The 72,089-nt window shown below is 40.9% G+C and overlaps 1 protein-coding gene across 1 annotated transcript; it reads left to right on the forward strand.

The window, feature by feature from the left end:
• Positions 1–11,151: 11,151 nt before the first annotated feature.
• Positions 11,152–49,500, forward strand: LOC131251580 (two-component response regulator ORR21-like). Its single transcript, XM_058252352.1, has 6 exons — positions 11,152–11,939; positions 31,213–31,365; positions 31,442–31,843; positions 32,040–32,116; positions 46,535–47,692; positions 49,101–49,500. The coding sequence occupies exons 1-5, from the start codon at positions 11,753–11,755 to the stop codon at positions 47,690–47,692; spliced, it is 1,977 nt and encodes a 658-aa protein (XP_058108335.1). The 5' UTR covers positions 11,152–11,752; the 3' UTR covers positions 49,101–49,500.
• Positions 49,501–72,089: the final 22,589 nt, after the last annotated feature.

A 72,089-nucleotide genomic window follows, 5' to 3' on the forward strand; every position in this document is an offset into this window, starting at 1 on the left:
CGTTGGTTTGAGGATGATGAGGTGAAGAATAAACGTTTCTGATTCCGAGGTTGTCGCACATCTCGCGAAAGCTCCTATTATCAAATTGCCTTCCTTTGTCTGGGGGTACTTCGAATCGGCAGATAATATTTTTCCATACAAACTCGGTGATCTTCTGCTCTGTTATTTTAGCTAATGGCACCGCCTCGGCACACAACGTGAAATAGTCCACTGCTACCACGGCAAACTTGGTCTGACCTTTTCCCATAGGGAGCGGTCCTATAATGTCGACGCCCCACTGTGCGAAAGGCCAGGGACCAGTCATCGGTGTCAGTGCCTCGGGTGCTTGCCTCGGAATTGCCGCGAACCGTTGACATTTGTCGCATTTTTGAACGAGCTTGCGAGCGTCATGTTGGATAGTGGGCCAGTAGTATCCCTGTCGTAGGACCTTGTAGGCGAGAGATCGCCCTCCAGAGTGGTTTCCGCAGATTCCTTCATGGATTTCACGTAATACATAGTTCGCCTCACTGGGTTTGAGGCATCGCAGCAACGGAGCGTAGTAGCATTTCTTATAAAGGATTCCGTTGAGTATGGTGTAACGAGAGGCTCGGATCTTAACTCGTCGAGCCTCGGCACGATCTTTAGGCAGCTCTCCCTTGTCAAGGTAGTGGCGGATTGGATCGATCCAGGATGGTCCCGAGTCGATTGTGTTGACGGCCTCGCCAATTGGTTCATTTACACTCGGCTTGTCGACGTATTCGATAGGGACGGACCTGGGTATATCATCTTCAACGGCGGAGGCGAGCTTTGCTAATAAATCGGCTTTGCTGTTTTCTGTACGAGGGATCCAAGTGACATGACAGAGCTGAAATCCATTGACAAGTTCTTTTGCTTTCTCCATGTATGCTCTTAATTGGTCTTTCCGTATTTGGTATACACCGGTAACTTGATTAACAACCAACTGAGAGTCGCTGAAAACGCTTAGGTGCGTAACTCCCATACTAGCGGCGAGTCGGAGGCCAAGTAACAATGCTTCGTATTCTGCCGTATTGTTCGACGCTTGGAATCCAAGTCGTAAGGCATACTGTATATAGGTATTATCGGGAGTTTCCAGCACAACCCCAGCCCCACTGGCCTTCGAGTTGGAAGAACCGTCGACATACAGTTTCCATGGAATAGGGCAAGGGGGAGCGGTTGATGTCGGAACTGCACCGTCCTTCGGCGTATCGTTTACTGAGAGTTCGGTTGGAGGCGTCCCCTCGGCGATAAAATCAGCTACGGCTTGCCCTTTGATTGCTGCCTTTAGTCTGTATTGAATATCAAACTCACTCAGCTCGATAGCCCATTTAGTGAGTCGGCCGGAAGCCTCTGGTTTCTGCAATACTTGGCGAAGCGGAAGATCGGTCATCACGATGATGGTATGGGCATGGAAGTATGGCCTGAGTCGGCGAGAGGAAGTAATTAAAGCCAAGGCCATTTTTTCCAGGCTTGGGTATCTTGTTTCTGCTGGCAATAATACTTTGCTGACGTAGTAAACCGGCAGTTGCTTTCCTTCGGATTCTCGTATCAAAGCCGAGCTAACCGCTGCCTCGGACACCGCTAGGTAAAGGAGCAAAGACTCCCCCGATTCGGGCTTTGATAAGAGAGGTGCAGAACCGAGACATGATTTTAATTGTTGGAATGCCGCTTCACATTCTTCCGTCCAGCCCATTGTTTGCCTTCATTTCAATTGTTTGAAGAAAGGGAGACATTTATCCGTGGCTCTGGACAGGAACCGATTAAGTGCTGCGACTCGTCCGGTCAACCTTTGGATGTCCTTAATGGTTTTGGGAGATTCCATATCAATCAAAACCTTTATCTTCTTAGGGTTTGCCTCTATTCCTCGCTGACTGACCAAGAAACCGAGGAATTTTCCGGAGCCTACTCCAAAAGCACATTTACTCAGATTTAGCTTCATCCGGAACTTCCGTAGGATTAGAAACATTTCTTCCAAATCATTCACATGATCTGCCGCGTGTATGCTTTTGACGAGCATGTCGTCGATGTATACTTCCATGGTTTGGCCTATAAGCCGAGCAAAGATTTTGTTAACTAACCTTTGATAAGTTGCACCGGCATTCTTCAAACCAAATGGCATCACTCGGTAACAATAAAGGCCTTTATCGATGACAAAGGTAGTTTTTGATTTATCTGTTTGATGCATTACAATTTGATTATACCCTGAATATGCATCCATGAAGCTAAGGAGCTCATGTCCGGCGGTACTGTCTACTAGCTGGTCTATCCTCGGAAGCGGAAAACTATCCTTGGGGCAGGCTTTATTTAAGTCGGTATAGTCAATACAGACTCGCCACTTCCCGTTGGATTTCTTTACAAGCACGACATTCGCGACCCACTCTGGATAGTGTATTTCTTCTATGAAATTAGCCTGGAGGAGTTTGTTGACTTCTTTTTCAATGATGGCGTATCGTTCAGGGCCGAGCGGTCGTCGCTTCTGTCGGATCGGTCGATACGACGGATCGACGTTGAGTCGGTGAGTCACCACAGAGGGGTCGATCCCGGGCATATCTTCATGACTCCAGGTAAATACGTCGGCGTACCTACGGAGCAGGGCTATCAGCTTTTCTTTCAAAGGGGACTGCAGAGACGAGCCAATTCGTACCGTCTTGGATCCATCTGTCTCGACCAAGGGGACCGAGACAAGATCTTCGACCGCCTGTCCTCGTTTATAATTCTCACTCCGAGGGTCCAATGATTCGATCGTTAATATGTTGGTCGGACTCTTGTCGGCGGCTCCTTTTACAGCTATCATGTAACATCGCCTCGCATCTTGCTGGTCTCCTTTGACAATTCCGACTCCCGACTCGGTCGGGAATTTCATTGAAAGATGGTATGTGGATACCACGGCCTGGAGGAGACTCAATGAAGGTCGGCCGAGTATTGCGTTGTATACAGAGGGTTGATCGACTACCAGGAAGTCAACCATCATCGTCGTCTGATGTGGGGCACTACCAGCAGTGAGTGGTAATGAAACAGTCCCTTCGGGCAGTACTTGTCCTCTGGAAAAACCGATCAACGGGGTCCGAACTGGGCGTAACGTGGATCGTTCGATCCCCATTTTGTCGAACGCCCGAGTAAACAACACGTCTGCAGATGATCCCGTATCGACGAGTATTCGGAACACTTTTCGGTTAGCGATCGCCAGGGTGACGATCAACGCATCATCGTGGGGGTGATGGATACCTCGGGCGTCTTCCTCAGTGAACGATATGCAATATCTTTCCCTTTTTTTCTCCTTTGGTTGCCGATCTATAATCATGAGCTCGGACTAAGGCTGACTAAGTTTTCTTGCATGATTCCTTTGTGCATTGTTTGAGTCGCCCCCACCTTGTGGACCGCCGATAATCGTCCGGATTTCTTCCATAGGCTGACTCTTGGTCGGGCGTGCCTCAGCTGCCCCAGCTTTAACCATATGTTCTCTAAGTCGGCCGTCTTTTATGAGTCGTTCGATCTCTTCTTTTAGGTGACGGCAATCACTTGTGTTATGCCCGTGATCACGGTGATAATGGCAGTATTTATCCTTGTCCCGCCGATTAGGATTACTCCTGAGCTTACTGGGCCAGTTAACAAAGCCTTCGTTTTTTATTTCCATCAATACCTCTTCCCGAGTCTTGTTCAGGGGAGTATATGTGGAAAATCTTCGATCCGGCCGTTTGCCTGACCTTCGCTCATCACGCGCTTGATCATCCTTGCGTTTCCTTCCTCCGGCCGAGTCGGCTTCCTTTTTGACCGACTCTTTGGCCAAAGTTTTAGTTTCACGCAGGATTCGCGCTTCCTCGGCATTCGCATACTTATCCGACCGTGCCATAAATTCTGCCAGAGTATCGGGCGGAGTTTTGTCTAGAGATGCCAGGAATGACTTATCTCTAACTCCTTGCATGAGCGCATTGAGAGCCGTTTCTTCTGAATATTTTCGAACCTGAAAGGATTCGAAATTAAAACGCTTGATATAATCTTTAAGTAGCTCTCCCTGCTTTTGAACTACGTTGTTCAGATGTGCAGGGGGCTTCAATTTCTTCTTTCCGCCGATGAAGTTGGTGAGGAAGGCGTCGCTCAGCTCAGCGAATGAACTGATAGACTTTGGTTTCAACTGTTTGAACCACAATCGAGCTACATCGGTCAATGTAAGAGAAAAGGCCCGACACATTACTGCATCCGAGGCATCGTGGAGCTCCATATAGGTTCTGAAGCATTCAATATGCTCGGTCGGGTCGGTCTTCCCGGTGAAAGGAGTGATTTGAGGTAATCGAAACCTCTCGAGCAACCGGGCCTTCAGTACCGAGTCCACAAAGGGGGACGCCTTCGCTTCGGACCCGGTTGAATATACATTCCGGCCGTGCTTCATGTCCGCCATCTCTTTCGCCATCTCTTCCCGCACTTCTCTTTTAAAATTTTGAATATCGGCTTTCCAAGGTTCACTGCTCTCTGCCGTGCCTTCCATGGATGGGCGATTGCGCCTTCTTCGCTCTATCTCGTGCCGAAGATCAGTCGGGGGTAGGGAAGCGTTGGCTGACTGCGCTGGAGATGGTTCTGATCCGCCTTGGGGTTGGCTCGGCCGAAAAGACTGCGGCGCGGAAGGTTGAGGATCAACCGCCGTAGTTGGTACGTGCGCTGTCTCCCCTTGAGGATGCGGGAGTGGCTGCGTTTGCTGCTGATACATTCGTTCCAGCATCTGCTTCATCATATTCATATCGGAGCGGATTTCTTGAACCTCCTTGTCCAACCGCCCATCGTCGCGACCCCGCTGATTGTTGCTTGTTCTGGTCGCCCCTCGTTGGCGGTTGTTAGGTGGGTTCTGGGCTGCGGGGACCGTGACTGGACCCGCTGGCCCTGTAATCGCATTCTCATTCAAATTTTCTTCTGGGACCGTCCTTCTAGTCATCACCATGGAACTCAATGTAGAAATATGAGATGGCTTTTTTGTACAGTATTCCCACAGACGGCGCCAAGCTGTTGATGAAAATATCCGGTTCGTCCTCTTAGACCTTCGTATACCTGCACCGAGAGAGGACAAAGGAGACCCTGGCTTGAGCAGAGGACTCTCCGATGCCAAAGTCAGGCCTGGATTCTGGGTCTAAGTGTATTGAGGAGTTTTTAGAGAGAATTCTTTTCGTACCTCTCAAGGTGATAGGGGTCCCTCTTTTATAGCTGCTGGGGCATTTAATCGCACGAGGATTCTCTTCCTGATATTGTGCGCGGGATCTTCTCCTGGTATCACGGAGATAGGATCGTGCTCATCTCGAGCCTTCATCCGATCCCGTGAGCTTTGGGGTCGGAGATCGTATCCCAAGATATTCGGGATGAGGCTTGATCTTGCGATGGTCGATCTGGTAAGGAGGTCCGCCCGACGCATGCCCGGAATGCTGATGAGTCGTCCGAACCGACTCAACCTTTGTCTCGGTTTAGCGAATCATGCCTCGGATTTGACACATCCTTTGGTGACCCGAGGCATTAAGTCCGAGTCTGCGGACTTGTATTTTTTGTCCCCAATAAGGGCTTCATATATTATATTCTCAAATAGTCAATTGCTCACGCATAAGGAACTATGGTTCCTGTTGAGCTATTGCACTATTTAAGGGTGAAATATACTGCACTTACATTGATGACTCCAAATCTTTTTGATATTATGCACTTTGATATTTTGTCCTATGACTTTTCCACAATGTATTTATATAATAAATTGATTTGTAGGGAAATAAAACTTTGGATTACTTTTCATTTTTGTTTATTAGTGTTTGGTCCGTGGAATTGAATGATATTAAATTGTATTATATGGGATTAATATCATTATTGTAATATAATTTCATGTGTGGAAATACAATGATATTATAGCCATCCAATCCTATGTTTGGGGTAAAATTTTTATTATAAAAACATTGGATTAAGCAAAATCATATTTGGTGGACCATGGAATGGTAATCAATGGACCAAATTCACAACGGATGCCATACCCTTGCACAGATATATAACCAGAATGTCATAGGTAAACGGTGTATATGGACGGACGATATGGATAAATGCATGCATCAATGTGGAGCCTACATGCATGGTAGATTTCAAAATCCACAAAAATTCTGCATGGGACCAAATGCAATTCTATCTCAGCTAATCCCATCTGATATCTTGCGCCAAACGCCCCCTTAAAATTATGGATATGATAATCATCAAGGATATTGATAACCCTAAATAATAATTTATCTAAATTTTCCGAAGTCATGTTCCAAGAGCATGTCAAAGTTTTTGTCTTTGTTTTCAAGACCTGACAAACCTAGTAAATCTTTCCAGGAATGGAGAGAGCTAAGGCCCAAATGGATCAGCAATGGAGGTGGTAGACTGGTAGTATAAGTACAACGTAACCTATGATGAAATTTTCAAAGACCGGAGGTGCTTACAAAACGTGAAAAAATAGGCACTTATTTACAATTTCATTAACAAGAAGGAAAATGTTTACCATTAGAGAAATGTACCACTCTAGATGCCACATTTTATCCAGCATTTTTTATGAAGCGTACACGACTTAACTTACCAACTCAGACTTGCACATACAAACAACGAATTTGAAGACGAAAATACCGTTGATTTTTAAAGTAGACCTATGGCTACGTATTATAACCGTAGCTATAATTACCGTCTAAAACGATTTGGTAGTCATCTATGGCTACGAATTAAAACCGTAGCCATAGGTACCATAATCGAGCTGGCAACTTTCTCCCACTCCTTTTTTTTTTTTGTTTATTTTTTCCTTTTTTCACACACACATATCCATTTATTTTGATGACTCATTTTAAGGCATACTTCGAAAAATAAAGTAAATCCAAACCTTAGGTGGACCACACCATAAGAAACGTTGGTTATTGAATACCCACCATTAAAAACATCTTGTGGGTTACTGGAATTTTTATTTGCAATTCTTCCTGTTGATGAGGTCAGAAAGAAATTGAGCGGGGCAAATATGAAATTGAGCGGGGTAAACTAGAAATAGAGTGAGGCAAACATGAAATTCAGCGGGGGAAATTGGACATTGAGTGGGATAAACATGAAATTGAGCGGGGCAAACTAGGAATTGAGCGGGGCAAACATGAAATTTAGTGGGGGAAACTGGAAATTGAGCGGGACCAACATGAAATTCAACAGGGCAAACTAGAAATTGAGCGGGGCAAACATGAAATTCAGCGGGAGAAATCTGAAATTGAAAGGGCCAAACTATAAATTGAATGGGCAAACTTGAAATTGAGCGAGAGAAACATGGAATTCAACGGGGCAAACTAGAAATTGAGTAAGACAAAAATGAAATTGAGCAAGGCAAATGTGAAATTGAGCGGGGGAACTAAAAATTGAGCGGGGTAAACATGAAATTGAGCGGGGCAAACTAGAAATTGAGCAGGGGAAACTAAAAATTAAGCTGGGCAAACATGAAATTTAGCGAGGCAAACAAGAAATTAAGCAGTACAGATATGAAATTGAGAAGGGCAAACATGAAATTGAGCGGGGCAAACATGAAATTCAGCGGGGGCTAAGAAAATATGATTTGTAATGCATAATACAAATTTACTAAAATGAGATGAACAATTTTTTAGGAGAAATTTCCTACTGCATGACCTATTTATGGCCCACGAACCTTTTTAAGCCCACTTATTTTTAGCTCCCAAGAATAAGCCCTAGCTGTACGGACAACTTTTATCCACGTGAGGTCTACCATCATTTAAGTATTTTATCCGCTCCATCCATCCATTTTAACGGATAACATGAAAATTTTGAATTGAACTTCTATTGTTGAAAATTTCTTAGGGGCCACAGAAGTTTTGGATCGAGCTTATAATTGTGTTTTCTATTAATCCATGTCTGTATAATCTTATGAACATGTTTGATAACAAACAAACATCACTATTGGACCTACTATGGTTTCAACAGTGGCAATTACCATCCCCACTATTTCCTATGATATGATCCACTTGATCTTTTGATATGCTTCAACTTTGGGCTCAACCCCTTAAATTAGATGGAAAAATGGATGGACGGTGTGGATAGACTACATACATTCAAGGTGGGCCCAACTGAGTTTACTCAATACGATATGAGTATACTGAGTAACTCAGTATGTAATCCGATTTCGCTTGCTGCTTTCCTCAATAATGTTTTATTTATAATCCATCATGTTCATTGGATGGTGTATACAAAGATGAACTAAAAGCCCAGATGCAAGCTTTATCCAACAGGCAATATATTAAAATATGCTTGGGGTGCGTGCTTTCTTCACTAGACTAACCATTTTCATAAGATGGGAAAATGCTGATGTATGGAGAGGATGCAATCCAATGAGAGAATGGTGTGATTCAGTGGAGGGATTTTCGTGCCGGAGAAAATGAGTTTTCTGTCTTTCTTAGTAGAAATGGAGAGAGGAGAGGGGGTGAAAGAAACGTGAGTGAAAGCAACGGTAGTGAAAAGGAGGGGTTTTGAGGGGTATTTTAGTATGTATGTGCAAGGTCTAATTTGGTAAGTTAAGTTTTTTCTTTATAAAAACCACCGGATAAAAGGTAGCGTCCACAATGGTAAATTTCTCTCACAATTATCCCTCACCTTGGGTCGCGCAACTTGTAACCAGTAAATTAGATACTATACACAGCCCGCATCTTCGCTCATTATACGCGGCTTTTCAATTCTAACAAGCAGGGCATATATTCGATGATCCAGACCATTGATCTGGTGCTTTCCACCGTGTGGATGGACTTTAACCCACATATATCTTGAATACGACCGTCTTCACCTTTTGATTTTTGATCTACACGGTTAAAAAAAGATACACCAATGTTCCACATGTAACCAGAACAGTGTCTTATTGAGTCACTTTTACCTTAAAATCTTAGGGAATTTTTTATCTCATGTACGTACAAGATGGGCCCCACCAGATCAATGGTCTAGATTACCAACTAATGGGTTGAAGTTGTCAGAAACTAACAATTAAGAAAACAGGCGTGTACATTGCGAAGACTCGTTTCGCATGTGGTGTAATTCCTCAATCGTTTGGAAGAGGATTTTATACACGGTGTAAGTGGTCCGCATCTTTCTACAGTATAATCAGGTTTTCAGTTTTGAAAAGTGAGGCCCATTAATATCTAATCCAGACCATTGATCCGTTGAATCTAAAATCTGATGAAAAATAACCCGAAAATATTATATTCAGAGAGCCCCCGTTTACCAATATCAGAATATTTTCTGATGAATATGGACCATTGAAGTATATTTCTTCTTATGTTAGAACATTAATTTAAAAATCTAAAGTATTGAATAATAGTCTATCAAGATCATTATAAAACCGATCATTGGTCTAGATTACTTGAAAAATGGTCCTAACTTGTCAGGAATAAAAATGCGTGACAATGTCGTGAGATGCTAGCCACGTATGATATAATTCCTTATTCCATCCGTACAAAAGCTTCCGCCGCGGGAAATCGATGCTCCCGCGGTGTACCTGCCTTGTTTTTGACTCGCACAATTCGAACGATGACTCGTTGAGTCAACTCGGAGTCGGTCCGAGTCGATCCAGTTGGACACACCAATCGGAGGAAGCGGTTTGCGTACTGAGTAACTCAGTACCCTTAGTGTACTTAGTAAACTGTGTGGGGTCCACTGTTATTTATTTATTTTATCCACTCCGTTAATCCATGTTAACAGATCATTTTAGGCCTAATCCAAAAAATGAAGCAAATTAAAATCTCAATTGGACCACACCACAGGAAACAGCTTGATTGAACCTCTACCATTGAAAATATTTTGGACCAAAGAAGTTTTGGATTAAACTGATGCTTGTGGTTTCTTTTCATCCATGTCTTTGTGATCTTATGGACAGGTTGGATGACAAATAAAAATTACTTTGGACCCTAAGAAGGTTTCAACAATAGAAATCATTATTCCACACTGTTTGTTGTGTAATGCTCCACTTGAGCTTTGAATTTACTTCAATTTTGGAATCAACCCTTAAAATTAGCAGTTAAAATGGATGGACAGTGTGGATAAACCACATACATTCACAGTGGGTCCAACTGAGTTTACTCAGTACGATAAAAGCATATTAAGTAACTCAGTACGCAATCCGATTTCCCAATTGAACAGGAGGCTTCATCAATAACTTCGTGCGACCGAAAGCTAGGTGGGGCCCACTGTGATGTTTGTGAGAAATTTATCTCATCCATCCATTTTTTAGATTGTATTAAGACACCGGCCCAAAAATAACACAAATCTAAAACCCTGAGTATTGAACCTTAAAAGCCTATTTGGGAACATGGATTTGAAACCCTAGAATTGAAACACTAGGGTTTATGGTTGACATTTTAAGTTGAGAATCATGCAACCTAAAAGTAGTGTTTTAATTTCTAAATCAACTTTAATATTTTTAATTAACATACATATATAATATTTTGATACAATGATTGTAATGAGTCAGTTGAAATATATAGTTTGTCCAAAAATGATGAAATTCAAAGTCTCAAATGAGCCACAGGCACAAGTTCATATATGAGTAACAAATCAATAATTTTTAGCAGTTAATTTATATGAATAATGTTTAAATGGTGCAAATTATCATATTAAAGTAATTATGTTAATGCAATTGATAATTTAATTGTTTTGAGATACCATCAGTGGGCATGTGCCAAATAAATTAATAACCTAATGACACACATATTGAGAGTATCTTAGATGTAATCTAAATTTTATTTCGGATTTCAAACTCCCTCGAATTCATGGAGCCAAAAAGAAATTTAATATTATAAACATGGAGGTTGAACATAGGGAAGGCTTTAACGGTGGGCAGTTACTTACCATTGTTATTTTAATGTATCGCTTACTTGAGTTATGGATTTGCATTATTTTAAGCACATGTCATGATATAATTTGCAAAAAATAGATGGACGGTTTAGATTTCCCACAAACATCATGATGGCCCCACTTATCTTCTTATATGGCAGGAAGTTCTTTCACAGGAATCGGCATTTACACCAGTCAGCCCTGTTGCCGACGAGTCGGGCCGAGTCACCATTGACTCGGGCGAGTCGTAACTCGACTATCTGTACGAGTCAATCCAAGCAGCCGAGTCTTAAATCACTACGGCAAAACAGTTTTAATGGAGTCTCCATCACTGCCGCAATTCCTTTCTCATTTCCTCTCTTTTCGGATATTCCTTTCTCTCTCTTTCTCTACAAAATCTCACTTTTTCTCTTCGTAGCTTGCCATTTCCAATCTATTTTTATACCAAACCCACTAGAATCGATCGAGAAATCTCATTTCTAGCAGCTTAAATACCTCAGAATCCGCTTCAAAACAGGGACTCACTTCAGATCTGGAAAAATCGTCAGAAACTGACCTAGGAGGAGGATTTCAGGGATTTTTTTGCTAGATTTGAGGTGTTTGGTTGAGTTTTCAGGATTTTGTAGCAGAAATGCTGCAGAATCGACTGTGATACAGTAACTTCGCTGCAGATCTGGGGAAAATCGGTCGGTTCAGAGAAAGGTGTTGGAAGAGGATTTTAGGGTTTTTCTTTTTGTTGTTAGGTTTGAGGTATTGAGTGGAGATTTTTGGATTTTGGAGGATCCAGTGGCATTCCGGCGCAGTGATTTTTGAGGATGCTTGATGGTGGATCTGATGTTTTTGGTTTTGGTAGAATGAAGAGGAGGAAGGCTTGAGGGTTTTGAAGACAGTTTGTTGTCTCCGGGATTTGATGATGGCTACCGTGCAGAAACTGCCGGTCTCAAGCTTGAGTACGGGGGTGAGCAGTTATGAACCGTCGGGAGCAGATGGAGCTGTTTCAGATCAGTTTCCGGCTGGGCTGAGAGTTCTTGTCGTGGACGATGATACAACGTGTTTGAGGATTCTCGAGCAGATGCTTCAGAAATGCCTGTATCATGGTGTGGTTTCATCCTTGTTTTTTTCCCTCTCCTGGTTAGATGGTTGTGATCTTTGCATGTTCTGTTTGTCCTTTTCTTATTTAATTTAGGTGGGATGAAATGATTTCTGCTGAATTATGCGAATTTAGTTCTAGGGCTTAGGTTTGATGTTGTCAGATTCAGTGATGGTGGGAGGATTTTGTCGTGGATTTTCTAGTATCTGGTCTTGTTCAGAGATCTCAGATGCTATTTTTAGTACATTCGGATTTGTTCCTGTAATTTAATTGATGAGCTGGGGCATGCAGTTGATGGGCATTTTTTTTTTTTTTTGAAAAGTCACTATATATATATATATATTAGAAAGGAAAAGGGAAAACATGAAGTTGATGGGCATGTTATCACGACTGATATTGATATTGGGTGTGGACCGTGTGGTGATTTGTCAGCTGTTTAGATTATCTTTGCTTTAACCTTGTCAACTGGTTGGAACCAACTAGGATTAGTCAAACTGGGATTTGGGACTTGCCAATTCTGATTAACTGAGTTTGTAACTGCCTACCTGGAGTGTGGTATTCACTCCTTTTCGACAAATTGCCTTTGCTCATGTATTTCTATTTCTAGTTTACCACGGGTGCTCTATGAAGGGTTGTTGATGCAAGAGAAGTTGGCAACTCAAGGAATATGTGGCCACACATATTGGCCAATGCCTAATGCATGGGCTTTAGGGCTCGTTTGGTCACACCCTCAAAAGGGTATTTTAACTGCTAAATGCCGTTTTGAGCTTGAATTTGCTGCAACCAAATGGCCACGCAAAGCAATTGATCAAGATTTGAAGAATCCGCCTATAGAAACTGTCTGGATTGATGATCTTGTCAAAATCAAAAGTCTAATGATCAATTGGATGAGATCAACGGTAATTTATGGGCCCTATGGGATCAATCATATGATAATGAATTTTATAAGTTTTATTGATTAAATTAGTCTTTAGCATGAAATTAATTCATGATATAATTAATAACTTCTCTTTTGTATTTTTGTTACTTTCTTGGTGGGCCACTTTCGAAGCACCAAACGATGTCTGAATGACACAGAATTCGCCCCATTTGATAAACTATTGACTAAGCTTTCAAATGAGTCCAAGATCATGCAATTTTGGGGCCAGTTGGGTGAGATCTGACCCATTTATAGAATGCCTATATGGTAGTGACGGGATTTAGATGTAGTTTGGTCATTTTTCTATTATTGGGGTTTCTCTTTTTTGTTTTAAGCCTATATAAGGCCATGTTAGGGAGGTAATGCATTGTTTATTACAATTATGGAATTAAAAAAAATCATTTTTCAAAAAAATAATAATTTAGATTTCATGTTTCTTTCTTTGGTTTTATTTGGTAGAAGATTTGGAGAGGGGCTTTTTCATAGCTATCGTCAGGGTTTGATTTTTTTTTTTTTTTTTTTAAATTTTTTATTTATAGTTTTATTTTTTGCTTGGTATGGTTAGGGTTCGATGATGGGTTCGGGGAAAAAGGAAAATGTTGGTTCGGTGATTTGGGAAGGAAGGGAAAGGGGAAAAGGAAAAGAAAAGACAATGGAAGATGAAGGATTGAGGAAGTGGAGAAAGATGAAAGGGAGGGATAAATTACCTTCCTTCAATTTTCTAAGAGTAGAACTTGCTCTGATACCAATTTAATACAAAACCCAACAGGGAATGACCAAACTGTCCCTAAATCCCATCACTAACATATGGTCATTTAAACCCAATTGGCCTTAAAATTGCATGATCTTGGGCTTGTTTGAAAGCTTACTCAATAGGCTATCAAATGAGACCAATTTTGTGCATTTGGACATCATTTGGTGCCCTGAAGTGGCTTGCCAACGAAGTAGTGAAAATAAAAAAAGATAATTTATTAACTAAATTCTGACTCAATCTCACCTTAAATACTAATTTGATTAATAAAATCTATGAAATTTATGACTATATGATTGATCCCATAAGCCTCACAATTTAAGTTGACCTTTAATCCCATCCAGTTGATCATTAGACCATTGAATTGGTCTAGATCATCAATCAAGACAATTTCAATAGTGGATTCTTAGCTTGATCAATCAGATTGTGTGGCCATTTGGTTGCATTAGACTCCATTTTGCATTATGCGTTTCAATGCACTTTCACAAACCCTTGATTGATTCCCACTCATCCAAATGGGCACCAAAAAGCATACTCGCCGGAACCAATTGAATTGGTTTTAGGCGAGTCGATGAAAATGACGAGCTAGAAAAATGGATTTTTGGAAACCCTTCTACAGGAGATAAGCCCAAACAGGCCCTTATTGTCGAATGTTACCAAAAGTAGGTTGAACCATAGATGTGTGATGCCTCTTAAACTGAAAAGGGGTCCAAAGGCCCAAACTTGGGGCTATTTAGTTTCTCTTGGGGGGACCGCACATTCGGATATTTATACCTTGGTTGCATAGAGCATGAGGGGAAGCAGAGGGATTTGGTTGTGGGAGTGAGAAGTGTATATCTTAAAATGTTAACAACTGCAAAAACCTAAGAATTGGGAGCAGGAGAGTGGGTCTCAAGCGCAAGTTTGAAGTGGGAGAGACCTTTGCAAAACATTTGTGTATGTAAGATTTATCCCATCTTGAGAAACGGCACATGTTTAACCTAGGAGGCTTGACTTTCAGTCTGAGGGGTTTCTAGATTGAAAAATGGGCCTTAGCACCACGTCCTTGGGGGTTTTGGGTGGTGATGATATCACAATAGGGGGTTGCCTGCATAGGGCAATGCAACTAAAAGAGAAGCCTAACGAGGCTTTAAACTTTTGGCTAATAGACTTTTTAGGAGAGTTCATGTACAAAAAGCTAGTGCCTTATTTTGAGAAGATTGTTGTTGCTTCCAAAATTTAGGAGATCAATGTGTGTAGGTGTTCGTACCAAAATCTGGCAGAACCAAATCGACCGTGTAGAATAAGCCACGTGGCATATGCGATATCTTTTTGAGCTTGCGTTGAATACACGAGAGATAAGTCATATCTTCAGAGAGCCTTGGCGTTTATGCAATCTTTGGATAAGTACAAGTAACCGTTAGGGCTATGTTAGCACTGAAGCACGTTCTGGGCATTTAACAAAGACAAATAATGATCGAGAAAAGGTAACTGCTCCTTATAGCTGGTTACACGCAAAGGCGCCATGTGTACAAGTGGTTGTCTTTACGCTTTATCCAATGAGGCTATAAATAGCAGAGGTAGATTCGAAGAAAGCATCCATGATCAAACCCAAAACCAATCAACTATCAAGCAGCACAATGCTGCTTATCTATCTTAGCTTAGCACCTCCACCGCTCATAAGCCGGGAGGTGTTTTTAGTATCTAGGAGCAGTGTTCGAAATATTGGTATCGTGCAATGTATCGCATGGGATATATCGTTTGTATCGCATAATTTATCACACTTTTTGGGAAACATGGGGAAACATTGGGAAAATGGTTGAATTTTTCAATGAAACTTCAGGGATTATTAAAAAAGATCTTAATACATATTTTTCAATAATAAAGTCTCAAAAAAGAAGTGCACATAATAGGTTTCCTTTGTACATGGTCCTAAGCTATGCGTTGTTCGATTGAACAAATACAACTATATTCAAGATCCACCCCCTGTCCATCCATTTTTCCATATCATTTCAAGATGCAAAAAATAAAGTAGATCCAATAATCAGGTAGACCATACCATAGGAAACAATGGTGATTGAACATTAGTGGGCCACAAAAGTTTTGCACTTAAATACGCTCTTATAGTATTGAATAAACTCTATTGGGCCCACCGTGAATGTACATGGTTTATCCATGTCGTCCATCCATTTTTCTAGCTCATTCTAGGAGTTGAGCACAAATTTGAAACATATCCAAAGCTCAAATGGACCACACAAAACAGTAGGAATAATGATTTCCACTGTTGAAACCTTCCTAGGACCTACAGTGATGTTTATTTTTCATCTAACCTGTTGATGAGATCACAAAGACATGGATGAAGGAAAAGAACAAATATTAGCTTGATCCAAAACTTCTTTGGCCCCAAGGATTTGTTAACGGTAGATGTTCATTTTGCATTGTTTTCTATGGTGTGGTCCACTTGAGCTTTGGATATGCTTCATTTTTAGACTAAAACCATAAAATTATCTGGTAAAATGGATGGATGGAGTGGATAAAATACATGAATTATAATGGGCCCCACAAAGTTTACATGAATTATAATGGCCCCACGAATATTTCAAGTGTTAATGTTCAATCCTCACGTTTTCAGCGCGCACTTGAGTATCAGATCCTGCTCATTTTTGACCCCATGTCCTAAAATGATCTCACAAAACAGATTGACGGAGTGGAGTCCTCGCAAACATCATAGTGGGCCCCACCTAAGGTTCCAATAGCAGGAACTTCCTTGGAAAGGCTTTAATAGGAAATCCGCGTCTGGCACTGATGCTGCTCAAGCTCGAGCTGTACGAACATTTCAATGTTACATAGCCCCACAATAATGTATTGATTATATCTATACCGTTCATGCATTTGGAGAAATCATTTTAGATCATGAAATAAAAAATGAGTCATATCCAAAGCTCAAGTGGACCACACCACAAATAACAATGGGGATTGATTGTCACCGTTAAAACATTCGTAGGGCCCACCATAACGTTTATTTTCCATCCAATCTGTTAATTTGGTCACACAGACCTGGATGAAGAGGAAAAATAAATATCATATTGATCCAAAACTTCTGTGACCCCCAAAAGGGTTTTAATGGTAGACGTTCAATCTCCCGCTGCTGTTTTCAGTGTGGTCCACTTGAAATTTGGATCTGTCTTATTTTTCGGCTCAAGCCTTACGAAGAGCTCGCCAAATGGAAGAACGATCTGGATATAACACATAGCTCATGGTGGGACCCATAGAACTTTGTGACGTCAACACACCAGCTCAGTCGTGTGTGGTACGGTACCCCTTTCCTTAAAAAGGGCTGGAGCACTTTTTTTTAAAAAAAAAAGAAAAAGAAAGAAAGCAGAGAGGGTTCTGGAAGGCTGGAACCCTAAAATTTCTCCCATATCTCAAGTATCAGCGAGGATTTCGACAGATTTCTCTTCAAAATCAGAGATTTTATCTGCCGTAACCTACTTCGATTCGAATGGCCCACCAAACGGAAGCTTCCGATCATGGTGATCTCTTCTACAAGTATCGAAATCCATCATCTTTTTTTTTTTTTTTTTTTTTTTTTTTTTTTTTTTCCGATTTTTCGGATAATGACGCTATCCCGAACAATATTTGGCCTTTATTTTATTTTTTTATTTTTTATACTTTTTGGTATCTTTCGAAGGATATCGTATCGCTGGACTGCGATATCGATATTATCGGCCGATAGTATCGATATTTCGAACACCGTCTACTGACTCCTCTTGAAATGGGCCAGAGACTGTGTCCGCCTACAACTATAGATGAGGTGGACCTGAAATCGAAACTACTGTCTATTGACTCCTCTTGAAATGGGCCAGAGACAGTGGCCGCCTCGGAGTCCTCTCTAGAAGATATAAAAAAACAAAATAAGTAGAGGAAAGAAAGAGGAGGAGAAGAAAAGAAGAAGACTCGGGTGTATTGAAAAAAGCTCTGGCACGAGGACTTGGAATTGATGGACACTGAGAAGGTAAGGTTGTTAGGCCGAGGAGAAAACTTGACGTTCGTCGACAGAGCTTAGGCTTCACAAAATGAAGAAATGAGCAGAAGGGGGATGAGAGTATTTATAGGGCTCCCATAATAACGCATTTACTCATGCACAGGGCCATGTGTCAGCCTGAGAGCTCGAGGAGATGTGTCGATTGATGCACCCCTCCACGTGGCAGCAAGGGATTTGTCCAACCAAAAACATGATGGGCTAAGTGGAAACTATCAACCTATGATTCATCTAGAATCTAAATGACGATTTGCCATTAATGCATGCCCCCTCGTATCCCATGACAATAATCAAGCCTTTTCAATCTCCGCACTGGGGGCCGACTTTTCAGCTCATGCCTTCACCAACAAACAACAAACTTGGGCTCGATTTAAAATTTGAAAAAGACTAGAATGCTTGAAATTTAAATTTCAATTCCCGCACTTTAAAACTAGTTTAGGCTCTAACATCCTGAGCACGTGCAAGCCGAACTCAGAAGTGGGGGCAAATGTTATGGAAAAAATCGAACTGGTCCACCATACGGGAAGTATAACTGATCATGGGGGAGATGTCTCGAAGATGAAGCGAGTAGAGGACTAACACGGGCTTTTGTCTTAAGCTTATAGAGCACAGAGCTCGGAAGATATAACAAGTGACTCTACTGATGAAGAGATGAGCCCTGAGCCGATCTTGAATTGAGCTCTTGGGGGGGGGGGGGGGGGGGGTGGGGGGGTTTTAAAAATTGACCATGGCTAGAGGCGGGATGGGAAATTCAGAGAGAATCCTGCCTCGAACCAAGAAAAGGAAAGATTTAGAATGATCCTACACGAAAATCATGCCGACCGAGGTGTGCTCGGTGATATTTGTAGGAGTAGATTTTCATCCAAATAAAGACCCTCCAGCGAATCCACTGGATCCCACGGGGATACACAAGTCTTGAAACCGCATAAGGACCCTAGAAGTATAGTTACTGCAATTGAATGGAGGTAAGCGAACAAACCCAAGCTCAAGCCCGTCCACAGTCGTCATTAGCTCCACCCTGTTGTCTACGTCTTCATATTTCTTTGCAGGTCCAGTAGTGGGTGTACCTCTGCAATTGATCACATTTCTTCGACCATATTCCGACAATAACAGTATGTGTTTAATCCACGTTGTCCATCAATTTTTTAAGATCATTTTAGGGCATGAACTCAAAAATGAGAATGATCCAAATATCAAGTGGACCATACCGTAAGAAATAGGGCTGATGAATGCCCACTATCAAAAACTTTTCACAGGCTACAAAAGTTTTGGATCAAGGCGATGCTTATTTTATCCATTCACCCAGGTACGTGTAACATAATCTACTGGTTGGATGGACAATAAATATTATGGCAGCGTTATAGTAGGCCCATGAAGTTTTTAATGGTGGGTGTTCATTCACCACCGTTTCCTATGGCATAGTCCACTTACGATATGGAACCACCTCATTTTAGGACTCCTAAAATGATTTGGAAAAATAGATGGACGGCATGGATAAAAAGCGCATATCATGGTAGGTCCCATGGAGCACCTATCAGTTACTACGTCCGTACCACTAGCAATATGTGTCGAAAGACTTTCTTTAGTGGGTATTTTCATCATTTTCTAAAAAAATTACCAACGACAAAAAATAGATAACACTAACGAAAGTTACCCATACCTATATTATTGAGTTAGTATTTTCTAAAATTCACTTAGTTTTATAATGTATGAAGGAATTTTACCCAAATTTTTACAATGAAGACTTGTTTATAGAACACTTTTTCGTTTTTCTTCCTTGATTCAGGTACGCTACGCATATGGAAACATTTGGACTAACGTACACCATTGATTTTTTACAAGGCCCACCATAACTATTATATAAAATCCATTCTGATCATCAAGTGTCAAAACAAAATTTAGGCCTGGGTCCCAAGAATCAGGGAAATATGTGGTTTCAATGGACCACGCAAAGGAAATAATTTGAAGGGTGAGTGTTGCCCTGTCTACCATTTCCAATTGTGTGGTCCACCTAAACAAGGGATGAAGATTATTTGTGGGCCCTACACCTAAGATGGGTGACGTAGCTAGTTGTCGGAGTGGATTTCACATAAACATCAAGGTGGGGCCAATTGAGCTGCCGACCCATTTGCTTGCGGAAATCGGATTGCGTACTGAGTTACTTAGTACCTTCTTATCGTACCGAGTAAACTCTGTAGGGTCCACCGTGAATGTATATGGTCTATCCACGCCGTCCATCCGTTTTTCTATCTTATTTTAGGGGTTGAGACCAAAATTTAAGCATACCCAAAGATCAAGTGGACCATACTATAGGAAACAGTTGGAATAATGATTTCCACCATTGAAATCTTTATAGGGCCCACAGTGATGTTTATTTCTCATCAACCTGTTCATAAGATCAAAAAAACATGGATGAAGGGAAAAAACAAATACAAGCTTGCTCCAAAACTTCTATAGTCCCCGAGAAATTTTCAATGGTAGATGTTCAATTCACACCTTTTCCTGTGGTGTGGTCCACTTGAGGTTTGTATATATTTCATTTTTAGGCTTAATCCCTAAAATTATCTAGTAAAATGGATGGACGAAGTGGATAAAATACATAAATCACAATGGAACCCACAGAGTTTACTCAGTACGCAATCCACTTCCCTACTCGCACGACCTACCATAGCTGCCGTTAAACAACAACCGAAGCTTTGAATGATTAGTTAATTATGTTAGTTTATTTTTTTAATCCTTTCACCGTACTATAAATATCATATCCCTCTCTCTTACAACCCTAGAAAGGTCTACAACTCTCACCGATTCTTACAAAGCTGCACTCGTATATCAGAAATGCCGGGAGCCCAGATCTTCACCGACATTACGTTCTCGAGTAAGAATAGTAGAGATGAATTCGAATGTAATAATATATACATATTTTTAATAATAATCTAAATATTTTTTTTACACATTTGTTGAATGTTGCCTTTATTGTCATATCCTTAGCTGCAGCACTACTAACCATTCTAGATGAATTTGGTCAACATAAATGGAGGGCGTTTATACTGCTAATCTGCGTAGTCACAGCTGCGTATTTGTGTTATTTTGTTTACCTATTTCTGAAACTACGCTGTATACTGCTAATCTGCGTAGTCACAGCTGCGTATTTATGTTATTTTGTTTACCTATTTCTGAAACTACGCTGTACGTTTACAGCGTAGTTTCAGAAATAGGTAAACAAAATAACACAAATACGCAGCTGTGACTACGCAGATTAGCAGTATAAACGCCCTCCATTTATGTTGACCAAATTCATCTAGAATGGTTAGTAGTGCTGCAGCTAAGGATATGACAATAAAGGCAACATTCAACAAATGTGAAAAAAAAATATTTAGATTATTATTAAAAATATGTATATATTATTACATTCGAATTCATCTCTACTATTCTTACTCGAGAACGTAATGTCAGTGAAGATCTGGGCTCCCGGCATTTCTGATATACGAGTGCAGCTTTGTAAGAATCGGTGAGAGTTGTAGACCTTTCTAGGGTTGTAAGAGAGAGGGATATGATATTTATAGTACGGTGAAAGGATTAAAAAAATAAACTAACATAATTAACTAATCATTCAAAGCTTCGGTTGTTGTTTAACGGCAGCTATGGTAGGCCGTGCGAGTAGGGAAGCGGATTGCGTACTGAGTAAACTCTGTGGGTTCCATTGTGATTTATGTATTTTATCCACTTTGTCCATCCATTTTACTAGATAATTTTAGGGATTAAGCCTAAAAATGAAATATATACAAACCTCAAGTGGACCACACCACAGGAAAAAGTGTGAATTGAACATCTACCATTGAAAATTTCTCGGGGACTACAGAAGTTTTGGATCAAGCTTGTATTTGTTTTTTCCCTTCATCCATGTTTTTTTGATCTTATGAACAGGTTGATGAGAAATAAACATCACTATGGGCCCTATAAAGATTTCAACAGTGGAAATCATTATTCCAACTGTTTCCTATAGTATGGTCCACTTGATCTTTGGGTATGCTTAAATTTTGGTCTCAACCCCTAAAATAAGATGGAAAAATGGATGGACGGCGTGGATACACCAGATACATTCACAGTGGGCCCAACAAAGTTTACTTAGTACGATAAGAGGGTACTAAGTAACTCAGTACGCAATCCGATTTCTGCGAGCAAATGGGTCGGCAGCTCAATTGGTCCCACCTTGATGTTTATGTGAAATCCACTCTGACAACTAGCTACGTCACCCATCTTAGGTGTAGGGCCCACAAATAATCTTCATCCCTTGTTTAGGTGGACCACACAATTGGAAACGGTATACAAGGCAACACTCACCCTTCAAATTATTTCCTTTGCGTGGTCCATTGAAACCACATATTTCCTTGATTCTTGGGACCCAGGCCTAAATTTTGTTTTGACACTTGATGGTCAGAATGGATTTTATATAATAGTTATGGTGGGCCTTGTAAAAAATCAATGGTGTACGTTAGTCTAAATGTTTCTATATGCGTAGCCTACTTGAATCAAGGAAGAAAAATGAAAAAGTGTTCTATAAACAAGTCTTCATTGTAAAATTTGGGTAAAATTCCTTCATACATTATAAAATTAAGTGAATTTTAGAAAATACTAACTCAATAATATGAGTATGGGTAACTTTCGTTAGTGTTATCTATTTTTTGTCGTTGGTAATTTTTTTAGAAAATGATGAAAATACCCACTAAAGAAAGTCTCTCGACACATATTGCTAGTGGCACGGACGTAGTTACTGATAGGTGCTCCATGGGACCTACCATGATATGCACTTTTTATCCATGCCATCCATCTATTTTTCCGGATCATTTTAGTACATGAGTCCTAAAATGAGGTGGTTCCATATCGCAAGTGGACTATGCCATAGCAAATAGTGGTGAATGAACCCCCACCATTAAAAACTTCATGGGCCTACTATAACGCTGCCATAATATTTATTTTCCATCCAACCAGTAGATTATGTTACACGTACCTGGGTGAATGGATAAAATAAGCATCGCCTTGATCTAAAACTTTTGTAGCCTTCAAGAAGTTTTTGATAGTGGGCGTTCATCAGCCCTGTTTCTTATGGTATGGTCCACTTGATATTTGGATCATTCTCATTTTTGGGCTCATGCCCTAAAATGATCTTAAAAAATTGATGGATGATGTGGATTAAACACATACTGTTATTGTCGGAATATGGTCGAAGAAATGTGATCAATTGCAGAGGTACACCCACTAATGGACCTGCAAAGAAATATGCAGACGTAGACAACAGGGTGGAGCTAATGACGGCTGTGGACCTTTTAATGCCTAAGTCAGGTTGGTGAACTTTGATTAAGGGCTTGAGTTTGGGTTTGTTCGCTTACTTCCATTCAATTGTAGTAACTATACTTCTAGGGTCCTTATGCGGTTTCAAAACTTGCGTGTCCCCGTGGGATCCAGTGGATTCGCTGGAGGGTCTTTATTTGGATGAAAATCTACTCTTACAAATATCATCAAGCACACCTCGGTCGGCATGATTTTCCTGTAGGATTGTTCTAAATCTTTCCTTTTCTTGGTTCGAGGCAGGATTCTCTCCGAATTTCCCATCCCGCCTCTAGCCATGGTCGATGTGGTAAACTCGGAAGATAATCCTCCCCCCCCCAACAGTTCAATTCAAGATCGGCTCAGGGCTCATCTCTTCATCGGTAGAGTCACTTGTTATATCTTTCGAGTTCTGTGCTCTATAAGCTTAAGATAGAAGCCCGTGTTGGTCCTCTACTCGCTTCATCTTCGAGACATCTCTCCCATGATCAGTTATACTGCCCGTATGGTGGACCAGTTCGATTTTTTCCATAACATTTGCCCCCACTTCTGAGTTCGGCTTGCACGTGCTCAGGATGTTAGAGCCTAAACTGGTTTTAAAGTGCGGGAATTGAAATTTAAATTTCAAGCATTCTAGTCTTTTTCAAATTTTAAATCGAGCCCAAGTTTGTTATTTGTTGGTGAAGGCATGAGTTGAAAAGTCGGCGCCCAATGCGGAGATTGAAAAGGCTTGATTATTGTCATGGGATACGAGGGGGCATGCATTAATGGCAAATCGTCATTTAGATTCTAGATGAATCATAGGTTGATAGTTTCCACTTAGCCCATCATGTTTTTGGTTGGACAAATCCCTTGTTGCCACGTGGAGGGGTGCGTCAATCGACACATCTCCTCGAGCTCTCACGTTGACACATGACCCTGTGCATGAGTAAATGCGTTGTCATGGGAGCCCTATAAATACACTCATCCCCCTTCTGCTCATGTCTTCATTTTGTGAAGCCTATGCTTTGTCGACGAACGTCAAGTTTTCTCCTCGGCCTAACAACCTTACCTTCTCAATGTCCATCAATTCCAAGTCCTCGTGCCAGAGCTTTTTTCGATACACCCGAGTCTTCTTCTTTTCTTCTCCTCCTCTTTCTTTCCTCTACTTGTTTTGTTTTTTTATATCTTGCAGAGAGGACTCCGAGGCGGCCACTGTCTCTGGCCCATTTCAAGAGGAGTCAGTAGACAGTAGTTTCGATTTCAGGTCCACCTCATCTATAGCTGTAGGTGGGCCAGTAGTTTCGATATTTCGAACACTGTCTAGGAGTAGGCCAATCCGACCTTGCGCTCACGTCGGATTGACTTTAGTTATAGCTAGTAGCTGTAATTCCCTTCCATAGGCATCTGCATGTTGGATCTAAAGGAAGATGTTAGCCTTAGGAATTGTTCGGCTATGTTCATACGTTGGGCCGATTGTAGTTGTAATTCTCAACATTGCTCTTACCTTGCTCATTAGCACGCTGCTCCATGAAGCACCCTGTTGCTCTTAACCGAGTTGGTGATTCTGTTTGCACTTATTTCCGTGTTCATCTTCTATCATCTCCGTTCAACCACACAATTGTTGCGCCTTTGAAAGTCTTTGATTTTCAAGGCAAAAAGAACTCATTGGAGGAAGAGCCCTAACCTCCAAAAATCCCCTGATAGTGCACTCGACAGTTGGCTGAATAGACGAATGGTCGAACCATGACCAAGCATCACTCTATCTCAGCGCTAGGGGTTGGTGCTCACGGTTTGAATCGGACCCAATCGGTTTTGGCACGCCCGCAAACCTCACATGCGTCCCGTGTGGTCGAATTCGAGACCAACAGTAGGGCTCCATCAACAAGAATGATAGAAGCCTTCTCGAAGGAGTTGAATGGCTTTTCAAAATCTTAATGGGTCCCTCATGGGATGTTGGTTGCAAAAGCCATTAGAAGGATATATGTGAGTTTTTGGAGTTATTAGGAGTTTGTACAAAGGGGGTTTGACCCTACTTCGTAGGTGTTAAAGATGGGTTGATTTCACAATGATGTTGTGTGCATAGTGTAAGTTGAAAAAAATAAATCCTAATATGTGCTATTCTTGGTCTTTGAATTGGAGTTTGGATAGTAGTCATCATAGGTGTCACTAGAATATTAGTTATAAGAAAAAAAGAGACAAAATAGGAAAGGCCACCGAAGGTCTGAGGGTACTTTTGGAAATCCAAAATGTATGCTCTATTAATTTAGTAGATTAAACTCTTTGTGCGCTTTCTCTACTACCTTCTGCTATCTTCATTGCCTCCAGGGCATTGTCAAAGCCCCATACAGTCTCTTCAAGCTTGTTGTTCTTATTCACTATGCCCATGTTTATGTATATCTATAGTGGTCCCTCTTGGACGACCTGACCTTTTGAGATCCTGAGCTGATGTTGAAGGGACCTTTAACTTGCTGATGTTTTAAGGTCCTAGGTACATTTGGCTTGATTTTTTTTTTTTTTTGATCGGTAATTCAAAGATTTTATTAAAAGAAAACAATGAAAGAAACAAAACACAGAGGAGATATAACAATCGGAAAGCGCATCCCTCAGAAAACAGAAAGATGCAAGCAACCACCCTGGGCGGCTGGCCCCTTACCCAACCAATATGCTCAACTAAAAAACACTCCCAAAAAATTCATAAGAAATGGACTGCCACTGGGATTGGACCTGACTGCTCCCAGCTTAGCCAAATTATCCGCCTCACTGTTTGCTTCACTAGGGATATGCTGGAATGAGATCGGATGTCCATTGCAGAGGTCCAACACCTCCTTCCACTTCGCAACCTCCAAGGGATTGATCCACTGAAGCACAAGAGATAGAGCTGTTCAAGCTGCCATAAAAAGTAAGAAAGAAGTCAAACTCCACAACTGCCTTGACGGCTTGAAGGAGAGCAGTTGCCTCACTAGAGTTACAGACTCCTGAAAGCCAATAGGGCCAGAAAATTTGTCAAGAATGACACCATTGTTGAGAACACTGCAACCCTCTGGACCAATTTCAATTTAGCAGCGAGGAGGGAACACCTTTGAAGCTATTATCAGCCTTACCCTAGACAATATGAATATTAAAAACCTTCCTCGCCAGAGCTCACCCTAGACAATATGAATATTAAAAACCCTTCCTCGCCAGAGCTCAAGCAGAGGAATCCCTGGAATATTTCATCCTGTTTTTTAAAATCCAGTTCGACCAAATAGTAGCATGAGCTACCACTCCACAGGGTTGTCCGACCGCACCCCAAGCTGCTGCAAGCGAACAGTTGATAGTATCCAAGACATTTGGGGAATACCCATGCGATGCCAAATTTGGAAAGCACCTTTGGCAATGGGATTTAGCACCCACAAGATGACCATGAACATGGAGCGGGCATTCTACTCCTTGTCCACAAGGGATGGTGCTTATGCAATCACAATGCCCCATCACATGCATCAATTGTGATTGGGACCTGTATTGCAATTTCCATCCACCCACAAGTCTTGTTTGTCTGTGTTGTTAACAAGTTAATGTTTATATGAGGGATCTTGCATCATCGGAACCGGTTGAGAGGAGGGAGTCCATGGCAGCAAAGTCAAGTTATAAGAAGGGCTTTATAGTGGTTAAGCCTATGGTTTAATGGACTTCATGATGAGGATACAATGATTCAATGAAATTTATGGAGCACTCTTGTCACTTAGAGAATGGATGTAGGGATGAGTAGAGGGAAAGAAGCAAATAGTGGTAAAAAGGCCAACCAAGGCAGATTTGATCATAGCTCCATCTCTTTGAATTTCACATAAAGGGTTAAGCAATCGCAGATGAATTTGTAGCACGAGTAACTCATCAACTAATTGTCAAGAAAGGGCTTGAATGCCTAACATGTGGGTGTCCTTTGACTTTTGAGCACGTATTTTCTAATTCTGGCAGTTTGTTTGCTATTGACATTCGAATGAAGGTAAGTAATCTAGCTCAGGAGTTCCTTTCCAAAGACAAAGGCTTTGGGATGTGCTCAAGTGAATCAAGGAAACTTTCAAAATCTCCCTCAAAATTTAACACTTTGTTTGGATTTGTCTTCTCAAACTCGTTTGTCTTCTCAAACTCACTTCTCTATGATCTCCATTACTACTCATGATTGACATGAGATCGTATTAGTTGGAACTTGCAACTATGCATGACGTTAGGCACCTCATGAAGGCGAATCCTTGTGAATGTCGAAGTTTTAGATCAACTAGGACAATTTTAGAGAAGTTAAGTGCTCACATGCAGAATCTTATGAACCAGTTTGGATTTTTTCATCTATTGTTCCATTCCCTTCCATGCTTCCTCTTGACTTCAGCCTTATCTAAGTGCAAGACAATTTGAAGTCAACGATGGTAGGAGTCGGGGGCCAAAGGAGTTGGTCATTCCAAAATTTTGGGGGGTAGGAGTCGGGGGCTGTAGGAATTGTTCATTCCAAAATTTTCTAAGTGGAGTTCTTTTCTTAAGCATTGTAAGAAGAAGTTTGATATTAATGAAAGTTCTTTCTCCCTCTCTCTATTCAAATATTCTTGTGAGGGAAATTCTTGTCCTTCTTTGCAATTCAGTGTCGATATCTCATTGATTCAAAAACCGGGTTGCACCATCCTTTGCTTTCTTGTTCTTGTTTTTTCCGTAACTTTCTAATTTGTCAATTACCACATAAATCCCTCTTCACTCTTGTTCCACCTGTTATAAACATCATCTAAACCCAAAGCCTAGATTTTGGACTACCCCCTTGATATGCCCCTTAGTTGCACGCAGTGTTTTAAATATCGACGATATCGGCCGATATATCTTGTATCCCACCAGTACGATGCGAAACTTACGAGTAGTACAATATATCCCACATGTTTGATCTGGTGAGCATTTTCGAATTTCAATCCTTTTATTTTTTGTAAATCACGTTAAATTTTCATGTTTTGCATGAAAAATCATGGATTGGGAACTTCGATTTCGAGATTTGAAGGACATGTGCCAAGTCACGAAAAATTGAAAAAATAAAAAAGTTCCAATTTCAAGCAAATCGTTTGCAATGTTTGTGCCCAAACATCAAATTAAACATGTACGTAACGTAATCTAGTGATTCTTGTTTTGCTTTTCAATGCATCACTTCTGTTTCCACACGTTTTCTTACATTTATAAATTATATGAATAGATATTGAATATACTTGCATTAATTCAGTTAGACAACACATAGATTAGGACCCCATACAAAGAAAGCCTATTATGTGTACTTGTTTTTTGTAATGTTTTGATTCATAAGTGTGTATTGATGTCTTTTTTAACAATTACTGAAGTTTCATTGAAAAATTCAACCAATTTCCTAATGTTTCCTCGTGTTTTCAACAACAACGATACATTACACGATACAACCGATATATCCCATGTGATAACTGATACGTATCTGTATCCGAAAATGCGATATGTAACGCGATACCGATATTTCGAACATTGGTTGCACGATCCTTCTAAATAGGTTCCCCACTTCGAATTGCGCTCCAGGCTAGTGCTTCTGTTCTTGCTTCCGTTACCGGATAGCAATTTGAAACAAATGCTTCCCTATTCCCATGCCCCATTTGTTGCCTCTTCGCTTCACGCTTCATGCAACCATAATCTCTCTTGTATTAAAACTCGATGAAGATTTCCAACAAAAAGGAATGCTTTTAAGTAGGGACGTAGGACATTACTTAGACATTTTGGCCGAAATGAACTGAAATGAACTACTAACCCAAAAATATATTAGAACTATATAAATAGTAAAGAAATATTGCTTGAGTAGATGAGTAAAAGTTGCATTAATGTTTCCATGATATGTATGTTGATGTGTGCCTGAATCCTATACATGCAAGATGGGTCAATTCTCTAGAAAATGGCATGTCCTTGACTACACAAATGAAAGGGACAAAATGAGAGGCATGTTTATGGGCCTACCAGTTTTTCTAGACTTAATGACTTTTGGTTTGAATTGTCCCTTGTGAATTCGAGATGGAACCTTCCTTAGTGCATCAAAGGAGATTTCTACTCAACAGGTTTGCCTACGAGAAGTTGGGAGGGGAAAAAATTATGCCGTCTATTCGAAAGTTTGCAGAATTAATTTTGAAGAATAAATTAAATGATCTCCCTCTTTGTGGCTGTCAATAGACGTGGTCTAGCAATCAGCTATACCCAATAATGTGCAATCTAGATGGATTCCTTGATCACTTCCAATTGAGAGGATCATTTGTTGTGGGGTGATTGAACCAGTCATGCCAAGACTAGCCTCTGATCACATTCCAAAATGCTTGGAATCGTCTAGCATCTTGGCGGGTCGTATTCCCTTTTGCTTTCAGAATTGGTAGCTAGAGTAGGAAGATTTGATTGATTTTAAACAGGCATGGTGGGAGGAGTCTAGGGTGTTAAGCTGGGCCGAAGCTCCGATTTGTTAATGGAAGATTAAACATGTGACACAGCAAATTTCAAAATGATTCTTTGAGGAAGGAAGAGTCGCTGAAAAAAATAAGGCTATTTGGACGTAAAAGTGGATGGTGGCAAGTTGGAAGACAGAGGGTGGGGCGTGAAACTTCCAAGTTATAGTACCAAATGATTCTTAGAAGGGAAGAGATGGTAATGCAGAGCCATTTTCACACCTGGCACGAGTGGGGTGGCCTGTGGGATGCAGGGGTATACTCGGGGTTGGCGGCCTGTGTGAGGGGGAACCCATGTCATGTGGGGCCCACGAGGGGGGTTTCGGCGGAGGACCTAACCCATTGGATGTGGGGCTTGGGCTATGAGATAAAGTGATTGATTTGCCACACTCTATCAGTTCGAGCTTTTAGAGCAAGTGGTTAGTTGTCCTGCATCAAAGTGGTATCAGAGCGGGAGGTCTCGTATTCGAGATTCCTCAGCGGAAGTGATTAATGCGTGGACATTTTTCAATGTGTTCCAAAATGGTAACGGTGACCATAATGGCCACCACCATTACCATTATGATACGGACCGTAACGACCGTTACGACCATTTTTTATTTTTTGAAAAAACTGTTACGGAACCGTTATGGTCCGATATGGCTTGTTTTTTCTATAACGGCCTTTTTGACCCCGTAACGCGTGACGATTATGACCGTTACCATTACTTAACTGATTTTGAATAATTTGGCATTTTCACACTGGGCTCAAGTGGGGTGGCCTGTGGGATGCAGGGGCACATTTGGGGTGGGTGGCTCGTGGGAGGTGGAACCCATGTGATGTGGGGCCCACGAGGGGGGTTTGACCGAGGACCTAACCCATGGGATGTGGGGCCTGGGCTCTGTGATAAAGGGATTGATTCGCCATGCTCTATCAGTTCGAACTTTGAGAGCAAGTGGTTAGTCTCCTTCAAAGACTCTGAATGACAAACATAAAAAAACCATATTCACATGTTCCAGTTTCAGGGGATTGTTGTGCATGACACTGATCAAATCAATAAAAGACTGTTGAATTCTATTCCTGCTTGTCTTCAAAAGAAGACTTCTAGAAACCTGACCTTGATGGGTTGTAGTGCAAGCAAATTTCTGAAGATGCAACATTGTTGCAAGGGGTAGAGGGAGGGAGGGAGGTTGTTTGGCAATTAGAGGCGCAGGCAGAAACAAGGTGCTGGGTATAGATGGTATCTCTTAGGAGTTTGGACTTATTCCAAGACTGTTGGTAAATTATAAAAAAATGATTGAACATATTTTATGATCACGAGACTCTCGAGTAGTGTTAAATAAGCGTCTCAATGCCACTTTTGTTAGGCTCATTCCCAAAGTTGATGGAGCTATTAGTTTAAAAGATTTCAGGCCGATAAAAGCTTTGTTGATGGAGCATATAAAGTCCTTGCCAAGTGCCTCCCTCTGCGTCTTAGGGAGGTCCTTGGGTTTGTGAAGGACAGGGAAATTCTTGATGGTATTATCATGGCCAATGGTTGCATTGATTCTGTATCCTATGCGAGATTGACTGGAGCAAAAGAGCAAGCCTACAATCATGTTGACTAGTATTTTCTTATTTATTCTTCAAAGAAAACCTACATTCTTCAGCCTCCTTCTCTCTTATAGTGAATGGATCACCTGTCAGCTTTTGCATTCTGCATTTTATGTTGTTGTTGCTGTTGCTGTTATTACTTATAGCTTTTGCATTCTCTCTTATAGTGAATGGATCACCTGTCAGTATCTCTAAAAGAGTTTTTGTTTATGTAAAAAATGTCCTGGATATACTGATGAGCCAAATTTCAATTGGTTGCAGTTACAACTTGCTCCCAAGCTACGCTTGCCCTGTCGCTTCTTCGGGAGAGGAAGGGAGGTTTTGATGTGGTAATAAGTGATGTTTATATGCCTGACATGGATGGATTTAAACTCCTAGAACTTCTTGGGTTGGAAATGGATCTGCCTGTTATCAGTGAGTAATATTCCTTCAACCTGAGGTCTTCTTAGATACTGTCTTTCATTAACTCACATGAGATTCTGTTCTTCAGTGATGTCTGCAGATGGGAGAACCAGTGCAGTGATGAGAGGGATCAAACATGGGGCCTGTGATTATTTGATTAAGCCAATACGCATAGAAGAACTGAAGAACATATGGCAGCATGTTATCAGAAAAAAATGGAATGAGAATAAAGAACACGAACACTCGGGTAGTGTTGAAGACACTGAACGGCATAGGCGAGTGGGTGATGAAGCTGAATATGCTTCCTCTGTTAATGAAGGGACAGATGGCAGTTGGAAAGTTCAAAAAAAGAGGAGAGAGGCTAAAGAAGACGATGATGATGGTGAGCTTGATAATGACGATCCTTCTACGTCGAAGAAACCACGTGTGGTGTGGTCAGTAGAGCTCCATCAGCAGTTTGTCAGTGCTGTAAACCAACTCGGAATTGACAGTATGAACCTTGAATCTCTCCTTTCTTTTCTTATGTGTCTAAACATTTTTCCAATAAAAGAAGCATTGCCTAAGGATGTGTTGACAGGATTTGCTGCAGGATCTGATTCTAATTACATGTAGAAGTGAATATGCAAAAAATCCATTGCTGATTTTTTATTCATCATTGACATTTTTTTTTCCTGGGTTGCATGCAGAGGCTGTTCCCAAGAGAATACTTGAACTGATGAATGTTCAAGGACTCACCAGAGAGAATGTAGCAAGCCATTTGCAGGTTTGGTTCCATCTAATTTTGGAATACTTGTTGATGATATATACTAACGATTCAGTTTTGGAGTTACTTGTCAATTTTTTAATTAAGACAACTTCCTTTTAGGGCATAGACCAGAACAGATTGTTTAAATGGTGTGTAGAGGGCTGAAAACTGATTTTTTGAACAGATAAAGTAGAATGCGATTGAGTCTTGTAATAACACAGGTTTAACCAATCTTTCTAAATGCTCAAAAATGATGATTTTACTCGAAAATCTACTCACCGAAACTTCGAAGTAGAACTATATCAGCTGAAAGTTACTTTAGGTAGATCTTACAACTCTGTAGACATTTTTCTGTTTTAAGCATTGGCTGGAAGTAATTCTTTAAACCCTTTCTCGAACCACTGAACTCACTGCCATCAACCATATATGCAGTGCCCTATTGAATTTGTTTGTTCTGCATCAGGATTTGCTATTATCAAGTTTTGCCGAGTCTGCGGAAATTGTATAATTCTTTATGGCTATCAGATCTATTACGGGGAGCTTGCTTTTTCAAGTTCGCAGATGTAGGCCAATATCATGATGGTGGAGCATTATTGAAATGTCTATAATTTGTTGGTATTAGGTGGGAAGGAATTTTTTGGGCATTTATTGAAGAATATTCTTATGTGAGGTCTACTGAAATATTTTTTTAGATATGTGACATAGGAAAGGGTGTGAGGAGGAAGATCACCATCTTCCTCAAGTAGTAAAGGCCTTGAATCCACAAGATAAAAAAGGAAACCTGAAAATTTATTATTCAATAATTCTTAGACCTCCCGATTACATCACTTATAAAGAAAAAGCAAAACCCTAATTAGGAGTCCTAATTCGACTAAAATAGAATTTACTTGAAATAGTAAGTTTTACAAAAAAAATAGTAAGTCCTAAATTAATCATGCCGGATGATTCCTATCATGATTACAAGAGATTCCTAAGAAGACTACACATACAAAAACTTTAAAATGAAGGAGATGTCAAAATTAAAAATTACTAAAAATAGTAAGTCCTAAATTAATCATGCCGGATGATTCCTATCATGATTACAAGAGATTCCTAAGAAGACTACACATACAAAAACTTTAAAATGAAGGAGATGTCAAAATTAAAAATTACTAAAAATAGTAAGTCCTAAATTAATCATGCCGGATGATTCCTATCATGATTACAAGAGATTCCTAAGAAGACTACACATACAAAAACTTTAAAATGAAGGAGATGTCAAAATTAAAAATTACTAAAAATAGTAAGCTTTCCCTGAAATCGCAATTTTGAATCGGAAGCATTTTCTCACGAAATGGACCGACGCGTCCCATTATGTGGGTCGGTTGACCTTGGATGGCCAGTTTCGGTAAAGATTGATAGGTTGTGTATCGTAACAATACCCATATCAAAAGTTATGGCCAATTTCGAACGGTAACTTCTCCCTATCCGGAATGAATTTCTTTGAACTGGATGCACCTGGGGCCCAGTTATGTCATGGCCTACGTAGGACTGGGCCCGGATTTGATGGACTACATCTGCTTCCATTCAGGCTTCTTTCGGTCCAGCTATGTCAAGAATAGGTTTGCGACCCTCTCTAAATCAATTTGCTTCAGCCATGACTCCTACGGTTAGCTTGGGATGAGAAACATTTCATCTTGATTCTTAGATGAAACATTTATTTTTCAGTTGGAGATCACTTCTTTTCTTTGTACTTGTGGATTCCATCCTATTGTTATGAATGGCTTTCATCTCTCTCTCTCTCTCTCTCTCTCTCTCTCAGGTCTATTCATTGGTTATTTGGCATTGAGCTTTATATGAGGTTCTATTCATTGTTTATTTAACCTTGCCACCGACTTGGCTATTGACTTCCATTTTCTATTCAGGGACCAACAATGTTGTTAAATTGCATATGCGATCATTTGCGATTGCATATGCCTATGCACGTATGCGATCGCACAATCGCGTATGCGACCACATTTTTTTTTTTGAAAAATAAAAAAATAAAAAAAAAGAGAAGTTTTTAAAAAAGTAAAAAAAATCAGAAACGAAACTTTCCTTAGTTTAGATAACTAATTTTACATATTTAAAATACGTTTGAGAGAAATGAAATCAATTAATTATCAACATTCAATAATATAGTTAATCAGAAGTAACAACACAATCAACCAGCTATTTATTTATTATTGTAGAAAATAGAAATATAATTTACAAGTTATACAATAACAAAATAATACTAAATATTAAATACCAAAAGTCTAAATGTCTAATGCTATATACATTGATTTATTTTCCATTGTGGCATTTGATCACCACCATCGTTATCATCACCATCATCATTGGAGTCATCTCCTTCTTCCACATATACTTCATTTTCTTCTGTTTCTTCATCATCGGTACGTACTAATACTTCATCAACATTCAATGGTTGATCTTCAGCTTGATCATCTCTTCCTTCTATCTCCTCAATCTCTTCCATTGGCTGACTGCTACTGCTTGCCCTCCCTTTCCTCCGCCTTCGAGCGGAAGTTCTCTAGGTATCGATCCATATGCGGCATCTTCAACTTGGGCCCAGATAGGGCTGTACACGAGTCAAGCTAGCTCGACTCGGCTCGACTCAACTCGGATTGACTGGGCTTGAAAGGCCGACTCAAGGCGAGTCAAGCTTGTTTACTAAAGCTTGAGTTGAGTTCAAGCCATGTTCAACCATGGTGTTTTTCAACTCGACTCGACTCGACTCGAAGCTCGAGCTCGAGCTCGACTCGGCTCGAGTAATATATTTTAATAATATATATAATATATATTATATTAATATTAAATATATATATAATATATATATTTAAGTTAAAAAAAAAAGAAGTTAAAAAAAGAAGTTAAAACTAAAAAGTTTTTACTAAAAAACCCTACCCGACCCTACCCGTCCCCATTCCCTCTTTTTCTTTCCCTTACCCTAACGAGGTAAACTCGACTCAACTCGAGATAAACTCGACTCAACTCAAACCACTAGCTCGACTTGAACTCGACTCGAAAGCTTTGGCAAACAAGCCAAGCTTCAATGTTGAGCTTAAGGGTGAGCTCGAGCTCGAACTCGAGTATAGCATGGACGAGTCAAGCCAAGCTTGGCCCACCTCGACTCGACTCGACTCGGCTCAATGTACAACTCTAGGCCCAGATTAGCTCTTCACCAGCAAAGGCTGGGTCTTCCATCTCTACAAACCAAGTACTCCTTATTGATGGGCAAGTAGAAGTAGTGCCCCCAGAGAATGATAGTGAGGAGGAGGAATATGAGCTAGTCGGAACCCCTAGTGATGAGGAAGAGGGAGCATAAGAGTCTGTGACCCTCACAATTGTGCGTTGCGCCCTGGCTCAAGTCAAGAACACTGATGACTGGCGCCGCAACACGATCTTCTACACTTATGCAAAATGTGGGGAAAAGAGCTGTAAGATGATCGTGGATAGTACTAGTTGTGCCAACGTGGCATCGACTAGCACTATGAGTCGTTTGGGCTTGAAGCTGGAAGCCCATCCTCAACCCTATAGAGTCTCCTGGGTTGATGAAATATCCATTCCAGTCTCGCACTGCTGTCTTGTCCCTATTCAGTTCGGATCATATAAAGACAATTTGGTGTGATGTTGTTCCTATGGATGTGGGCCATGTCATTCTGGGTAGGTCGTGGCTCTATGACAGGGATGTTACCATATTTGGTCGTTCAAATGTGTGTACATTCTGGTTTGAGGGCAAGAAGGTCAAGCTAAATCCTCTGCCACCCAAGAATACAACTGGAAAAGAGTTCACCACATGGAGTGGTGTGAGCGGCCCAAAATAAGTGGAGTCGAAGTCCAAGTCCAAACCGCTTCATATTTTGAATGCCAAAGACTTTGAGCGAGAGACGGAGGCGAACTCGATGATATACGCCCTTGTGGCTAGGGAGTGTACCAGAGACTAGCGTAGAGTTACCCACTGAGGCCATTTAGGTTGTACATGAGTTTCGTGATGACTTTCCTGATGATTTACCGAATGAGCTTCTCCCTATGAGGGATATACAACATGCTATTGATTTAATCCCTGGGGCAATTCTATCAAACCTCCTGCATTACAGAATGAACCTGAAGGAGCACGCTGAGTTGAAGAGGCAGATTGATGAACTCCTAGAGAAGGGTTTCATTCGAGAGAGCATGAGTCCGTGTGCTGTGCCCGCCCTTCTTACACCTAAGAAGGATGGCACGTGGAGGATGTGTGTTGATAGTAGGACTATCAACAAAATCACAATCATGTATCGGTTTCCCATACCGCGTCTTGATGACATACTAGATATGATGGCCAATGCTACTATCTTTTCAAAAATCGACCTCAAAAGTGGGTATCACTAAATCTGTATACGCCCTGGTGATGAGCGGAAGACGGCCTTCAAGATGAAGGATGGGCTATATGGGTGGCTAGTTATGCCTTTTGGGTTAACTAATGCCCCAAACACTTTCATGCATGTGATGACCTAAGTGTTGAGACCCTTCATGGGGAAGTTCCTGGTCGTATACTTTGATGATATCTTCATTTATAGCATGACTAAGGAGCAACACCTTAACCATTTGAGGCAGGTTTGTGGGATCCTTAGGGCCGAGAAGTTGTACGCCAACCTAAAGAGGTGCGCGTTCTTGTCTAGTAGTGTGATCTTTTTAGGTTTTATTGTGTCAGTTGAGGGCAGCTCGGTGGATCTCGAGAAGGTCAAGGTCATCGTTAATTGGCCTGAACCTCGCAATATTCATGAGGTGTGCAGCTTTCATGGCTTAGCCACTTTTATAGGCGGTTCATTCGAGGCTTTAGTTTCATTGTGGCTCCCATCACAGACTGCATAAAAAAGGGAGAGTTTCAATGGACAAAGGCCGCCTCGAAGGCCTTCAAGGAGATAAAGGTCAAGATGACCGAAGCTCCAGTCACGCGACTTCCAGATTTTTCAAAAGCTTTTGAAGTCGCATGTGATGCGTCAGGAGTCGGCATAGGAGTACTTAGCCAGGAAGAGCACCCTGTCGCCTTTTTTAGTGAGAAACTGAATGAGGCGAAGCAAAGATATTCCACCTATGACAAGGAATTCTACGCGGTAGTGCAATCACTACGCCATTGACGACATTACCTGTTACCGCAAGAATTCGTCTTGTTCTCAGATCACGAGGCCTTAAGATACTTGAACTCTCAGAAGAAATTAAGCCCCAGGTACGCTAAGTGGGTTCAATTCTTTCAAGAGTACGCTTTTGTGCTTAAGCACAAGGCCGGAGTAGAGAATAAGCCTGCCGATGCGTTGAGTCGTCGAGTCGCATTACTTAACTCCATGAGCGTTGAAGTTACGGGCCTTGAGCGCATCAAAGAAGACTATTTTGAGTGTCCAGATTTTGGGGTTGTGTATACGTCTTTATTAGAGAGTCCGTCAGGAGCTAACAGTGAGTATTCGATTTTAGACGGATATTTATGTAGGAGTGACCGCTTGTGCATACCACGCACCTCCCTTCGCGATTTTCTTGTCTGGGAGTTACATTCAGGGGGGGTCGCGGGCCATTTCGATCGTGACAAGACCATTGCCCTAGTGGAGGATAGATTTCATTGGCCAAGCCTCAAGCGGGACGTGGCCAAAATTATAGGGCAATGCTGTACTTGTCAACTGGCAAAGCAGAGGAAACAGAATACGGGATTATATACACCTTTGCCAATCCCATTCATCCCTTGGCAGGACATCAGTATAGAATTCGTGCTTGGACTTCCCAAGACTATTCGAAAGCATGACTCCATATTTGTTGTCGTGGACCATTTCTCTAAAATGGCCCACTTCATTCCTTGTTCTAAGACTTCCGACGCCTCTCATGTTGCCAAGTTGTTCTTTAGTGAGGTCATCAAACTGCATGGATTACCAAAAACCATAGTGTCTGACCATGATGTGCGATTCATGAGTTACTTTTGGAAGACACTATGACACATGATGAATACTAGGCTCCAATTTTCTTCTGCCTACCACCCTCAGACCGATGGCCAGACTGAGGTAGTTAATAGGAGCCTAGGGAGTTTACTTCGATGTTTAGTGGGGGAGCATACCAGGACATGGGACGCCGTACTACCCATAGCTGAGTTTGCATACAATAGTTCTGTCAATAGGTCCACAGGTCTAAGTCCTTTTGAAGTCGTTGTTGGTTATAAGCCTAGGAAGCCTATTGATCTTATCCCCATGTCATTGTCCCATAGGCCATTAGAGTCTGCAGAGTCTTTTGCGCCTCACATACATTCATTGCATCAAGAAATCAGGCGAAAGATCACTACTAGTAATGAACATTATAAATTTTCTGCAGACCAACATAGACGTTTCAAAGAGTTCAATATTGGGGACTCTGTGATGGTCCGCATCAGGCCCGAGCGGTACCCTCCAGGGGTCGTTCGTAAGTTACATGCGCGTAGCGCTGGGTCGTTCAAAATTATAAAGCGAAACGGTCTCAATGCGTATGAGGTAGATCTTCCGCCTTCCTTAGGAATTAGTTCCACATTCAATGTGGAGGATCTAGTTGCTTTTCAGGGACCCACTGATACTTTGTCCGGCCCTTCACCCACCCATCCTGATGCCCCAGCCTTACCCTTTGATCCATGGTCTCTTCCCAACATTTCATCCCAGCCTCTGCCTCCCATACCTAGCCTTCACACACCCAGAGAGGAAATAGAGGATATCCTGGACCATGAGATAATTTCCACGTCGGATGGCGGGTTTCAGAAATACCTAGTTAAATGAAAGTCACGCCCAGCTTCAGACAGCGTGTGGCTCACTGAGGAGGAGCTTCAGAGACTTGATCCCGACATCCTAGAGCAGTTTAGGAGTCTTATTTCGCCAGTGGCGAAATCTTCACAGCCAGGGAGAGTTGATGAGGACATTGTGCACACGCACGCTCGCACACCACCACCCCTACACACGTACATACGTAGAAGGAGGACCCCACCATCGATCTGGCTCGATGACGACGTCCAGGGAGGGCCTCCTAGTTAGAAGACAAGTTTTGGTTAAAAAAAGTGGGCCCGATAGTCAAGAAAAGCCCATCATGGGATCTGATTGATTTCATATTTTAAGTTTTGCTTATTGTTATTATTTAGAACATTGTGAATGCTTTAGATTTATCTGTTTGGTTTTTATTTTAGTTTACTTCATCGTCAAGTAATAGGTTACGCACATGGTGCGAGTTTTGGGGTATAGGATTTTCCCTATAAATAGGCACCTTTTGTAGTTCTTTTGATTCATTGAAGTTAATAAAAAAATTCCTGCTTTATTTTTCTGCTCTCTTCGTGAGTTGTGGAAGAATTCAAAAGTGGGTGTGAAGCTCTCCCTTTTTGAAGGGCTAACTATCGTGGTGCGAAGCCACATCGATCCCGATTCACCCCCATCCTCCATCATCTTTTTTTTTTCCATCTTCCCCCACTATCCGTACTTCGAATTCGTCCTTTTGTTGCATCAGATTTCTTCATTACAGCAGGTTTCTAGATTTCGGCCCGTAGGCGAGCTGAAACTTCAGCAGAGCACCACACACAAACCGTACATCGGATCGAGCTGAGATTTGGGGGTTTTTGAGACCATCCCTGGCTGACCAGGGCCAAGGTGGCCTTTTTCTGAATAGTGGGCCCCACACATGTGCGGCCGGGATCACACGCACGTCCGTATGGGCCATTATTGCTGTCCACACACGGGATCGTCTTTTGGCTCAGGTTTTTATCCTCTTTTATCCTCTCATAGCCATTTTTCATGAATCCTAGCCCTAGATTATGTTTTCCCTAAGTTATTTGCCAATTTTCTTACCCCAGGGGTTCCCCGAATTGGAATTTCTGAATTCCTTGGATTAAGGACTGATTACTTTGCATGCGTGGATGATTATTTCTTATCTTTGAGTATCGTTTGGTTCATAATTTTTATTGATCCAGCCCTATCATGTGTAGGCTTGGACCCGCATAGATTCCCCTTAATTGAATGTTTGGACTTTCATGTGGGATATGAAATTTGTGTAATTGTTTCTGAACTAACGTGATCTTAAGCCTGAAATCTCGCATATCATATTTATTTTTCATATCGTGCATCAGACTGGGGTTAAATACAAGAGCACGTGACAAAATTACTCCAAAATTTTGAAAGGAAATCATGAAGTTATGGATAAACAATCGAGAAAGAAATGCGATAGTGCCCTACGTTAAGAGGAATTTATGAAACAAGAAGCGTATGGGGATATAAATGTAGTAGGTGTAAATGAAGCTAGCCTCAACTCCCTACGTTGACAGATCGGTCTAGACCACCGGCCTTGAAAAAAGCTCGTGGGCATGAGCTCATTGATAAATGATATAGACTACACCCCGAAGATGTGGTCGACCAAAGGGGTTGGGGCAAAGGACCCACTAAAAAAACATTAGAAAACCAATATAAACAAAACCGATAGGAAAACTATTGTCCAATATATCGTTAAGTGGTTTTACCAAGCCAATATTGCTTTCAACACAGTTAAAATGAAAAGCTTCAAAGTTATGGTTAAGGCAATAGGTCAATTTAGACCTGGGCTTAAACTCCATTTATATCATGAAATGAAGGATACGTACCTCAAAGTTGAGGTTGATTATGCATGATCCTTCATAACATAATATAATGAATTGTGGAAAACATATGGTTGTTCAATCATGGTTGACGGATGGACCACTAAATCCGGCTGGACTCCTCCAAATTTTCTGGTGGATTGTTCAGTTGAGACGATGTTCTTGAAGTCTGTGGATGCATCGGGTCATTCTCATATTGGAGATTACTTGTTTAAATTACTAAATAGCATAATTGAGGAAGTATGAGAGGAATACGTTGTCCACGTAATTACGGACAATGCAGCCTCATATGTAGTTGTCGGTCGTCATCCTATGGAGAAGAGGCACAATTTATTTTGAACCCGTTGTGCGGCCCATTGTATTGATCTTATGTTAGAAAATATAAGTAAATTATTCTTAAAAGTGATTACAAGGGAAAGAAGAATCATGGTCTTTATGTACAAATACGGTCTCTACATATAAAAACGATCTTCTTCTCTATCTAATGAGAAAACACATTGGGTGTAACTTGCTACATCCAATAGTTATCTATTTCGCTACAACCTCCTTAACACTACAAATATTGCATTTTAAAAAAAATAAAAGATAAAAATTCAAACTTAGAAGTTTTGTAGAGTCGGCCGATTGGGCAAATGGGCCTTGCTTAAAAAAGGCTAAAGGGGAGCTACTTCAACAAACAATCATTTCATATTAAAAAAATGACACACTAAAAGCATCTAAACCCTTAGTTACTGTGTTGCGATTGGTGGACGGATATGAGAAACCACAAATGGGTTACATATATGATGTGATCGAGAGGGCGAGAAAAATCATGGACCATTTTAACTATAGAGGGAGAGAAATAAATTCAGGCTCATTTTAGATATTATAAATAGAAGATGGGGGTCAGCCAAATGTCATCTCCATTGTATTCAGTTGCCTACATTCTTAACCCAACATGTTTACTCACTCCTCCCGATCCAGTAGAAGCACATACTAAGCATATAGTTGGATTTATTGACGTGTTGGAAATAATGGTTCCGGATAGCGAAGAACAAGACAAGATCTCATCTTCACTAGACTTCTATACAAAGAGTGAGGGCATATTCTCAAGGGATATAATTATCAAGCATAAGACAATGAAAATGCCCAGTAAGTATGAATGTCTTAGACTCTTGGTCTCTTCCAAATAGTTTTTTACAATCTAATTTATAAAGTTTAACTTAAACTGTTTTTCTTAGCTGACTAGTGGGTTGCCTATGGAGTGGACCTGAATAGAAAGGATCCAACTCTAAAGAAGCTGGTCATGAAGATTCTTGGACTCGCGTGTACTGCCAGCAGTAGCAAGCGCAACTGGAGCACGTTCCAGGTGGTAAGTTTGGAAAATTGAAAATGTTATAGTTTGGGATAATTTATAAATAAGTCCAAGTAAGCTAATGCCTAATGCACTTTCTTTCATACAAAATCACACCAAGAATATGAGTCATCTTGAACAATAGAAGATCAACAACTTGGTCTTCGTCCAATACAATCAAAAGTTGGGAGAATGATTCTAGGTTAGGCGAGAAAAGCCTGGTTTCTATGACTACTTGGTATAACTGTTCGATAGTGTCTATGTCTTTGGCGAGCAATTCTCTCCTAATGTTAGGACGGAGGCCCGTTTTAAAACGAGCAAGGGTGAGTACGGGGTCTTCATCAACCTCATAACGGGTCAAGTACTCTTTGAATTTCTCAATATAGTCAGCAACACTCATGGAACCTTGTCGAAGAGATTGCCACTCCTCAATTAACCGCAGGCGATAAGAGAAAGGGAGGTACTCTTTCAGCGTTTCTTTCATTTATCCCCAATGGACTATTGGGAGTTCCCTCGCTCTTTCTTTTTTTCGCTCAACCATCGCCCAAAACCTCTTTGCTTGACCCACAAGCTTCATCTTGGCGAATCGGACTCGTCGAGCATCCGACATATCATACCACTCAAAATAGTGGTCCATATCCGCCGACCAATCTAAAAAGCTTTAGGGTCTAAGTGGCCATCAAAAGTAGGGGCATTTACTCTAACTCCCTTGAGGAGTTGTGCATCTGGGTCATATTGGTCATGATGTCTCTCACGGGGTGGGTGCACAGGTGCGCGCCCATAATCAATTAACCACTTACTCTAAAAGCTCGAACTGTTAGAGTATGGCGAATTAATCCCTTTATCTCATTGCCCAGGCCCCACGTCTCATGGGTTAGGCCCTCGGTCGAACCCCCCTTGTGGGCCTCAAATTACATGGGTACCGCCTCACACGAGCCACTCGAGTCACACGGGTGGGGCCCGCATCTCATGAGCCACTTGCCTCACACAGGCCGCCCACCCCGAGTATGCCCCTGCATCTCACAGGCCACCCCACTTGAGCTCGGTGTGAAAATGCCCCCGCATTAATCACCTTCGGTGAGGAGTCTTGAACATGAGACCTCCCGCTCTGATACCAATTTAATTTAAGACAATTAACCACTTGCTCTAAAAGCTCGAACTGTTAGAGTATGGCGAATTAATCCCTTTATCTCATTGCCCAGGCCCCACGTCTCATGGGTTAGACCCTCAGTCGAACCCCCCTCGTGGGCCCCAAATCACATGGGTACCGCCTCACACGAGCCACCCGAGTCACACGGGTGGGGCCCGCATCTCACGAGCCACCTGCCTCACACAGGCCGCCCACCCCGAGTGTGCCCCTGCATCTCACAGGCTACCCCACTCGAGCCCGGCGTGAAAATGCCCCCGCATTACAGTCTATGTACGAGGTTTTGCTTGTGCCACGCAATACCACCGGAATTCGCATGCCCACATAAGTCAAATACTACGTGAGTCTTTTCCATAACACTACAATTGTGCCCGTAATTCCAACCCGGGTCATTCGACTTAGGTTTCAAAGAAGAAGATTGGGAAGAAGACATGGTGTATTCATTTTTCTTGTTATAACTTGTAAAAACTAAAGAGTAAAGACTAAAGATTAGAAAATAATTGAGAGAGAGAGAGAGAGAGAGAGAGAGAGAGAGAGAGAGATGCAAATGGAGGAGGCTTGGATGCCTTTTCATAGGAAAAAAAAATCGTTCTTTTGCAAAAAATAAAAGAAGTGCCAATGGTCAGATTTCTTGGCATATGCGATTACATATGCACTGCAATCGCATATGGCATCATGGCATATGCGAAATGCATGGGAGAACTCACATATGTGAATATGCAGTTGCATACAACAACACCCGGACCAGTCTTATCTCTATAATCTGTATCACCCTAATTTTGAAAGTTCTCAAGTATTTCCTGCAGAATCTCAGAATATCATTGCTTCTTTATGGTATAGCGGCAGCATGCATTTATGCATAGCATTTTTTGGCATCAAATGTTATAGAGTTGGACCTTTTCTTGTTGAATGCATGCCTCAACACCTGTTGACTTGTTCATGCATCCTTGCTGATTCAGCAATGAAAGTCCGAATTTTCATTTCCTATTTTTCCCCCCCTTTTCTTTTCCTTCTGTTTGGAAGTTTAATTATTATATTCATGGATAAGAAAAGAAAGAAAAGAAAATTCAACTCCATTGTAAAGACGTGGTGTATCATCAACTGCACGCATGGAAGGCATACATGTCAATCCAGAATGTCCAAATCACAGGGTTCCCTTTGGATGGGGCATAGCTTGAAATTGCATTGATAAAGAGATCCAAATCATCAATAGTTAAAAATAAAATGGTCAAGGTCCAAATTCATGGGGGGAAATCAGTTGGTTAAGATCATTTGATCTGTGAGAGTTTTAGCCATGCTCCATATGTGGCCCACAATTTGAATGGTCCTGATTGTCATACATGTCTGACATCATGCCATTTGTATGGTGGATGAGATGCCACAACTGAAAAAATGGTTGTGGACTTTTACTGTATATACATATCTGTAAATTTTAGTTCTTCACAAGTTAGAGCATGCTAGTATTGTAGTACAACACTTCAAAAATATGAGCTAACATTTGGATCACAATGTCTGATGTGATCATAAAGGCCCTCTTTTGTTTGTTTTCCTTTGTGATTTCTCTCATTTTCTTTTTCACTTTCTTCTTCATTTCAACCCTAGAGGAAGCCTAGAAACTCATTTTAGACTAAGATCTAGGCTTATGATGGGGATAAAAAAAACAATATTTGATTGGGAGTTGACAAGTCGAAGCAGAATGGACAATTTTGAGGAAAATCAGAAAAAAAAAAGAGGGCAAACTATACATATTGCTCCTTTTCATCTTCTTTTTGTTGTATTTCAATGTAGCAGGCCACAATCTACTAAATCATGTTGGGTTTGTGTTTGATTAGGCCCTTTTGGTTGATTTTCAGCTGTTTGGGCACCATTGAACACATGTTAAACATACATACACAAAAAGAGAAAAGATAGATTCTGGCGTTTTACATTTTCCCTGTTCTTCTGATAATTACTGATATTTAAAACCCTGCCATACCCCATGTATAGTTGCATGAATTGTGAAGCTAAATGGCAACAGATTTAGGTGTGGGAGTGGGAAGTGTTTGTTTTAAAATGTCAGCAATTATAAACAGCTATGAAGCGGGAGTGAGAGCGCGAGTCAGATGCGTGATTCAAAGAGGGAGTGGCACCTAGTTAGAAGGATCGTGCGACTATGACCAAGGTATTCCGTAATTGTAATGATGGCCATAACGGCTACCATTGTTACTTTATGATACGGACTGTAATGGCCGTTATGGTCTCTTAAAAAGAACCAAAAATACCTGTATCGGCCCTGTAATGGACCGTCACGGGGCCGTTATGTCCTTTACGGGGGGTGTAACGGGCTGTTACAGCTGTTATGGGCCATTTTTTCCATAATGGCCGTGCCATTATGACCCCGTAATGTGTCACTGTTGCCACCTTTACACTATGACCCATGTCCCTTGGAATAAATTCACAGTGAGAAGTGATCACCTAAAGGCTATGGCATGGTGACTTGCACAATAATCAGGTTGGTCCATTCGTGAGGTGGGCCATGCGATTGACAGTCAATGGTGTGACTCAACATACAGGATTGGTCCGTGTAATGAGTGGATCAACCTGATTTTCTAGATGAGTGATCTTTGTGTTGGGGTCTACCATTTGCATGGTAAGGATCTCCTACACAAGTGGCATGTTGTGGGGAAGATTAAAGATAAGCCTGCATGACAGGTTACCATGCCATCGCCCGTAGGTTAGGTGAGCACATCTCATTCGCAGCAATTGGAGAAAGTCGATGCGGCAGAAAACAGGCTGTTTCTATACAGTAATTTCAGTTCTTTGACCTGATCAACTAAACATCAGCATACCATGGAAAAACACTCCATGCACCGGACAGTGAGAAGCTTTCAGCCTAATAGACATCTACATACTTTTCATGGAAAATTCTTTAGAAAGCTTGAGTGAGAATCCAAGCAGCCACTCATGAATTCTAGGTTGTTTAACTTAAATTTCGCAGTGGAGCTGTTCTTCTGCTTGCTACAACCTAAGCATGTGAGGCCATAATACTTCATGCCAGTTCATGATAGCTCAAGGTTATGCTCAGACACATGAATTCTCGGATGTTTAAATAAAATTTCTCAGAGGAGCTGTTCTTCTGCTCACTGCAACCTAAGCATGTGAGTCCATAATACTCTATGCCAGTTCATGATAGCACAAGGTTATGCTCGCACACTGCATTTCCTGCCTTAGTATTGTCCATGCATTATTTGGTCTTTTTTTCTTGTTCTGCATCAAAATATGATCAAAATTTTATCTTTTCTGCAGTTTAAAATATAATGTTAGTTTATTATGCTCACATTTTTTCGACTCTGATTGCAATTGCAGAAATTCAGACTCTATTTGAAGAGACTAAGTGGAGTAGCTCAACACCAGGGTGGAATTCCTAGCCCCTTCTGTGGGCCCATGGAACCAAATGCGAAACTGGGTTCACTAGGCAGGCTCGATCTCCAAGCTTTAGCTGCCTCGGGCCAAATTCCTCCACAAGCACTAGCTGCCCTGCAAGCCGAGCTCTTTGGCCGACCTACAAGCAGCATGGTGTTGCCAGGAATGGACCAGCCGGTCCTTCTACAAGCATCTCTACAAGGTCCCAAGTGCATTCCCATTGAACGTGGGGTGGCATTTGGTCAGCCTCTGCTAAAATGCCAGTCCAACACAACCAAGCAATTTCCTCAACCCAACCTATCCGCTGAGGATATTTCTTCCGCATTCACAACATGGCCGCCTAATCACCTTGGTACAGCAGGCCCTACTGGCAACATTGGAGGGTTAAATGTTCAGAACAGTGACATGCTGGCACAGATACTGCAGCAGCAGCCCCTGTTGCCGGAAGCCAGCCACACTATCAATGTTCAACCCTCGTGCCTCGTGGTCCCCTCTCAGTCATCAAATGGTTTCCAAGCAGGAAACCATCCTGTTTCCATTAATCAAAACTCCAGCTTTAGCAGCAGTACTGTTGTCGATTACAGCCTACTTCCATCTCAATCAAGTAGTGCATCATTAGGTGTCAGACAACTCCCAGATGATGACTTCAAGATTGCAGGTGTGCTTAGTGGCTACTCAATCCCAGGGGTATCAATTTCACCATCAATGTCTTCTTGCTCAGTCCCTCCTGAGAGCCGCACAGGTTGGCAGGTGCAGAATGCTGCCATGAAAGTCATTCCTGCTACAAGAATGCCAGGGCTTGTTCCCAATGTTTGTGAGATTCCAGGTTCTTATGGCGCAAGAACGGGCACATTGTCTGATCAAGGACCGGGGAGGAATCTTGGTTTTGTTGGTAAAGGAACCTCTATTCCCAGCCGTTTCGCAGTTGATGACATTGAAGCACCTTCAGGTGATCTCGGCCACAATAGAGGATATGTGGACAGTGCTGAAGATAGAGTAAAACAAGAGCACAATGTGGAGTTTATAGAGAGGGCAAAAGTGAGCATTCCAGCGCTACAATGCTATTCTTCAAATGATCTCATGGGCGTTCTCTCCAAATAGGTAATGCAGTTCTCAAAGATCCTATAGTAAGCAAAATACTAAACGATGCGGTTGATATATTTTGCTCCTCAAGAGAAAAATGTAAAATAATAATAATATTAATAATGATAATGATGATAATAATAATAATAATACTAAAATAAAGAAATGGAATGCCGAAAAAAAAAAGAGGACAGAAGTTTGGGTTTGACACATTCTACTAAAAACCAGAGCAGAAGATGGCTATGATTGTGCATATGCATGTGTAAATATCTTGTATATAAGTAATATAAAAATTCAAAAGTTCAATTAAAATGGCCTAAATATCTATCCAGGTAAGCAATAATGCACACCGTGGAATAAAAGTGACTCTATATGCACAGGATGTGAGTGCATATAAAGAAGATAAAATAGTTAGAACTTTAATATAGAACTGAAATTAAAATAGTTAAGAGTTTTATCCACAATCTCTGTGTGTGTGTGTGTGTGCTCCAAATCATTGGAGATGAGCCCCAACTTGGACAGCAGATGCAGAAGATAAAATAGTTAGAACTTTAATATAGAACTTCAATTAAAATAGTTAGAATTTTATCCACTCTCTCTCTGTTTGTGTGTGTGTATTCCAAATCGTTGGAGATGAGCCCCAACTTGGACTTGGACAGCAGATGCCTTAAAATCTACCTCAAGTGATCCCAATCCTTTAATAATTGGATGTTACATAGAAAGGCAAGACGAAAATGACAACAATAGGCTGATAATTCCATGGCTAGGACCCTCCAAGAATGGAGATTTTTGGAGCATCCTCAATCCATAGTGTCCAAACCATGGGTAGCATGCTATTCATATTTCGATACATTGGGATCGTCATTCCTCTTTCATTGTTTTCTCATGTTCTTGTTCCATTACTTCCAAGTTTTTTTCCCCAAGGGCAGTTTATCTTTCTTGATCTAGGATTGCTTCACCTTTATTTTTATTTTTAATTGTGTGGGTGGGTGTTCCCTTATCTTTTATGTTTGAATGATGCGTTCCCTCATCTTCTTCATCCGCCTCCATAAAGATTTGGTGTCATGCTTTTATGATTTTCATTTGATTGTGATAATAACGAGGTAAGTGAAATAGTGAACAATGCACCTACTGTTGGTTCTAGTTTAACCTAAACCACACGTTTTCACAAGCATTTATAAATATGATACCGTGAAGGGAAAATTAGAAACAGAAATGTGAAAGGCATATAATGTTTGTAGCACACAACTGGTTGTCGGTGATATGTCCTTGTTCATTAATTCCAACATAGATTTCAATATAATACTTGGTTCTATGGGAAGAAATATGTGCATGCATCATATGGAAATCTGTCTATCCATGCATGTTTCAAGACTCAATGCCTTGCATCTAATTAAAAATCCGTACCTACTGGCTTTCATTGCAGAATCATCCGCCTGACATTCCGCACTCCTACCTCAGGATGGACAAGTGTCGTTAAATTAGGAAGCTGAAATGGGAAGAGCATCCATGTGAAGTATGTGTATTATTATTCTAAGTTCTCTGGAATATTCATCCTGCTGGGCCTTATGGCTGTTTCTGGAATTGGAATTTCTCCTCACCACCCCCTCCTAAACAACCCTGGAGGTATGTGCACCTAGATTTCTCTGCTTTTAGGATTTGATAAAAGAAGAGGGAAAAAAGCGAGAATTATATTGTATGATGGTAGCTTGTGATGCTGGGGCATGTCTTATTTACAGCCCTGATAAGTCTCGCTGTGAAAAATAATATGTTTTAGTTTTAGATTCTGTTCTGATCTCAGCAAGGTATTCTCTTATGATATTTTACCAATATTTGCAAAAATGAGAGAGAGGAAGAGTAGGGACCTAGATCATGTTAGATGTACCAAGAGTAATGGTCAGAAGGTACTAGTCAAGGACAATGAAATTAACGAAAGGTGGAGAAGCTATTTTCAGACTTGTTAAATGAACAATCGCTTTGAAATCATAGAGATAGAGGCAATGTTGTCAAATGGTGTATGCGATCAGCTGTCTGATCACTTATGCGATCACACATGATTTTTATTTATTTATTTTAAATTTAAAAAAAGGGGAAAAATAGGAAAAAATGTTTTTAAAAAAATATACAAAATTAATAATTTTTTATTTATTTACTAGAAGTGGTCCAATTTTGTTTTTTTAATCTATTTCTTTCATTATAAATTTTTTGAACAATCTATTTCATTATAATTTCTGTAATTACTAAGTTACATAAGTATAATAATCAACAAGTTACACACTTACACTAAGTCAACTTTTAAGTTCTAATTCAGTAACAAGTAACAAATAACAACAACTTGTTAAAAATATAAAAATTTTTATTGATTAGTGATAACTTGATGAGTTACTTCACTTGATATAATAAATGGAACAAAGTACAAACAATAAACTAAGTTTTTTTTTTTTAAAAAAAAACCTCCTACTTACAACATACATGATGCAGGATGATGGAAACTATCTTAGGATGCAAGATGGGAGATCAATTGCACATTAATTTCAGCAATCAACATATAAAATCAAGCATATCCTCGTAATAGATTCAGAAATTCAGATTTATAATATGAAGATCCTAGGTTTTTACGTACGTGGTGCATGAAAATATAAAATAGTTCAAGAGTGGCCCACTTGGAAGTAGGGACTTTCAATCTATTGTGGGTAGTGCAACAACCACGTGGATAGATAATGATGCAAGCAAAATTCTGGTTTTGGGAAAGTTTAACGAAAAAAAAATAAATCAGATTTTGATTAGGATTTTGGATTCAATGGATGAAAATTTAAGAATGAGGTTTTTAGGGATTCAAAGGATCTAGGGTTTAGAAGGTTGTAATAGAAAGTAAAAGAGGAAGACAAGAGAAGAAGAATATGAATACCTTTCGAAGAAGAGAGATGAAGGATGTAAGAAGAAAAATATCTTTCGAAGAAGAGGAAGAGAAGGGATGTACCTTGGGGAATTCACTACCAAACAAGCTTATACCTTTCCACAATTTAATTTGAAGGGAGAGTTTCTCACAAACCCTAAAACGCAATGAGGGAAATTCATTTACACGAGAGGTGTGCAAGCCGTACAAGGAGGGAATGGTTGGTATTAGGGATTTAGATAACATGAATCTAGCTCTATTAGAAAAATGGTTATGGTGCTTCGAGGTAGAGGAGGATTCCTTATGGCATTTGGTCATAGTAGGGAACTCTTGCCCGGGTGGTAGACTCCGAGGAGTTTCAACACCCGGTCAAGGGTTCGAGTATCCATAGGTGGTGAAATTCCACTAGCGCGTGTGTGTGGGGTGTGTGTGCGTGTGTTGCGACCTGGGTTTTGGCGGTGGACGTGGGATCGAGTGAAGGGACGAGGTGAAGGTGGAATGGATTTAGGTGTCTTCTTTGGGCGACCAATGGTGAGAGAAAAAAAGACTATAGGATTGTTAAAGGGATCCAATCCCTGCTGCAGACAGCTGTTTGGAGATAAACTTCATGTCCTTCCTCCATTTCTTTCCCGTTTTTGTAGACTTTCTTTACAACTTTTCCCACTACACACCCAACTTTTCCCACTACGCGGATGTGGGGATGTCTTCCCTAAAACTAGGACTAAAATAAGGAAACTACCTAAGACTCATGCATGAAATAAGGAACTAATACAACCAACTACTGACCTCACTTGCAAACATGCCTAAATACATGTAAACAGAATGACACGTACAACTGACCACTTCCAATTACTGGTTTGTAACATCCTCTCCTCCTTAAAAAGAGCCCTTGCCCTCAAGGCCTATCTTTGGAAACCTCATCTTCAATTCTTCAAGATTTTTCCACGTGGCATCTGCAGGAGATAGACCTACCCAATGCACCAATGCTTCAGCTTTCTCTCTTTTTATGCGCTTGTCTAGTATTGCTTGAGGATTTGGAACCATTCGAGACTCTTCATCTACTTCGGGAAGTTGTTCGATCACCTGCTTAGCATTCCCAATCTTGGGTTTGAGCAATGAAACATGAAACACCGGATGTATCCTTGAATCTTTTGGCAAGTCAAGCTTGTAAGCAACATAACCAATCTTCTCTATTATCTTGAATGGCCCGTAATACTTGGGAGCGAGTTTCATATTTCGCCTGAGAGCAAGGGAAGCTTGCCTGTAGGGTTGGAGTCTAAGATAGACCCAATCTCCTACAGAGTAATCTTTTTCTCTGTGGGACCAATCATAAACTTGTTTCATACGAGACTGATCTTTCTTCAAGGTCTCACGCAACCCCTTCAGTACCTTGTCCCTATGAAGCAACTCATCTTCCACAGCTTGTACCTTTGCAGTGCTGAAAATATAAGATAATAAAGTTGGAGGGGTGCGGCCATACACTGTCTCGAATGGAGTCTTCTTGATCGCTGAATGCCAACTTGTATTATAGCAATACTCCGCCCATGTCAGCCATTGCATCCATTCTTTTGGCCTGGTTCCACTGAAACAGCGGAGATGCATCTCCATGGTGCGATTGGTTACCTCTCTCTGCCCGTCGGTTTGTGGGTGGTACGGGGAGCTAAAATTGAATTGGGTCCCATGCAGTTGGAAAAGCTCCTTCCAAAACGCACTTGTGAAAGTTGGGTCTCGGTCACAAACTATGGATTCAGGCATACCATGAAGCTTAAATATTTGATCAAAGAAAACACGAGCAACCCCTACAGCCGTATATGGATGCTTCAATGGAACAAAATGACTGTATTTAGATAGGCGATCTATTACCACAAAAATTGTTGACTTGCCTTGAGAGGGTGGAAGTCCCTCCACGAAGTCCATGCTAATGTGCGACCAAATTTGTGTAGGGATTGGAAGAGGTTGGAGAAGTCCAGCCGGTTGTCTGTGCTCAGCCTTGTTCCGCTGACAGACATCACACTTCTTGATAAATTCTTTGAGTTGTTGCTTAAGCCCGGTCTAGTAAAACACCGCCTTCAAGCACTGGAGTATTTTGACTAATCCTTCATGTATGCTATTATGGAACTGAGATAGTATATCCTGCAAGAGTGGGGAGTCATCTGCAAGATAAATGCGATCTTTAGAAAAAAGCGCACCTTCATGAAACCTCCATGGGCCAATGGCATTATCTGCCAAGCATAGATGGACTAGTCGTTGGAGCTTGGGGTTAGATGTAACTTCTTCTCTGATGGCTGAGATCCACCGTGGAACGGGAGAAGAAAGAGCTGCAACCTCTCCTTCGTAGTTGCTTCGGGATAGCTCATCCGCCACTACATTTTCTCCCCCTTGTATGTACTCTATGGTGAAATCGAACCCCATCAGTTTGTAGAGCCATTTTTGTTGTGCAAGGGTGGTGATCTTTTGCTCCCACAAGTACTTAAGGCTTCACTGATCTGAGCGGATAATAAAAGTTCTTCCAAGCAAGTATGGCCTCCATTTTTGGACCGCAGAGACTAGTGCAAGCATCTCCTTGTCATAGGTTGACATGAGGAGATTCTTCCCATTAAGAGATCGGCTGAAGAATGCTATCGGTCTCTTGTCCTGCAATAAGACAGCGCCAATTCCTGACCCAGATGCGTCACATGTTACTACAAAGTTTTTAGAAAAATCAGGCAAGGCTAGAACCAGTGCCCTTGTCATTGCTTGTTTCAGGTTTTTGAAAGCTTCCTCAGCAGCTTGGGACCAGGCGAACCCATCTTTTTTTAGCATTTTTGTAAGAGGTCCAGCTATTTTTCCGTAGTCCTGAATGAACTTACGGTAATAACCGGTGAGGCCAAGGAAACCTCGAAGCGCTTTGGGAGTAATCGGCTTGGGCCAATTAGTCATAGCCGCAACCTTCTCAGGATCTACCGCCACTCCTTGGCGAGTAATGATGTGGCCCAAATAGGCTACCTGTGTGTCACCAAAATGACACTTTTGCTTTTTCACAAATAGCTTGTTAGTTCGTAAAATATCAAAGATCATATTCAAATGTTGTAAATGGTCATCCCATGTCTTGCTATAGATCAGTATATCGTCAAAGAAAACAAGGACGAACTTACGGAGATGATCGCGGAAGATGTCATTCATGAGGGCTTGAAAAGAGGAGGGCGTATTTGTCAGGCCAAATGGCATGACTAGAAATTCATAATGCCCACTATGTGTTCGAAAGGCTGTTTTGTGGATGTCTTGAGGGTGGACTCGAATTTGATAATAGCCAGAGCATAAGTCTAGCTTGGAAAAGAAGAGAGCACTATGTAATTCATCCAGCAGCTCGTCGATCACAGGAATTGGAAACTTGTCTTTTATGGTGAGCTTGTTGAGAGCCCTATAGTCGATGCACATCCTCCATGACCCGTCATGTTTCTTGACCAGTAACACAGGCGAAGAATAAGGACTCGTGCTAGGCCGTATGACTCCTGATTTCAGCAGATCGCTCACTAATTTTTCAATCTCTGTCTTCTGAAAATGAGGGTACCGATATGGGCGTACGTTGACAGGTTCGGTCCCAGCAAGGAGTGGGATGTGATGATCATGCTGGCGCGGTGGTGGGAGACCGACTGGTTCAGAGAAGACCTCTGTACAATCATCTAATATTGCAAGGAGGGTGCTGTCGATTGCCTTGGCTTGTGGAGTAGCTATTGCATTAAGCAGTAAGACCACTCCTGGGTGCTCCTGCTTTAATACTCATTCCAGGCAAAAGTTTTCTACGAGCTTGTCTTGTGGAGATGCTAAACCCTGCAATGAGATTTCTTTTTCCAAAACTGTGAAACGCATTTGAAGGTTGGAAAAATCCCAGATTATGGGACCCAAAGTCCTGAGCCATTGGGTACCCAAGACAATCTCATATCCATCTAAGGGTAACAAGTAGAAGTCTAATAAAAGTGGGGTACCTTGGATATGGAGTGGGACCTGGTTGCACCGGCCTAGGCTGATCAACCGTTCCCCACTTGCTACGGCCACCTCAAATGGCCTCCCTTCCAACGCTTGGAGCCCAACTTTAGCAGCTAGAGTGCTACTAATAAAATTGTGTGCTCCCTAAATCCACCAAAATCTTCACTGGTGTTGAAAACAATGTACCTTTCAATCTCATAGTTTGGGGAATATGAGCTCCAGAAATTGCATTGAAAGAGATCTCAGGCGTGCTCTCACTGGCTCCTTCGACCTCTTGTGACCCTTCTCCTCCATCGTCTTCATCCTCCTCGGGCCAGCAAGCTTTAATGACGAATAGGCGTTTGCATTGATGGCCAGGGGAGTATTTTTCATTGCAACGGAAGCAAAGGCCCTTATCTCTCCTTTCTTTGACTTCTTTCGGTGTCATGCGCTTAACTGGAGAAGCCTGTGGGGTGCGTGTTGGAGCTAGGGCCTGTTTGAATTTGGAGTTTTCCAGCACCGGTGGTCGGCGAATGGCTTGGTTTCGGGCTTCAAACAAGCGAGCAAGGCCAATCGCTGCTTCCAGTGTGGAGGGATTTCCCGCCCTCACATCGGCTTGCAAGTTGTCACAAAGCCCACTGATGAAGCAACTAACCTCCTGTATTGGGGTGACTTAACCCGCTCGTGAGAGGAGGCGTTCAAACTGTGTCTGGTACTCTTTAACACTTCCAAACTGCTTCAATTTAATCAAATCAGCAAAGAAATCTTGAAATTTTGTAGGATCGTACCTTACATGTACTCCTTGTTTGAACTCCTCCCAATTCATGGCCCCATGAGTCTGCTTGTGAAGTTGCAGCCACATTTGTGCATCCCCTTCCATGTGGAAGGAAGCAAGTGCCACCTTCTCTTCCTCTAAGGTGCGCTGTAATTCAAAAAACTGCTCCACCCGACAGATCCAACTTGTGGGATCTTCACTACCGTTGAATCGCGAGAAGTCGAGCTTGACTAGCTTCGGAGCACCGGAATTAATGGAGGTTCTCGTACTGGTTGAGCTATTATAGGCCCCCCCATTGTTGCGAGGTTGAGAAGCTTCTCCCCATTCTTGCAGATTGGCTTGGGGTTCCCACCTCGACGACCAAGTTGCGAAGAGCTCGGTCATCTTTTCGATGATCTTCTCTTGGCCGGCAGCAAGTGTGCTGACCTCCTTCTCTAGACTCTCCATTCGATGCTCCATTGGCCCCGTCTCTGATACCATAATGTTGCGACCTGGGTTTTGGCGGTGGACGTGGGATCGAGTGAAGGGACGAGGTGAAAGTGGAATGGATTTAGGTGTCTTCTTTAGGCGACCAATGGTGAGAGAAAAAAAGACTATAGGATTGTTAAAGGGATCCAATCCCTGCTGCAGATAGCAGTTTGGAGATAAACTTCATGTCCTTCCTCCATTTCTTTCCCGTTTTTGTAGACTTTATTTACAACTTTTCCCACTACACACCCAACTTTTCCCACTACACGGATGTGGGGATGTCTTCCCTGAAACTAGGACTAAAACAAGGAAACTACCTAAGACTCATGCATGAAATAAGGAACTAATACAACCAACTACTGACCTCACTTGCAAACATGCCTAAATACATGTAAACAGAATAACATGTACAACTGACCACTTCCAATTACTGGTTTGTAACAGCATGTAAAAATAAAAAATAAAATAAAATAAAAATAGTAGGGAAGTATGGATGTTTTGGTGGTGTGTGTGGTGGGTGGGTTGGTCCTCTCTCTATAGAGCACCATGGGTTTGGAAGGGAATATTCAGATTAACAGCCGAGTTTAGCACGGGGATTGGATTCTCCATCAGCAGTGGGGAGAGTGGCTGATTTTGCCCCCATCTTGCATTTCCGAGAATCGCTCGCCTCTCTATGGGAAGTAATATTTTGGTCTCTAAATTCTACTACATCGGAAATGAAGTTGTTTGGACCCGTTCTTGCTGAGCAAACCTCCAGGATGAGGAAGTTGAGTTTGTGAGGCTCCTCGGATGCCTCCACCATTGCTTGCCGGCAAGAGAAGAAAGAGATAATTTGATGTGGTTGAAGGATAAATTGGGACGCTGCAGGATGATCCGTTCTTCTGTTATATATATATTACTCATACCATTTTAAACATCTATTATAAATCTAAACATTTCTTAATTTAATTGTCAATTTGAGTCCAGTCATTGGGTGTACCTGACCCGCTTAAACAACGAGTTTAGAGTGGAGTTTTTGAGGTTTTGAACTATGGTTCTGGGGCTTGTTTTGCAGATGGGAGTTCTTAGCATATCTTGGTATTCGTGTTAAGGGGATGGGTCAATATTCGCTATCGATTGATGCATTTATACTACAACATGCATTCTGGGGAGATCGGCGTTGTGGGCCCCAGACCTGTATGTTCAAATGGAATGATGAGTGATCACGTACAGGCAGCGATGCCACTTCTTGTTGTATTCTAACATTTTTCCCACCAACGAGAAACCCGTGTTGGAACATAAGTACCATGAAAGCAGTAGGCCCCACCATGAAGATTAGTAGCTGATCTGCTCACCAGTTGCAACATCTGGATGTTGGGGAGGGCTGTACTGCCCCTTGTCCATTTAGTCCGATGGTGTGGTCCACCTGATGAGCAGAATGACATGATTTTGTCCCAAGGGAACTTCACGATGGTGCATGCCGTTTTCATGGTACTGATTTCCAACGCAAGCATGCTTGTTGGCTGTAAAGATGTCATGGTAAGGCAATCTGGCACTGTATGTGATCAGACATTGAAAGTAGTAGTGCAACTTGGGCGGGTTGGGTCCAGTTAAGGGCCAACCCGAACCCGACCCACCGCCCAACTGGACCGAATTCCAACCTGAGGTGCCCAACCATGAGTTCTCTTTAGACCCAATCGGACCCAAATACATGTGACCATTCTCAACTTGACCTAACCCAACCTGAATTTGCTCTAACCGAACCCAACCCGAATTCCAATTGGGTCAACCCAAGGACCTTGACAGTCTGACCCAATGTAACCTGAATTCGGGTTGGGTCAATCGGGTCTGGGTTAATTCGAACGAAGTTGCAGCCCTACTTGAAAGGGATGCGGGAGCAAGATAAATGGTTGTGCAAAATGAGATCCCAAAACAGCCAGAAATTTCCCAATGGGAATGTCTCACCTACAGCTACTTGTAAATGCAATTAGTTGGGGAGTGGGGTCCACCATGGTGTGTATGGCATCCAACCAGTCTAACATGGCCATGATAAAAGTGGGAAACCCCTAAAACCATGCCGATCCAAACCATCAATGTTTTGGGGTGCTGAATTTCAAGGCTTTTGGGGGGTGGTGGTCCATTGCTTTCTATCATGTGGCGCACGTGATGATTGGATCGGCATTATTTTTGGACCATCATGTTTTCATGATGGGGCAATACTGTTGGATGGATTGGATGACATACATACACTACGGTGGGCCCCAAACGAAGCTAGTTGCATGTCAGACCTTCCCATTTCTAACATCAGAAGAAATAATGAAAGCTGGCTAAAACCGAAAGGATAGCGATGATGTTTCTGTGGAAGGATTTGGCGTTGGGCTATTCGAAATGGGTCTTATATGGATAAGGTGACGTGTTGTTGTGTGTGCAGACGTGTATGAGATCTGGACCGTTGATCTGGTGCTGCGGATGGGCCATGGTCTGATAGTTGCATCAGTTAGACCATCCTATCCGTCCAGATGAGCGTTTTTGACGATTAGATATCTAACAAGAATAAGAAAACGCCCACCCACACTTGCATTGTACACAAACAATCATTGGAAATGATCTTTCATTTGAGTGATTATTCACGGTCCCGCTCGTGTGCGGCAAGGTTGATCCCGTGTGTAGCACGTGCGGAATCTGGTCCTGGCGGCCTCTCATCAGGAGGGGACCACCAGGAATATGCCCTGGTGACGAGAGAAATGGTTGTTCAGTAAAGATGATCAAACGGTCTATATCGTCATGTGTGGACCCCTTGACGATTGACTGCCTTGGTTTTCGACCCACCCTGATAAGTGGCCTAAATTCAAAATGGTGGAGATTTCACACGTGGAAAAGAAGATCCTAGTAATCGGGAGCAGTCATACGAGAGCACTCACATACCATCCATACCATAACCAAACGCGTGTAATGGATCCGGATGGTCGATCTGTTAGGCCCATGTTGGACATTAATGGCCCAAAAATATATCTGGTCCTTTCATCAGGAGGGCCACACCCGTTCATAAAATGGCTGTAACTAACAGTAACCAGTCAGTGTACATGAGCTGCTCATCTGATTAATGCTCCCATCTCATTTTCGAATTTTGGTGCGCTTGTCAAGGGACCTTCCTGATTAACGTCTTGGATCTCTCACACGCCCCTCCAAGTCCTCACGTGTGCGGTTCTTGTGTTTGGTCCATATGCATGCCTGGGTGCGAACTGCTAACTGCATTTACAACTGAGAAACGTTAAGGAGGCTCGTCCATGCTACTCTCCCTTTCAGCATCCATCATCTGACCATCCAGACCACATCCAGAAGGTCCCTCTACAGACGATCTCCTTGTAGAATACTCAACCGGAATCACAGTGTCCATACAAGCGAAATACAACCAACGGTCCACAAAAGCAGTTGCTAAATTACCTTCACTTGAACGATAGCCATCTCTGATCAGCAGAATTTTTCTCACATGTAGCACAAACGGTGGTGGGCCTTATAGACCAACAGTCTGGATCATCAAGCGGTACGGTAGAAGGCACGAGCAGCTTCAAGAAGCCAAATAAGTGAAGGGTTTCTATGGTAATAGACCAAAAGATAGGAGTTTATATGTCAAAATCCCTTTTGACAAATATCTTTTTTATTTTTTATTTTTAGTAAACAATCTAAGTATAATGAATCTAAGCACGTTATTTTAAACATTAATTATATAATAAAATACTTTTATAAAATATCTTTCTTAAATTGTTATCCAATCGTGGGTATATTTGTGGATCCTCCTTGTAGATTATTTACCAATCTAGTTGTCCAATCTCATATCAAACTTTTTTGAACTTTCTTAGCATTTTCAAAATGATCTAAAAACTTTTTAGCCAATGCCATCACTCGATCAATCTCGTCATTAGTCGTTTCTGTTGTTAACATATGTCTTAAATCCGAAGAAATTTAACTAGCCTATAAAAAGTTCGGCTCAAAGTCCAGCAACAATGTATTGTGGAATTTCCGAGTAATTCGACTAGTCGAAGGACAGGTTCAACTAGTCGAAGGGCCATTCGACTATCCCAAGCTCTGGCTTCACTAGTCGAAGGTTATGCAGACTGCGTAAATTTGAGGCGGTTTTCGGACTATTCCAAGTCGGTGCGAAAGTAGAGTTTCCACATCTATATATAGGAGTTCCTAAGGTTATTCTAAAACAATGCTAAGGCTTTCTAAAGTATTCTAAAGGATTTCTAGAAGGGGTTCTAAAGTTGCAAAAGGTGTAGCAATGGTGAGATTCAAGCTTGTTTAAATCGGGTAAGTTTTTTCTCTTTGTAATTTATGTTTTCATAATGGATTTCTGTCGCTTTGTGCCGTGGTTTTTTTCCGAAAGGGTTTTCCACGTTAAATCATTGTGTTCTCTTATATTTGCTTGGTGCTGTTGGATTGCTATCCTAGATCCATTTTTATGTGATTCCGCAGCCCAATCCCCAACAAGTGGTATTAGAGCAATCGTTGGGGTACAGATTTGAATCTGCAGTATTAGCAATAATGGGAAGTACTAGGTATGATATTGGGAAATACTCAAGTAACAATAACTTTGAGTTATGGAAGATCAAGATGATCAGTTCCTTAACCAAGCAAGGTGAGGATGGTGCTCTTGAGCCGAAAAAGTCTACTATGACTGATGATGAATGGAATACCCTTGATATGAAGACCTTATCCTCAATTCGTTTATGTCTCACGGATGAGGTTCTTTACAATGTTTTGAGGGAGAAAACTGCGGCTAGTTTATGGGCAAAGTTAGAGGATATCTATGCGAAAAAATTCTTTGAAAATCACTTACACTTGAAGCTACAGTGGTATACCTTTAAGATGACAGAGGGTGGAGATCTAGAGGCCCACATCAGTAACTTTAATAAATTAGTTTACAAACTGATGGATATGGAGGAAGTGATCAAAGATGAGGAACAAGCATGTATGTTGGTGAATTCTCTTCCGGTGTCCTATGAGTCATTTAAAGACACGATATGTACTGCAAATAAAACCTTGAGTGTTGACACCATTATTTCGGCGCTTCAACAGAAGACCATGAGAAGGTTAAATGGCGATATGGGGACATCTTCTGATGTACTAATTACGAGAGGCAGGAATTCTGAATAAGGTACAAGATCTTCAAGATCATATCACATGACTACTCATCGGAGTTAGTTCACAATTACAAGGAATATGATGGTAGACAAGTCTTTATGGGCAATGACAGTGCATGTAATGTTGTGGATGTTTGATGGGATGGAGCGTACCTTAACTGATGTTGGGCACGTTCCTGATATGAAAAAAAGTCTGATTTCTCTCGGTGTACTCGAGGCTATAGGGTGCAAGTTTACTGGTATTGATGGTGTTCTTAAAGTCTCAAAAGGGACACTCGTGGTTATGGGAATGCAAAGACACGGAAACCTTTACAGGTTGATCAGGAATACTTCAACAGGTGGAGCAGCAGCAGCTGTTGCAAATTCCACGTCTGTACATATGTGGCATGCTCGTCTGGGCCACATGAGCGAGCAGTGTATGAATGTACTATCTGATCATTATTTGATTCCAGCTTTTAAGAATTCTGATTTAGATATATGCGAGTATTGTATATATGGTAAATAATCTAGATTATCTTTTAAATCTGAAAGCATGTATGTAAGGGAGTGCTTGATTATGTACACTTTGATGTATGGGGGCCATCACTAGAGGTTTTTATTGAGGGATCGTCATGGTTTGTTTCATTCATTGATGACTACTTCAGGAAAGTTTGGGTTTACTTCATGAAATGTAAATTCGAAGTTTTTACTATATTTAAACAATGAAAGGTAATGGTAAAAAAATAGTTAGGGAAAAAAATAAAGGTTTTAAGGATTGACAATGGTGGAGAATTTACTTCTATTGAGTTTAATAAATATTAGAAGGAAGAAAGGATCATTAGGCACAACACAGTGCGCCACACACCCGAACAAAATGGTGTGGTTGAGCGGATAAATCGAACTCTCTTGGAGAGAGCCCGATGCATGTTAAGTAATGCTGCGTTAGGCAAGGACCTATGAACAGAGGCCATTAACAAAACTTGCTATTTAGTGAACCGGTCTCCTTCTACGACAATTGAATGTAAAATCCCAGAGGAAGTATAGAGTGGTCATAAGATGGACTACTTAAATTTGTGCATATTTGGTTGTAAGGCTTACTTTCATGTATTGTCAATTGAGAGAGATAAGTTAGACCATAGAGCCAAAAAATATATCTTTGTTGGCTATAATGTTGTTATGAAAGGTTACAGGTTATTCAACAAGGTCAAACGCAAAGTCATTACTAACCGTGACGTCAGATTTGATGAAAACTCTCTATTCCACAAGAATAATCAAGATAAGAAAAAGGAACAAAAAAGGTTAATCATATACGTCCAGATTGACATATATGATACTTAAGCAGAGATAGATGTGCAAACAAAAGTACAGGAGTAGGTGGAACGACTACCTGTGAGAAGAAACTCATCGCGTGATCGTAGGTTACCGATAAGATATTGGGACGACTCTAATATTGCATATACCCTCATTACAGATGAGAGTGACTCGTCTACTATTCAGGAGGCTCTTAATGAGCCTGATGCAGAAAAGCAGAAGGTGGCTATGGACGATGAGATGGACTCGTTGTATAAAAACAACACATGAAAGCTGGTGAAGCTTCTAGTGGGCTGAAAAGCGATCGAATGCAAGTGATTATTCCAAAGGAAATATGATAGATACAAAGTTGAAATTGTGGTTTACACCGCCGTAGTAGAAGTATGGAATAGTTCTATAGTCCTAGAGGGGGGGCTGAATAAGACTTCTCAATGATTATGCCAATTTAAAAACTTCATTGCCTAACTTAAACTAATTTACATTTAAACTAAGCAAGACAATATAACTCTAAAGGCTTCCAAGCCAATATAAGGTCCAATCACATAGGTTACTTAAGATATGCAAATAAAGCAACTAGCCTATGTCATTGTAAACTTGTGTGTGGAATGTGCTACATATCAATTTTAAGCATTCATCCAATCATACATAAATAATCAAGCATTCAAACATATATAAACATGATTAAATAGATGCGCAAAGGACAATTCCAAACACAAGTATGTATATTGATTCGGCTATGTGCCTACTCCACTCCCAACAACCGCACTCTCTCCTAGAGTGTGCTGGATTTCACTATCAATGGTTTTAAATCAAGTTCACCATAAACCTTTATAGTCCTACACAAGGACTCTCCAATTTATTCTCTACACATGAGCAAATGTCCTACATTAAGAACCTACATTATTTTAGTACACACAGGCTAAGGTCCCACACTAGGCATCTACATTTAGGCCACACCGGCTAAGGTCCCACACTAGGCACCTACGTTTAGACCACACAGGTCAATGTCCCACAATAGCCACCTACGTTTAGACCACATAGGTCAAGGTTACGCACTAGGCACCTACGTTTAGGCACATAGGTCAAGGTCCCACACAAGGCACCTAATCAAGTTTGTAGATAGCAAACTCTTAGCCTCAATCCTACACGAGGATAGAAACTAACTTGTGGATTCTTAATAATGACACTTACTTGTTGGAATGAGTCCCTTTTGTAGCTTGTCTTGGGTTACTTGATCTTCGCTCTCTCGTGCTTGAATCAACTCCCCGGTGCTTCCCCGATCACGATGCTGTGTTTTTCATATTTTTTCAGCTTCACGATCAAGTACTTTGCATATGATGTTCCTATTAAGGTAACCAACGTAATGAGAGTGGGTTGAATATCCTATCAAAGGTTATGAATGAATTTTCTAAGAGATTCAACTGATGAATGCTCTAGAGTATCATGGAGACTAAAGTTTTGCCAATAGGTTCGGTCTTTATACTCTAGAGGAGGCTTGAGATCATGTTCTTCATTAATGAGAGCTTTGAATGCTCATTGAAGTGATGAATCACAATGAAAAAAACATGAATCTCATGTGGATAGAGTCTAGGATGAGTGGGTTGAGCTTAGGATACACTGAGGACTCTGAAATGCCTAAATCCACACTTTCTATAAAGTTCTAGGTCCTATATTTATAAAGAAAAAGTTCTAATCAATCTATAATAGCTACTTTTTTGTTCTACCAAGTGAACCTTTGGTGGCACCGAACTGCAGTCGGTGGCACCAAATTAACTCTCGGTGGCACCGAATTAGATCCCAAAGTTGCTTGATGAAATTTGTTACTTTCGGTGGCACTGAATATTGTTCTTCAGTGGGAGTTGGTGGGATTGAAAGTCCAGTCGGTAGTACCGAATTAACTTCAAATGTTGTTGGACTGTTTTGGTCACTTCCGATAGCACTGAAGGTATCTTTAGTGGCACCTTCTCCAACCGAATGTGAGACAGTTTTTCCTATTTAAGTTTTTGTCCTGCAATTCATTCAACAACTTTGAATTTTCTAAAGCCAACTCTAGAATGATGGAAAATATAAACTTAGAATGGCTTGAATAGATGATCTAAGTAGGTTTTCCTATTATGGGTCAAGGTCATCTATAGGCAAGATCAAGATCATAGAAGCTTCTCTGTACTTTGAAGTTGTAGCTTGGGCTTCTACTCCAGTTGCGTTGTCGGTCTTCATTTGCCAAGGACTCATTCAACTACTTGACACAACTAGTCACATGATTAACAAACAAGTGTGCAAGATGAGTGCACTAATAATCTCCCCTTTTGTCAATTACGTGACAAAACAAATTACAAATAAACTACCCTATGATATTGTCATGGTCAATGCCAATAACATACCATGACATACCAAAACAATAAAAGATTACATATCAATATACCAATTTACAACTCAAACAAAAGTAATCTCTGCAGAAAACAAGCTCCTTTTGTCAGTCATTGACAAAGTAATCTCTGCTCCCCCTTAGTTTCTTTCATGATTAACCTGTAAGAAGGGAAAAACAAGCTTTGTAGAAAACAACAGATTGTTTTGGTGGGTAGGTTTCTTCTCCCCCTTTTTGTCAGTCATTGATAAAAAGTTTACCAAGAAGTAAGCCAATAACAAATTATGATGAAGCAGATTAGAGGGAAAGAATATACAAATCATATAATGGCAGAATATAAGAAAAGAGAGTTGTAAACATTATATGGAAATTGCATGCCAGAAACAAAATATAACCATGAAACAGAATAACTGACATACACATAAAAGATATCATCATAAAATCATCAAAATTACTACCCCAAGCTTGGTAGAATCATTAACATCCAAAATGTGAAGCCCTTAGGGGCATCCAAAATAAAACTATCATGATCCAGCAACAACACAGATCAAAAGAAGTATCATCTTGAAGATCTACCTTGATATGGAGGGATATAAGTGTGGCGATACAGAAGCAACTCCGTGATGTGCTCCCCAGAATGTTGAAGAACATCAAGACACAATTCAATCCCAGAGAGCTAATTTTCGCACTGCTGAAGGCGGGCTTCTATATTGGATTGTCCTTCAAGAACAAGACGGGTCAGATCGTTCTAATGAAGAAGGCGCTCAGTGCTGACTGAAATTGGACTAGGTGCAGGCATGGGAGTGTGACAGGACTCCCAGGCAGTGGCCATTGGAGTGTTTTCAGCTTCTTCGCTGCTCCCGCATTCATGACTCTCCTCAATTATAGGTGCAAGCACATTCAGTTGAATTAGGATCTCCTTGGTAAAGTACACCGCAGGATATACCGTATCATGGGTAGGCGGCAATCTAAGAAATTTGGAGAGTTTGCAAATAATACTTGAAAAGGGAAGGCTAGTACAATGAACGCCCTTGACTACTAGGATCAACTATTTCATGATAAGAGTGGGTAGGCATACATCAATCCCCTGAAAGATGTCATACAGGATATTCAGAACAAATGGACAGATCGTATCTCTCGAAACTTCACATGGGTATGCATTGGTACTCAGAATGTTGTGCAGTACTTTTGTGGTTGAGTCCAAATGCGATGAATGGGGATAGTTTCATTTGTTCCACGGAATTGTGGAACCATCACACAGTAATCGAGTTAATTCACCCTAAACTCCCTGATGATTTAAAGGATGATCAGTTGGGGGAATGTGTGTGACTTTGAGGTGCAGTAATTTACTCAGCACTAAAGGAGTGATCTCCTTGGTTTTGTTCATAAAGTTGATGTTGACTGATGGAGGATCATCCCGAGTGTCATGCCAGGAGTTTAAGAATTGATGAATAACGTCATATTGGACCTCTTCTCCAAAGTATAACAGATTATCCCACCCAATTGATCCTAAGTAGAGATCAATCCCATTTGGTGGAATTTGATCAATCTATCAAAGACAGTTTTGTTTGACATAGCCATTTCAGTAAGATTTGAATAAGGAGACAGACAATTGTTAGTTCTTATAGAGGAGTTTTCTCCTCTTGCAGGAGCCTTGCTTTTGTCTTTAACCATTGTTATGTTGTAATCATGTATTAAAAATATTAAGATAATCAACCAATCGTAAGAGTAAAAATAGGAAGCTCCATATTCACAGACATAATGATAAGGGTAAGTGGAATATTTCAGCAAGCATTGAATCATGCATATACAACTTCAGCAGTAAGCACGGATAAAAAAATTTCGATAAAAAGTCATACTGTTATGAAGGCAGGAACATAAAGCTGAAGATTATTCAATAGATATACCGATTGAAACCATGAGTAACCAATGATTGTAAAGCATGTGCTTTTAGAAGTAGCATCTCTTAAAGCTGAAATTTCTTTGGCACCATAATGAGGTTTAAACCTCAGATTTACCAAACATACATAACAAGAGGCTAGAGTCCTCTGATTTGCTTATATATATTGGAATATCAGCTACCAAAAGAATAAATGATTGATGCATCAATATACCAAAAAAATATGTTTCCAGGTGTAAACCAAAGAATCTGTAGTACACACAATATACCAAAAAAATATGTTACCAAACATACAAAAAAATGTATATTGATCCTTACACTTAGTTAATTTAGGAAGAACCACCAACAACATCATCTTGTGGGCATGAGAGATATGTTGCAATTTGCTCCACCAACTGGTAGAGTGAGCGGAGCTTCTCTTCCATTGACTTCACCATGTCACCAAGTCTTGATTGCTCCTCCAAAATTTGCTTGAGAGCATCATTTTAAGGAATAGAAACTGTAGGGGCAGAGGTTGGTAGATGAGTATCTGGGCCTTTCTCAACTATTTCGTCCTCCTTGTCCAGAAGTTCTTCTTCTTCCGATATTGGATTACCAGATTCATACATAGAAGAGAGATTCATTTTCTTGATACTTTGCACATTGATTTTTGGGGTTGATAGGGATTGAAGAAGACGAGAGTCTAGATGATTGGCTAGAAGATCGTCCATGCTTTGGAACACAGAGTTTTTGCCTAGTTCTGGTTGGTTCTTCTATGTCATGTTTCTTCTTGGAGTGGAGTGGCTTTCTCTAGGCGAAGATGACTCCATTTTATGGAAATGAAGTGGAATGATAAAGTCCTATCAAGAGAAGAGAAACTTAAGGCAAGTGGTCCTAGTTTTTTGAGATGAAAAGAGAAATCACTAAGAGATACCTTAGATTTGCTGATCTTTTGGTTGGAAAGCCTTTCAGCCTCTCTTGGGAAGAAACATGAGTAGTAACAGCCTAAATGGAACTGGGTAGAGACGGATTTAAATAACTAGAAGCGATTCGATTTCGGTCGCACCGAAGGTAAGTTCGGTGCCATCGAAATGTCCTTGGAACACAAATATTTGCTATAACAGATTTTCTTATTATTTATATAGATATGTTGTGTTCTAAGGTAGAACTCCATGATTTGTGTGTGAGTGAAAATCTTATATGAAATTACCAAAATGGCTCGAGGCTAGAGGAACCCTCAGATCTAACATTTAGAGCAACCATAAGGCTTAATCCTTTGATTTAACCTTGTGTTTAGATATTAAAAAAAATCCTTTAATTTTAATAATAATGCTCGTATAGGAGGCATGCCTCAGATATACCAATTTAGCTCAAGTGGACCCTTAGGGTTGCTTCTCAAAAATTTTGAGGAGGTGATGTGGTGTGAGCCAAAAGACTGCATATTTGACTCACAACCTTCATTCTTATATGCTTGTCCTCCATCTTGTTCTTCAGTTTGGGAATGATAGTAGTAGTAGATGTCATAAGTATTTTTAGTGACTTTTGGTCATCATCACTTTCAGACTTACTGTTCTCATAATTAAAGTTATCTGTGTCATCCCATGTGGCTGCCATGGCTTTTCCCTTTGATTTTTTTGCCAGACATTGAATCGATATATGTCCATACTTTTGGCAATTATAACACTAGGGTTCTTTGGACTTTCTAAAGGATTTGCTTATTTGGCGTTTGTTGTCTGGCTGTTTCCCCCTAAAGGACTTTCCGCGGTTCTTGTTGAATTTTTTTTTTGAACCTTTTAGCCAAAAATGCCATTTCATCATCATCATCTTCATTTTTAGTTTCTCCTTCCTCCATTATGGTTTTGAAAGCTTTAAGAACATTGTGTTTAGATTTTGTGGGTGGTTACAAATATAGTTCAAATGTTTGGAATGAACCGAGTAGTTCTTCAACTTTCATTTCATCAATGTTCCTACATTCTTCTATTGTGGTGACTTTGGAATTGAATCGTTCCAGTAGGGATCTTAAGATTTTCTTACAAATTTTGGGTACCAGAATTTTCTCCCCTACTCCTCCCATGGAATTATTCATCCGTATGTTTTCGAATTGAGATGTCAATAGCTGCAGCCTTGATCTTTTTTTACTGTATTGGTTCCTTCATGGGTTGTTTGCAATAATGTATGCCAATTTAAAAAATTCATTGCCTAACTTAAATTAATTTACATTTAAACTAAGCAAGATAATATAACTCTAAAGGCTTCAAAGCTAATAAAGGGTCCAATCACATAAACTACTCAAGATATGCAAATAAAGCAACTAGCCTATATTATTGTAAACTTGTGTGTACAATGTGCTACCTATCAATCTTAAGCATTCATCCAATCATGCATAAATAATCAAGCATTCAAACTTATATAAACATGATTAAATAGATGCCCAAAAGACAATTCCAAACACAAGCATGTATAGTGGTTTGGCTATGTGCCTACTCCACTCCTGACAACCACACTCTCTCCTAGAGTGTGCCGGATTTCACAATCAATGGTTTTAAATCAGGTTCACTAAAAACCTTTACAGCTCTACACAAGGACTCTCCAATCTATGCTCTACACACGAGCAAATGTCTTACATTAAGAACCTACGTTTAAGACACACAGGCCAAGGTCCTACACTAGGCACCTATATTTAGGTCACGTCGGCTAAGGTCCCATACTAGGCACCTACGTTTAGACCACACAGGTTAAGGTCCCACAATAGACACCTACGTTTAGACCACACAGGTCAAGGTCCCACACTAGGCACCTACGTTTAGGCACATAGGCCAAGGTCCTACACAAGACACCTAATCAAGTTTGTAGATAGCAAACTCTTAGCCTTAATCCTACATGAGGATAGAGACTAACTTGTGGACTCTTAACAATGACACTTACTTGTTGGAATGAGTTCCTTTTGCAGCTTGTCGTGGGTTGCTTGATCTTCACTCTCTCGTGTTTAAATCAGCTCCCCGGTGCTCCCTGATCACGATGTTGTAGATTTCCTGTTGTTTCATCTTCACGATCAAGTACCTTGCATATGACGTTCCTATTAAGGTAACGAAGGTAATAGGAGTGAGTTGAATCTCCTATCAAAGGTTATGAATGGATTTCCTAAGAGATTCAACTGATGAATGCTCTAGAGTATCATGGAAACTAAGGTTTTGCCAACAAGTTCGGTCTCTATACTCTAGAGGAGGCTTGAGATCATGTTCTTCATTAATAGGAGCTTTGAATGCTCATTGAAGTGAGGAATCACAATGAAAACAACATGAATCTCATGTGGATAGAGTTTAGGATGAGTGGGTTGAGCTTGAGATACACTAGGGACCCTGAAATGCCTAAATCCACACTTTTAATAAAGTTCTAGGTCTTATATTTATAAAGAAAAAGTTCCAACGAATCTATAACGGCTACTTTTTTGTTTTACTGAGTGAACCTTCGATGGCACCGAATTGCAGTCGGTGGCACCGAATATTGTTCTTCGGTGGGAGTCGGTGGGACCGAAAGTCTAGTCGGTGGTATCGAATTAACTTCAAATGTTGCTGGACTATTTTGGTCACTTTCAGTGGCACAAAAGGTATCTTCGGTGACACCGAAAGTGCCATTTGGTGGCACCTTCTCCATCTGAATGTGAGATAGTTTTTCCTATGCTAAGTTTTTGTCCTGCAATTCATTCAACAACTTTGAACTTTCTAAAGCTAACTCTAGAATGATGGAAAATATAAACTTAGAATGGCTTGAATAGATGCTCTAAGTAGGTTTTCCTATTATGGGTCAAGGTCATCTATAGGCAAGATTAAGATCGTAGAAGCTTCTCTGTACTTTGAATTTATAGCTTAGGCTTCTGCTTCAGTTGTGTCGTCGGTCTTCATTTGCCAAGGACTCATCCGACTACTTGACACACTAGTCACGTGATTGACAAATATGTGTGCAAGATAAGTGCACTAACAAAAGTGAGGCTGGTAGCGAAGGGGTATACTTAGAGAAAATGAATCGACTTCACAGAGATATTCGCGCCAGTGGTTAAGCAAGTATCCATCAGATTCGTGTTGGTGCTGAGCTGGAACAAATGCATGTCAAGACTGCATTCCTATTTGAGAAATTGAAAGAGCAGATCTACATGAAGCAATTAGAGGGCTACAAAGTTAAAGGGGCTAAGAAAAATGTTTGCATGTTAATGAGGTTGTTGTACAACCTGAAACAGTCGTCTAGGCAATGGTATAAAAAAATTGATTCTTTTATATTAAGTCAAAAAGCTACTCGAAGTGAATACGATTACTGTGTCTATTACAAGATACTGAGTGGTGGCAAATTCATCATCCTAATATTGTATGTTGATGATATGTTGATCACTTGTCATAATATGTCTAAAATCAACATACTGAAGACTTAGTTATCAAGGACATTTGAAATGAAAGATTTAGGGGCTGCCAAGAGGGTTCTCGTCATAAATATTTATAGAGACAGGAAGAAGAGTAGGCTTTGGTTATCATAAGCAGAATAACTTGAAAATGTGCTAATTAAGTATGGGATAGGCTAGACAAAGCCGGTGAGCGTTCCCCACGTTGATCACTTTAAGCTTTCCTCAGAACAATGTCCTAAATCAATTGAGGAAAAGTAGGTTACGTCTCATGTGTATTATTCGAATGCGGTTGGCAATTTAATGTATATCATGGTATGTACGAGACCAGATATTTCATAGGCAGTTGGTGTTGTAAGCAAATACATGTCAAACCCCGCCAAATAATATTAGGAAGTGGTGAAATGGCTACTTCAATACATTCGAGGTACGAAAGAATACGTCTTAACTTTTGGGAAGACAGGGACAAAGTTGGTAGGCTATGTGGATTCAGAGTACGCGGGCAGTGTGGATTCCAGAAAGTCAACTTCTAGTTACTTATTTGTACTAGCGGGTGGAGCAATTAGTTGGATGCTGAAGCTTCAATCTGTGGTGGCTTTTTCCATGACCAAAGAAGAATATATGACATTGACGGAAGCGTTTAAGGAAGGTATTTGGTTAAAAGGCATGATAAATTAATTGGAACTTCAGCGGAGGCCGTGCCGATTAATTGTGAAAACGATAACACTATCAATTTGACTAAAAATTATATTTATCACTCACATACTAAACACATTGATGTTCATCACCATTTTATTCGAAAGGTGCTTGAGAAAGGAGGCATAACGCTGGAGAAGATTCACACCAACGTGAATCCGGCAGACATGCTCACTAAGGTCGTTCCTACAGAGAAGTTCGAGTTCTGTGCAACTTCTCAGGGCTTGGTGATGACATACAAGAAGGATGAAGTGTGCACGAGAAGCATTGATTGAAACTATGATGTGATGCAGATATAAGAGAAGAGGTTAAGAAGCTACACATTTGAAGATTGAAGACATGGTGGAGATCGTTGTTAACAGATGTCTTAAATATAAAGAAATTCGACTAACTCAGAAAAAGTTCGGCTCAAAGTCTAGTAACAATGTATTGTGTAATTTTCGAGTAATTCGACCAGTCGAAGGGCCCTTTGACTAGCCCAATCTCTGACTTGACTAGTCGAAGGGCACCATTTGACTAGCCCAAGCTTTGGCTCGACTAGTTGAAGGTTATGTAGACTGTGCGCAGACTGCATAAATTTGAGGCGAT

The sequence above is a fragment of the Magnolia sinica genome, chromosome 7 (assembly GCF_029962835.1).
Source record: "Magnolia sinica isolate HGM2019 chromosome 7, MsV1, whole genome shotgun sequence".
Classification (NCBI taxonomy): Eukaryota; Viridiplantae; Streptophyta; class Magnoliopsida; order Magnoliales; family Magnoliaceae; genus Magnolia; species Magnolia sinica.

Excerpts from the sequence above, each read along its gene's own strand:
- LOC131251580 (XM_058252352.1), top strand. The coding sequence starts at position 11,753 with ATGATGGCTACCGTGCAGAAACTGCCGGTCTCAAGCTTGAGTACGGGG. Across the intron at positions 11,940-31,212 it reads TCAGAAATGCCTGTATCATG|TTACAACTTGCTCCCAAGCT; the intron begins GTGTGGTTTCAT and ends AATTGGTTGCAG. Across the intron at positions 31,366-31,441 it reads AATGGATCTGCCTGTTATCA|TGATGTCTGCAGATGGGAGA; the intron begins GTGAGTAATATT and ends TCTGTTCTTCAG.